This window comes from Acinonyx jubatus, chromosome X (assembly GCF_027475565.1).
Source record: "Acinonyx jubatus isolate Ajub_Pintada_27869175 chromosome X, VMU_Ajub_asm_v1.0, whole genome shotgun sequence".
Lineage (NCBI taxonomy): Eukaryota > Metazoa > Chordata > Mammalia > Carnivora > Felidae > Acinonyx > Acinonyx jubatus.
This window is the reverse complement of record NC_069389.1, coordinates 111,519,309-111,591,397: the sequence shown is the minus strand read 5'-3', so window position 1 is coordinate 111,591,397 and position 72,089 is coordinate 111,519,309.

The window sequence follows — 72,089 nt, the reverse complement described above, 5'->3', positions numbered from 1 at the left end:
ACACAGATAGTAAGTGGTGAACTGAGAGTTTAAACAGGGTCTGATTCCAAAGCTTGTTCTCATTCCATGATGTTATACTATTTCTTTACAAATGTTTATACTGGGTCCTGTAAACACTAGGGAGCCAGCCATCAAAGATTTCAAGGCAGGAAGTAGCATGAAATAAGTGAGTGCTTTAGAAACATTAATTTTGTTGGTAATATGGAAGATGGAATGGAAGGGACTGAAAGCCTGGGTGTACGAAGATCAGGTAGGAGGCTCTTAGGAAAGCCCAGGTATGAGAAGATGAAGGTCTGAACTAAGGCAGTGCGTGATGAATGTTTCATGTACACTTGAAGAGAATGCAGTTCTTTAGTGGAGTTCTAGAAATGTTGATTGGGTCAAGTTGGTTATTAGTGTTGTTGAAGTCTTTCATGTTCTTACTGATTTTCTCTCTAGTTGTGCCGTAATTATGGGGAGAAGTGTGTTGAAATCTGATTAAAATTGTGGATTTGTCTATCTCTCCTGCCAATTCTATCAGTGTTTCCTTCACATAGTTTGAAACTCTGTTTTTAGGTATATAAACACATCGTATTGTTATGTCCTTGGTGAATGGTCCCCTTTTTCATTATGAAATGATGTTGTCTTTGGTAATGTTCTTTTCTCAGATATCTACTCTGTCAGATAATAATATAGTCATTCCATATTTGAGTAAAGATTTTTTTAAATGTTTATTTATTTTTGAGAGACAGAGGCAGAGCACAAATGGGGGGAGGGGCAGAGAGAGGGAGACACAGAATCCGAAGCCGGCTCCAGGCTCCGAGCTGTTAGCACAGACCCCGATGTGGGGCTCGAACTCATAAACCGTGAGATCATGACCTGAGCCGAAGTTGGACGCTTAACTGACTGAGCCACCCAGGTGCCCCACCACATTTGACTTGATGAGTGGTAGCATGATACATTATTTTCCATTATTTTAACTTTAATTTATGTGTGTCTTTATATTTCAAATCACTTATTTTAGGCAGCATTGAATTGAGTCTTGCTTTATTACCCAATCTGACACTAAAACCGACAATAAAGTTCTGTTTATTGGGGGAGAGAAGTTTAGACCATTTACATTTAATGTGATTAAGGGTAAGGTGGGGTTTAAATCTATCTTGCTCTTTGATTTCTCTTTGTCTCATCTGTTTTTTGTTTCTTGTGTCCTTTTCGTCTGCATTTCTTTGAACTGAGTTGTTTTTTATGATTCTATTTCATCTCCTTTGTCAACTTATGAGCTACAGTTCTTTGTTATTTAAGTGGTTGAGTTCGTTTGTAGTCTACATCTTTAACTGGCCGCGGTCTATCTTCAAGTGGTAGTATATCATTTAGTACATAGTGTAAAAGCCTGACAACAGCATATGACACTTTCTCCCTTCCTGGCTTTTGTTGCCAGTGCATTGCCATAGTTTTTACTCTCGTGTATGTTGCAAAAAACCTGAAATACACATGACTATTTTTCTTTAAGTAGCCAATTACTTTTAAAAGAGATTTAGATAATTAGAAAAATAATTTTTCATTTCTCCATACTGCTCTTCATTTATGTGTGTAAGTGCAGAGTTTTCGTCAGGTTTCATTTCCTTTCTGTGTGAAGGGCTTTCTTTAATAATTCTTATGGTGTGGACCTGTGGGTGATGAATTCTTTAGTTTTTGTACATCTGACAAAATCTGTATATCACCTTCATTTGCAAAAGATAAACTTGCTGCAGAGAATTCTAGGTTAAGAGTTTTTACTTCCAGGGGGAGCCTGGCTGGCTCAGTCAGAGCAGCATGTGACTCTTGATCTCAGGGTCATGAGTTCGACCCCCATGATGGGTGTAGAGATTCCTATAAATAAATAAATACCTGAATGAATGAGTAAATAAATCATTTTTACTCTCAGAACCTTAAAGATGTTACTTCACTATCTTTTACCTTACATTGTCCTCAATGATAAATTTGCAGTAATCTTTATTTGTTTTCCTCTGTAAGTAATGTGTCTTTTTTTTTTTTTTAATCTCTGGGTACTTTAAGACTTTTTCTGCCTCTCAAGAATTTGGAATAGGCCTTGGTGTTACAGAGCATTTGCATTCAATAATTATTGATAGGTGTATACTTGTCATTTTGTTTCTTGTTCTATGGTTGTTTTTGTATTTCTCCTCTGTTCCTTTCTTCTCTTGCTCTCTCACAATTTCTTGGCTTTCTTTAGTGATACACTTGGATTCCTTTCTCTGTTTTGCATATTTATTGTTGCTTTTTAATTTGTGTTGAATCACTGTGTTGTACACATAAAACTAATATTACACTGTATGATCACTAGTTGGAATTTAACTAAAGACTTAAAAAAAAGTTTTCCATCATAGTGTTTAAGATCTGATGTATAAAGTAAGAGTAAACATCACTCGAGGGCTTTAACCTTCTTTCCTGGGAAAGGGATTGGTGTGTTTTCAGTTGTATGCAGATATCTCTATCATGTTAGGTAGAGTTATAACCTTGTTATTGTCTTCATTTGGAGATGAAGTATGGTTTAAGTAGAAGCATATATGGGTGCCAAGTTGAGAAGGGGTGGGTTTGTGATGGTTAATTTTATGCGTCAGACTTACTAGACCACGGATATTTGGTTAAACTTTCAAGTTGTGTCTGTGAGGGTGTTTCTGGATGAGATTAACATTTGAATTGGTAGACTGTCTCCCCAGTGTAGATGTGCCTTAGCCAATCCTTTGAAGGCCTGAATGGAACTGAAAGGCTCAGTAAGTAGGAATTCATTATCTCTGCCTGTCATCCAGCTGGAACATTGGTTTTCTCCTGACTTTGGACTGGTTTGGAATCTAAACCATTGGGTCTGGTGGTTTCAGGCCTTCGTACTCGTACTAGAACTATACCATTGGCTTTCCTTCGTCTCCGGCTTGCCATTACAGATCTTGGGACTTCGCAGCCTCCATAATCATGTGAGTCCATAACTTCTATAAATCTCTTTGTTTAACGTATATTAATTCACTTTCTCTGAAGGATGCTAATACAAGTAGTAACTTGCTGTAAAATCTAAGGCACCTTGGCATGCTTAGAATACATTGCTTCTTGGGGTGCTTGGATGGCTCAGTCAGTTGAGCATGTGACTTTTGGGTTTGACTCAGGTCATGATCTCGTCGTTTGGTTCCTGAGTTCCAGCCCTGCGTCGGGGCTTTTGTGCTGACAGTGCAGAGACTGCTTGTGATCCTCTGTCTCCTTCTCTCTGCTCCTCCCCTCCTCTCTCTCTCTCTCTCTCTCTCATTAAAAAAAAAGAATACATTGTTTCTTCACTTAAAGATCTTGTGCTTGAACAAAACGTTCTTCTTTTACAACATCGCCCTTTTGTGGCTCCAGACTGTGCTCAGATGTTTTAGTTGGATGCCTATAGCTGTAACTTGGATCAGCTCAGCTAGGAGGCATGTTGGGAATTCTGTGAATGATAGGAAGCTGGGACTGAGGGAACTTGGGGCAGACGCAGTGAGTAAGGTAGTAGCCAGAGGGGTGGTGTGCATGGTTCTAAGGTCTTTCATGAGGTCAGGCTTCTGTGAGCAGTAATGACCATGACATCTGTTATCTTAAGAAGTAGAATAGTTCGTGCGAGGCTGCAGTCAGGGTTACAATTCTAGATGGTCCGTCTGTTTGTAACGGAATGCCAGAGAGTAACAGGCTGGATATGGGGCACAAAGGAGAGCAGGTTGTCTAGAACTTTGGCAGATGTCAGTCAAGTGGGTTGACTCTCTGGACGAGGTTCTAGTCCCAGCAGAGGAACTGGCCGGTTAAGTGGCAACCACCAAAGGTACATTAGATACATGCTGTGGGAGGAAAGAGAATACTATAGCTCAGTAGAAATGGGGATGCCCAAGGGTCGTTCCAGTGATCCTAGGTATAATTCTGTACCCTACCCAGTGGTAGTGGTAGTATCTGCTCTATTGCAGCCCCTTTAATGCAAGCCAGTGAAAGAGTTACCACAATCTAACAATCAGATTAATCATTTCAGTGAGCCTCCTGTAACTTTTACAGATGTATAGCCTTTGGAAGGGAACTACAACATGATTAGGTCAGGAATTACATGAGTTTCAATGTGAACGAGAGACAATGGAGATGATTCATTAGGAAATAGGAAATTAGGAAATTAGATGAGGACATGATACCTTTTCCTGATAGCAACAAAAGAAACATTCTTATTGGGTGACTGGGCCAGGGCTAGGGAGAGGCAAGCAAGGTGCCTAGAATTTGTGCTCTGGGTGCCTTGCTTGCTCCCCCTATTAGGGGCCCTTTGGGTTGGCAATGTTGACTCAAAGTTATTTGGTACACAGCCTACGAGATATGTGGGAAACATCCTACAAGACGTAACAATTGGAAAAGGGAGCGGTGCCTGACTGGCTCAGTCGGTAGAGAATGCGACCCTTGATCTTGGTGTTGTAAGTTTGAGCCCTGTGTGGGGTGTAGAGATTACTTAGAAATAAAACCATTAACATTAATTGAACAAAAAAAGGGAAACTAGAGTAGTTGGAAGGCCCAGTGGCAAGAGCACAGACGGAAAGCACCAATGTGGGCAGGAAACAGTAGGCACATTCTCATAGGAGAGTGGAATCACTCAGTGCTATTGGGGAACCTGATTTGTAAAGACAAGGGAATAGTGTCCTTTTTAAATAGAAATTTCTGGACTTCGTTGTGACATTATACTTTATAGTCCTGTATTTGCCTTTTGTTATTATACCTGGACTTAAATCGGGAGCCCCCCCAGTGTAATCCTGGGCAAGTTGCTCAACATTTTTGTGTTTCAGTTTTCTCATCTGTAAGATTGGGCTCATGTGACACCTACTACATATGGTTACTCTGAAAACCCAATGAATTTTTTTTTTCTTGTAACATGTTTTAAAATTTATTTTGAGAGAGACAGATGATGGGAGTCGGGGAGGGGCAGAGAGAGAGGAAGAGAGAGAATCCCGAGCAAGCTCTGTGCTGCCACTGAAAAGCCTCACGAAACTGGGAGATCATGACCTGAGCCAAAACCAAGAGGCCGACGCTTAACTGACTGAGCCACCCAGGCGCCCCTGAAAACAAAATGAATTAATGCACATAAAGTGCTTTGAATAGCACCTGGCAGATCATGTGACACTCAGCAGATATCGCTGCCACCACTACTGCTAAACTGTGCCTGGGGTATAAAGGGTTCACACTTGCCTCTATGGAAAGCTTACCTGGCTTCAGTATGTCATTTTTAGGTACTGTTGGTTAGTTAAGATGTTACCATAAGCATATTCTAGATGTTTATTTTTTTTTTTAATGTTTGTTTTTTTATGTTAATGACAAAAGAGTCTGTCATCACACACACTCACACACACACACACACACACACATTCCAGGAATCACTTCTGCTGGCATATTTGCTACAAGATGCTACGTGCACCCAAACCTGCTCCTCGTAAAAACTAAGCTCCTGATCTCTTCTGAGGAGCCCCAGTCCCTTCCAATTAGAGAAACCACGTGGCTTGGATCTGAGGCAAAAAACCATGGCCTTTTCATGTATCACTTCATCATTTCGCTTTGATTTGAGGGGGATGTTTGGTCCCAGGTGGAAGAGAATACCATAATCGCGTGACTTGCTCTGCCACCATTCAGCGTCCAAGTTTACTTGAGACTCTCGAGGTTTACGTAAGGCCTAGTAGGTGGCTGGAAAGTACTTGGCCTCAAAGCTTGGAAAACCATGATGCATGTGTGTATAATATTTTTATTGTGTTATAAAATTTATACATATATATTTATAAAATTTATGCATCTATATATACTTCAACTTTGTGACTTGCTCTGTGAACTTGGGCATATCACTTAGCCTCTGTGGTATTATGTGGTATATGAATTCAGCTTCCTGATTCATAAAATGAAGATAATATCACCCTTTTTGTCTACCTCACAGGATTATTCTAAGGACCAAATAAGGTATTAGATGAAGATGTGCTTTTGGCCTGTAATATGCATTGGTAACAAGGCGTGGCTCTACCACTATCCATTCATTCATTTAACAAACGTTTATTGATTACTGAATAAACATTGGACACTTTTTTAGGTTCTGAGATACAGCAGTGAAAACAATACACTTTCCAGAAGAGAGCTTTTATTTCACTGGATAGGAGAAAAACAATAGATAAAGATTTGTGACACTATCTGGTAATGATAAGAAAAATAAAGCAGGTTAAGAACACAGAGAAAAATGGGGGCACCCGGGTGGCTCAGTCGGTTAAGCCTCCAACTTCAGCTCACGTCATGATCTCACGGTTCGTGGGTTCGAGCCCCATGCCAGGTTCTGTGCTGACAGCTCGGTGTCCAGAGCCTGCTTCGGATTCTGTGTCTCCCTCTCTCTCTGCCTCTCCCCCACTCACGCTCTCTCTCTCTCTCTCTTTTAAATAAACATTTAAAAAAAACAGAAAAGTGGAAGATATATAACAGGACTATTTTAGATTGGGTATGTGGGAACCAAGGGGCCCACTTAGAAGCTGCTGAAAAATTAGAAAGACAGCTAAAGCATATGGAATATCAAAGGCAAGGGAATGGCATAGTCTCTCGCAAATTGCCACCCACAGCACATTCATATTTTAGTGCCAGATGAGGAAAACTTTTTATGTGTGTGTGCAGTGCACTCACGGTTTTGGGGTTAACAGGAGCAAATTCAGGAGGAGGACGAAATTCAGCGTTTATAGAGCGTCACTCCTCCAAGGATTTTGAGATCTCAAAAAGAACTTTGCGTTTTCTCAATGGTAACAGGAGAAATCGCTCAATGGTAAACAAAGTTGCGGCGGCGTATTGCAACACACGGGCATGTGGCAGAGAGAAGATTCTGGCAATCGATGCTGTAGAATTGCCAGTTGGGAAAGCCTGTTTTTGCAACCAGTCGAAGAAGCGAGAAACCTCCGTGACAAGATATCACTTTGCCTTTTGCCAAAAAGTAGCTCGAGGAGGTGGATTCTCTCGAGTCAGGACGGTTGAGGCTGGTACCTTGTCTTGTCCTAAGCCACGTGGGCCCTGCCTCCAGAGTGAACTATTTGGCTTTGGAACAAAGGTAGCACGGAGGACGCGCCCAGGAAATATTTGAGTAAAGGAGATCCACGGTCTCCTCCAGCAGCTCATTCTTAATAATTCAGCTCCAGGAAAACTGGCTATGGCACCAAAGCTCAGACTGAATCAGAAACATCAATCTGTTAATGTACAGTGAAAATATAACTGTCAGATGATGACTCATGTTCATGTTAGTGCTTTACCTCCCCAGGAGGGAAAACCATATTAGGAGTGCCCTTCTCAGATGCACTGTGCTTGCCGGGGGCGGGGGGGGGGGGAGGGGGGGAGGGCAGTGCAGGGGGTTGGTTATTTCATTTGCATTTTTTATCTTAAAAAAATTTTAATGATACAGAATCATTGTGAGGAACCACCACGTACGATATACCTTTTACTCAGATCCATTAACTGTTTACATTTTGCCTCTGTTTATTCTCTTTCTCTGGATTATATCTGTCTGCACGCTAGACACACACACACACACACACACACACACACACACACGTTCGTGTGTATTTTTTTTAAATGAATCTTTTGACAGTAAGTTACAGACATGGTGCCCCACACGTACTTCAGTGTGTATTTCCTAAGAACAAGGGTAGATACAACACGGTTGTCAAAATCAGGAAATTTAACACTGATGACAATCCAAACCTGTTACCTGATTCACAGTCCGTTTTCAAATGTAGTCGATTATCTTAAGAATGTCCTATGTAGCTAATGTTGTGCCTGGTAGAGGATACAATTCAGGACGATGCATTGCACTTAGTTGTCATGTGAATTTAATCTCCTTTATTACTATTATTTAAAATTTTATTTTTAAGTAATCTCTACACCCAACGTGGGGCTTGAACTCACAACCCTGAGATCAAGAGTCACACGCTCTATTGACTGAGCCAGCCAGGTGTCCCTCCTTTATTATTTTTCAGTTGAGCTATAGCTGATATACAGCACATTAGTTTCAGGTGTACAACATAATGATTTCATATTTGTATGTGTTATGATGGTCCACTCAGGAAGTCTAGTTAACATTAGGTATCACACACAGTTTCGGATTTTGTTTTTTGTGTGATGAGAATCTTTTAAGATCTCTCAGTAATTTTCAGATCTGAAATCCGATATTATTAACTCTAGTCACCATGCTGTCTATCCCCCTGACTTATTTTGTGACTGGAAGTTTGTACATCCTTTTGATTCCCTTTACCCATTTAATCCACTCCTTGCCTCCGACAACCACCAGTGTGTTCTATGAGCTCAGTTGGAGTCCACATAAAAGTGACATCATATGGTATTTGTCTTTCTCTGTCTGACTTCACTTAGCATAATGCCCTCCAGGTCCATTCGTGTTGTCACAAATGGTAAGATTTTCATTCTTTTTTTTTTATGGCTCAATAATATTCCATTGTGTATATGCACACCACATTTTCTTTATCCATTCATCCATTGACGGACACGTAGACTATTTTCATGTCTTGCCTGTTCTAAATAATGCTGCAATGCACCTGGGTATGCATATATCCTTTTGAGCTAGTGTTTTAGTTTTCTTTGGCTAACTCCCTAGACGTGGAATTGGTGGATTGTATGGTAGTTTTATTTTTGAGGAGCCTCCATACTGTTTCCCACAGCGGCCACGCCAATTTACGTTCCTACTAACAGGGCCCTTTTCTTCACATCTTCACCAACTCTTGCCATCTCTTGCCTTTTTGATGATAGCCGTTCTAATGGGTGCGAAGCGATACCTCATTGTGGTCTTGATTTACAAATGCCCTGATGGAATTTGATCTCTTTTAATCTGGACTAGTTCCTCAGCCTTTTTTGCTTCTTGGATCTTGACATCATTGAAGAATATATGACAGTTATTTTGTAGATTGTCCCTCAGTACGATTTTGCCTCACGTTTCTTCATGATTAGATTCAACTTACATATTTTTGGCAAAAATATCACAAGAGTGACACCGTGTTTTTCTCTTCATCATATGTTTTGATGCTAATATAAATGGAATTATGACTTAATAAATTTCACTTTACAAGTGTTTCCTTTTAATATATAAAAATATAATTGACGGGCACCTGGGTGGCGCAGTCGGTTAAGCATCTGACTTCAGCTCAGGTCATGATCTCGCGGTCTGTGAAGTCAAGCCCCGCATAAGGCTCTGTGCTGACAGCTTAGAGCCTGGAGCCTGCTTCGGATTCTGTGTCTCTGTGTCTCCCTCTGCCCCTCCTCTGTTCGTGCTCTGTCTCTCTCTCTCTCTTTCTCTCAAAAATAAATAAAAACAAAGAACAACAAATACATATATGTATGTATTTAACGGATTTTGTGTATTGATATCATCTCCTGATGCTTTATTAGTTCTAGTAATTGTTTTAGAAATTCTTTATAATTGTCTATATAAGCAATAATGGCAATTGCAGATAGCAAAGATTAATTTCTTCCTTTCCAATCTTTATTATCTTTTTTTCCCTTGCTGTATTAGATCATCTACTACAATAAAAATGGCAAGAATGGATACCCTTGCCTTATTAGTGAAGACAGGGTATAATATTAGCTGTAGTTTCTTTGAAGATAAACTTGATAAGATCAAGGAAGTGCCCTTCTACCCCTACTTTTCTGGGTGCTTTTATTATGAAAGGGTGTTTAATTTTGCCAAGATAGTTTCTGCATTTATTGAGGTATATATTTTTTTATTTGTATAATCAATTTATTTGTATTATAATAGGATAGTCCAATATTTCAGAAAAAACATAATTTGAATTTTTATAAAATAAGTTACTGGTGTTGTTTGTAATGTTGCATATTATCATAGTTCCATTAGACAAAAAATTAGTTAAACTTTATAAGAACTAGGTGAGAAGCTTATCTCATGTTTGCTTGAATTATATTCAGTTTCACCCATATATTTATTTATTATTTCAACTGTTCATCCATTCGGCAAATACTTTTGAGTTAGATACTCTGCGTTGGATGTTGCAGGAAATACAAAAAGAATATCTAAAGTAAACAAAACAACAACCATTAACCTTTGTCACAATTACATCTTAGAGGAGGAGGGAGACAATAAACAACGTATGTAAGTAGATCTCATGATCTGTTAAAAATATATCAATAAAGAGGAAAATAAGCTATGGAAATGGAGATAGGCATGAAATTTTAGAATGACCTGGAAACCCTTCCTGAAAAGCTGAGCTTTGCGTAACGACCAAAAGGGAACGAGGAAGCAATTAAGAGGTATCTGAGGGCAGAATAATCTGCAAGCAAAGTGAAATACTAACGGATCTTGTATACTATACTTTGGTTCCAAACTTTGTGAGAAGCAATTAACTGTTTCTTTTCAAGTATTGAATACTATCATTCTCTTTTAAGGGAAAGTAACACTAAAGGATAAAAAAACCCCACAGCATCTCTATTAGCTATACTATAATAGCCAAATATTGATTTATTTTAAATTCTAAGGATATAGTTACATACCCACATTAATATTAATTCCTACGTTTGAATATAGAAAATGTCTAATCAATGCAAGAGAAAAATGTTTAATAAACATGAGAATGAATGCCTATAATCAGACCTAAGGGTCAACTACCATGAAAATTTAAACTAAGTATTTGCATAATTGAGATTTGAGCATATGAGCAACATTTTTATGAGTAGTTCCCAATCCTCTTTACATATATATAGACTTTAATAATGCTTCATTTTTTATGGATATTAATAAGATACTAATCAATATTACTTATATTCAATTGGAGAAAGTTATAGTTGACTCTTGAACAACATGGGTTTGAACTGCACAGGTCCATTTATAAAAGGACTTCTTTTTTTGATAAATATAGTACAATCCTGTAAATGTATCTTCTTTCCCTTATGATTTCTTATTCACATTTTCTTTTACTGAGGTATATATTTTTTTATTTTTATCCAGTTAATGTTGGTTAACACTGATTGTTTTTTATTTATTGTTAAATAATCTCTTCACCCACCATGGGGCTCGAACCCACAATCCCGAGATCAAGAGTCACATGCTCTACCAACTGAGCCAGCCAGGTGCCCTGACATTGATTTTTTTTTTTTTTTTTGAGAGAGAGAGTGTGTGCACACGCGAGTGTGCGCGGGCACAAGTGAGCAAGGGGCAGAGAGAGAGAAAGAGAGGGAGGGAGAGAGAAGAAGCAGGGTTCACTTGAAGTGGGGCTTGTGTTTCCCTGAACCAAGGCAGGAGCTCACTGGAAGCAGGGCTCCAGCTCACCCAATGTGAGACTCAAACTCATAAACCATGAGATCATGACCTGAGCTGAAATCAGGTGCTTAACAACTGAGCCACCGTCATTCATTGGTTGATTTTTAAATGGTAATCCAACTTTGCAATCATGGGATAAGCCCCAGATGGTCCTGATGTATTATCCTTTACTGTATAGATTACTGTATAATCTTTACTGAATTATCTTCGATAACATTTACTTACAAAATTTGTGTTTCTGTTTTTATGAAGGAAATTAAAACATAGCTTTCTTTCCTTGAAATGTTTTGGCTGGTTTTTGTATCAGAATAACACTGACCTCATCGAATTGAGAAGGGTATGCCTCTCAGATTTTTGAGAAGAGAGTGATGAGAAATGGTGTATTTTTCTTTCTTAATTGTTTGTTAGAATTCACTAGTGAAGCCATCAGGACCTAAAATTTTCTTTTTGGGAAAGCTCCACTCAATTTTTGATAGATACAGGGATGATATTCAAATAATATATTGCTTCTTGGGTAAGCTTTGATACTTTTGCATTTCAAGAACTTTATTAATTTTGAGTTGTTAAGTTTGGAAAATCTTTGTTTATCCTTTTAATGATTGTAGTATCTATATTGATGTCCCCTCTCTTATTCCTGATACTGATATTTTGTGGGTTGTTTTTCTTTTTCCTTACATTTTCAAAGAACCAGGTTTTTATTGATTTTTCTGTATTTTTTTTCTGTGTGATTGATTTCTGCTTTATGATATCCTTTGGCTTAAATTTGCTTTTTTTTTTTTTTTTTTTTTAGTTTTTTAAGGTAGGATTTTAGACCATTGATAGGAGCTTATTTTTCCCCAATATAAGCATTCAATACATGAAATTTCTTTCTGAGCACTGCTTTATTTTTATCATTTATTTATTTATTTAAAAATGTTTAGTTTTGAGAGAGAGAGTGAGAGAGCACAGGAGCGTGAGCACGTGTGAGTGGGGGAGGGGCAGAGAGAGAAGGGGACAAAGGATCCCAAGCAGACGCTATACTGACAGCAGAGAGCCTGACGCAGCGCTTGAACCCACATACAGTACCGTGAGATCATGACCTGAGCGGAAGTTGGAAGCTTAACTGCCTGAGCCACCCAAGCGCCCCTAAGCACTGCTTTAGTTGGATCACACAAATTTTGATGTTCTGTGTATTTGGTTATGTCAGTTCAAAATGTTTTTAAATATTTCCCCTCGATCCTTGATCCATGGAGTCATATGGATCCATATTTAGAAGTGTTTGTTTAATTGTCAGATAGTTGGAGATTTTCCAATATTTTTCTGGTACTGATTTCTAATTAAAATTTTATTGCGGTTAGAGAATATTCTTTTTTTTTTTAATTTTTTTTTAACATTTTATTTATTTTTGAGACAGGGAGAGACAGAGCATGAACAGGGGAGGGTCAGAGAGAGGGAGACACAGAATCTGAAACAGGCTCCAGGCTCTGAGCTGTCAGCACAGAAGCCGACGTGGGGCTTGAAATCACGGACCGTGAGATCATGACCTGAGCCGAAGTCAGCTGCTTAACCGACTGAGCCACCCAGGCGCCCCTAGAGAATATTCTTTGTATCAGTTCAATCATTCAAAATTTATTTAGACTTAGTTTTTGGCTCCTTATGTAGTATATGTTGGTTAATGTTCCAAGTGCTCTTGAAGAGAATATTCTGTTATTTTGGGGTGGAACATTCTATAAGTGTTGGTTAAGTCAAGTTAATTGACAGTATTGTTCAAGCATTTCATATTTTTACTGATTTTTGTCTAATTATTTTGTAACGATTGAGAATTTGGTGTTGAAATGTCCAAATAGAATTGTAGGCATTTACTTCTTTCACTTTTTTTTAAAGTTTATTTATTTATTTTTGAGAGAGAGAGAGAGAGAGAGAGAGAGAGAGAGAACGACCTGGGGAGGGGCAGAGAGAGAGAGAGACAGACAGACAGACAGACAGACAGACAGACTGAGAGATGTAGAATCTGAAGCAGGCTCCAAGCCCTGAGCTGTCAGCACAGAGCCTGATGCAGGGCTCGAACTCACAAACCATGAGATCATGACTTGAGCCAAAGTCAGAGGCTTAACTGAGCCACCCAGGTGCCCCTACTTCTTTCAGTTCTATTAGTTTTTCCTCACATAGTTTGAAACTCTGTTATTGGTGGCATACATATTTAGCATCGCTTTATATTTCCAATGAACTGGCCCCTTTATCTTATGTGATCTCCTTATTTTACCTTTGGTGATAATATTCCTTTTTCCCCAAACCTACTCTACTGATATGGATATTGATATTGATATGGATACTCCATCTTTCTTTTAATTAGCATTTGTGTGGTGTATCTTGTTCCATCATTTGACTTTTAACTAAACTGTCTTTATGTTCAAAGTAGGTTTCTTTTAGATAGCAGGTAGTGCAATCTTGCTTTTTTATATAATTTGTCTACCTCTGACTATTATTTGGTAGGTTTAAACCATTTGCATTTAATGTGTTAAGATGGCTGATTTAGTGTAATTATTTATCTATTTGGACTTAGGTCTATTATTCTGCTTTTTTGTTTTCTATTTGTCTCCTATCTTTTCCCCCATATATTTCTCCTTTCTTTATTTTGGGAGGTCAGTTGAATATTTTTAGGATTCCATTTTAATTTCCTTGTTGACTTTATAATTTTACCTCTGTTAGTTTTCCACTGATCGCTCTACAGATTACAAAATGAATCTTTTTTTTAAATCGATTTTATTTATTTATTTATTTATTTATTTATTTATTTATTTATTTTTATTGTCAAGTTAGCTAACATACAGTATAGTCTTGGCTTCAGGAGTAGATTCCCATGATTCATCACTTACATACAATACCCAGTGCCATCCCCAATGCCCATCACCCATTTCTCCTCCCCAAACCCCCCCATCAGCCCTCAGTTTGTTCTATACATGAGAGTCTCTTATACTTTGCCTCCCTCTCTGTATCTTATTTTTCCTTCCCTTTCCCTATGGTCTTCTGTCAAGTTTCTCAAATTCTACATATGAGTGAAATCATATGATATCTGTCTTTCTGTGACTTATTTCACTCAACATAATGCCCTCCAGCTCCATCCACATTGTTGCAAATGGCAAGATTTCATTCTTTTTCATCTCTGAGTAGTATGCCATTGTGTATGCATGTGTGTGTATATATATATATACCACATCTGGGTTTTTTTTAATGTTTATTTAGTTTTGAGAGAGTGTGAGACAGAGTGTGAGTGGAAGGCGGGGTGGGGGGGGAAGAGAGAGAGGGAGACAATCTGAAGCAGGCTCCAGGCTCCAAGCTGTCAGCACAGAGCCCAACGCGGGGCTCGAACTCACGAACCGTGAGATCATGACCTGAGCTGAAGTCAGACGCTTAACTGACTGAGCCACCCAGCCACCCCTATACCACATGTTCTTTATACATTCATCAGTTGATTGACGTTTGGGCTCTTTCCATAATTTGTCTATTGTCGATAGCACTGCTATAAACATTAGGGTACATGTGCCCCTATGAATCAGAACTCCTGTATCCTTTGGATAAATTCCTAATAGTGCTATTGCTAGGTTGTAGGGTAATTCTATTTTTAATTTTTCGAGGAGCCTCCACACTGTTTTCCGGAGAGGCTGCACCAGGTTGCATTCCCACCAACAGTGTAAGAGGGTTCCCATTTCTCTACATCCTCCCCAACACTTCTTGTTGCCTGAGTTGGTAATTTTAGCCACTTTGGCCAGTGTGAGGGGGCATCTCAATGTGGTTTTGATTTGTATTTCTTTGATGATAAATGATATTGGGCATCTTTTCATGTGTCTGTTTGCCATCCGTATGTCTTCTTTGGAAAAGTGTCTGTTCATGTCCTGTGCCCATTTCTTTACTGGATTATTTGTTTTTCAGGTGTTGAGTTTGTTAGGTTATTTATAGATCTTTGATACTAACCCTTTATCCGATATGTCATTTGCAAACATCTTCTCCCATTCTGTCAGTTGCCTTTTAGTTTTGTTGGTTGTTTTCTGTGCAGAAGTTTTTAATCTTGATGTCCCAATAGTTCATTTTTGCTTTTAATTCCCTTGCCTTTGTAGATGTGTCGAGTGAGAAATTGCTGCGCCTGAGGTCAAAGAGGTTGTTGCCTGTTTTCTCCTCTAGGATTTTGATGGTTTCCTGTCTCACATTTAGGTCTTTCATCCGTTTTGAATTTATTTTTGTGTATGGTGTAAGAAAGTGGTCCAGTTTCATTCTTCTCCATGTTGCTGTCCAGTTCTCCAGCATCATTTGCTAAAGAGACTGTCTTTTTTCCATTGGATACTCTTTCCTTCTTTGTCAAAGATTAGTTGGCCATACATTTGTGGGACCATTTCTCGGTTCTTTATTCCATTGCTCTGTGTGTCTGTTTTTGTGCCAATACCATACTGTCTTGATGATCACAGCTTTAGTAGAGGCTAACATCTGGATTTGTAATGCCTCCCGCTTTGGTTTTCTTTTTCAACATTACTTTGGCTATTTGGGATCTTTTGTGGTTCCATACAAAGTTTAGGATTATTTGTTCTAGTTCTGAGAAGAATGCCAGTGCCATTTTGATTGGGATTGCATTGAATGTGTAGATTGCTTTGGGTGGCATTGACATTTTAACAATATTTGTTCTTCCAATCCATGAGCAAGGAATGTTTTTCATTTCTTTGTGTCTTCAATTTCTTTCATAAGCTTTCTATAGTTTCCAACGTACAGATCTTTACCTTTTTGGTTAGGTTTATTCCTAGCTATTTTATGGTTCTTGGTGCAATTGTAAATGGGATCAATTCCTTGATATCTCTTTCTGTTGCTTCATTATTGGTGTATAGAAATGCAGCTGTTCTTTACGTTGCTTTTATATCGTACGATTTTACCGAATTCTTGTATCGGTTCTAGCAGTGTTTTGGTGGAGTCTTTTAGGGTTTTCCATGTACATGTCATGTCATCTGAGAAGAGTGGAAGTTTGACTACTTCTTTGCCAATTTGGATCCCTTTTATTTAATTTTGTTGTGTGATTGCTGAGGCTAGGACTTCTAACACTGTGTTAAATAATAGCGGTGAGAGTTGATATCCCTCTGGTGTTCCTGATCTCAGGGGGGAAAGTTCTCAGTTTTTCCCCATTGAGGATGATATTAGTTGTGGGCATTTCATAGATAGCTCTTGTGATGTTAAGGTGTGTTCCTTCTTTCCCAACTTTCTTGAGGGTTTTTATGAAGAAAGGATGCTATATTTTGTCAAATGCTTTTTGTGCATGTGTTGACAGGATCAGATGGTTCTTATCCTTTCTTCTATTAATGTGGTGTATCATGTTGATTGATTTGCAAATATTGAACCAGGCCTGCAGCTCAGGAATGAATCCCATTTGATCATGGTGAATGGTTCTTTTAATATACAGTTGAATTCAATTTGCTAGTATCTTGTTGAGAATTTTTGCATCCATGTTCCTCAAGGGTATTGGCTTGTAATTCTTCTTTTTAGTGGGGTCTTTACCTGGTTTGGGAATCAAGGTGATGCTGGCTTTGTAGAATGAGTCTGGAAGCTTTCCTTCCATTTCTATTATTTGGAACAGCTTGAAAAGAATAGGATTTAACTCTGCTTTAAATGTCTGGTAGAATTCCCTGAGAAGCCACCTGGCCTGGTACTCTTATTTGTTGGGAGATTTTTGATAACTGATTCAGTTTCTTCACTGGTTATGGGTGTGTTCAACTTTTCTGTTTCTTCCCATTTGAGTTTTGGCCATGTGTGGGTGTCTAGGAATTTGTCCATTGCTTCCAGATGGTCCAATTTGTTGGCATATAATTTTTCATAGTATTCTCTAATAGTTGTTTGTACTTCTGTGGTGTTGGTCGTGCTCTCTCCTTTTTCATTCATGATTTTGTCTATTTGGGTCCTCTCTCTTTTCTTTTTGGGAAGTCTGGCTTGGGGTTTATCAATTTTGTTTATTCTGTCAAAAAACCAGCTCTTAGATTCATTTTCTGTTCTGTTTTTTTGGATTCCATGTTGTTTGTTTCTGCTCTAATCTGTATTATTTCTCTTCTTCTGCCGGCTTTGGGCCTTCTTTGCTGCTGCCTTTCCAGTTCCATTATGTGTGAGGTTAGGTTATATATTTGGGACATTTCTTGCTTCTTGAGATAGGCCCGAATTGCAGTGTATTTTCCTCTTAGGACTGCCTTTGCTGCATCCCAAAGGGTTCGAACTGTCATGTTTTCATTTTCATTTGCTTCCACATATTTTTTAATTTCTCCTTTAGTTTCCTGGTTGACCCATTCATTCTTTAGTAGTAGATGTTCTTTAACCTCCATGTACTTGGGGCTTTCCAATTTTTTTCTTGTGATTGATTTCATGTTTCATAGTGTTGTGATCTGAAAATATGCATGATATGATCTCAATCATTTTATATTTGTTGAAGGCTGTTTTGTGACCCAGTATGTGATCTATTTTGGAGAATGTTCCATGTGCACTAGAGAAGAATGTATATTCTGCTTTTGGATGAAAAGTTCCAAATATATCTGTTAAGTCCATCTGGTCCAATATGTCATTCAGTGCTGTTGTTTCCTTATTGATTTTTGGCCTAGATAATCTGTCTGTTGCTATAAGTGGAGTGTTAAAGTCCCCTACAGTTATGGTATTATTATCTATACATTTATTTATGTTTGTGATTAATCGATTTATATATTGGGTGTTCCACGGTGGCATAAACACTTACAATTGTTAGCTCTTCCTTTTTTTAAAAATTTTTTAGATGTTTGTTTATTTTTGAGAGAGACAGAGACAGAATGCGAGTAGGGGAGGGGCAGAGAGAGAGGGAGACACAGAATCCGAAGCAGGCTCCAGGTTCTGAACTGTCCGCACAGAGCCCGACGTGGGGCTCGAACCCACCAGCTGTGAGATTATGACCTGAGCCGAAGTCGGACGCTCAGCTGACTGAGCCACCTGGCGCCCCCAATTGTTAGCTCTTCTTGATGGATAGGCCCCTTAATGATAATATAGTGTCTTTCTTCATCTCTTGTTACAGTCTTTGTTTGAAAATCTAGCTTGTCTGGCCACTCCAGCTTTCTTCTGGTGTCCAGTAGCATGGTAGATGGTTTTCTGTCCCCTCACTTTCAATCTGTAGGTGTCCTCAGGTCTAAAATGAGTCTCTTGTAGGCAGCATATAGATAGATCTTGTGTTTTGGGTTTTTTTAAAAAATTTTTATCCATTCTGACACCCTATGTCTTTTGTTTGGGGCATTTAATCCATTTACATTCAGAGTGATTATTGAAAGATAGGGATTTAGTGCTATTGTGTTATCTGTAGATTTCATGTTTGTGGTGACGTCTCTGGTCCTTTATAGTCTTTGCAGCATTCCACTTACCAAGTCCCCCTTGGGATCCCCTGCGGGCTGGTTTAGTGGTCATGAACTCCTTCAGTTTTTGTTTGTCTGGAAAAGCCTTTATCTCTCCTTCTATTCTGAATGACAGCCTTGCTGGATAAAGGATTCTTGGCTGCATATTTTTCACTTTTCAGCACATTGAATATTTCTTGCCACTCCCTTCTGGTCTGCCAAGTTTCAGTAGATAGGTCTGCTACTACCCTTATGTGTCTGCCCTTGTAGGTTAAGGCCTGTTTGTCCCTAGCTGCTTTCAGAATTCTCTCTTTATCTTTGTATTTTGCCGTTTTCACTATGATAGGTCATGGTGTCGACCTGTTTTTGTTGATTTTGAAGGGAATGCTCTGTGCCTCTGGGACTTGGAGGCCTATTTCCCTTCCCAGATCAGGGAAGTTCTCAGCGATGATTTGTTCAAATAAACCTTCTGCCCCTTTCTCTCTTCGTCTTCTGGAGCTCCTATGATATGGATATTACTACATTTCATTGAATCACTTAGGTCCCTAATTCTCCCCTTGTGGTCTAGTAATTTCCTTTGCCTCTTCTTTCAGCTTCATCATTGTCCGTAATTTTATCTTCTATTTCAACCATTGTCTCCTCTGCTTCCATCATTGCTGTCCCTCCATCTAGTTTATTTTGCTTCTCATTTATAGCATTTCTTAATTCATTGTGACTATTTCTTAGGCCTTTGATCTCAGCATCAATAGATTCTCTGCTGTCTTCTATGCTTTTTTCAAGCCTAGCTATTAGTCTTATTACAGTTGTTCTGAATTCTTGCTCAGATACATTGTTTTTATCTGTTTTGAGCAATTCTCTGGCTGGAATTTCTTTTTGAGGAGAATTCTTCTGTTTAGTCATTTTGGATAGGTTTCTGTCTTTTGTGTGTTTTAGTAGCTTGTTATATGTCCTGCACCTGCGAGTACTACTGTATTAAAATGGGATCACACACTGTCCAGGGCCTGGAACTTCAGGAAGTGTTTTGGAGTGTGTTGTGTGCACTCTGTTGTTGCATAATTGGCTTCTCTGTCCCACTGGTCAGTCCTCTACAAAGGTCCTCCTTGCTCATCGTGGTGGATTGTTTGGACCTTCCACTGGGTGTGCTTTGATTTGTTCATTGAAGTAACCCCGGAAGAAAGGAGCGGGGGCATCCTGATCCCATACAAAGAGAAAAATGCAAGGGGTGGAAAAAAAGACAAAGCAGAGAATCACAGAGACTCTAAGGCTTAATCCACAGCGGCGGGGGAGGGGGCAGAAATAAGAAGGAGATACAGAAAAGGTGTAAAAAGAATAGAGTAAAAATGAATGATTAAACAAACAAAACACAGAAAGAAAAAAAATACATAAAATAAGAATTGACCAAAAATCCAATCAGAAACTATGAGCCCAATTTCAAAGGAAAGAAAAAAAAGAGGATGGTGAAAAGAAAGAGAAAGGAAACGAGAAGGAAAGAAAAGTGAGAAAAAAAAAAAAAACCCACCATACTAACATATAAGACTGCAGGATAGTTGTCTGTTGGCCCTGGGACCGGTTGCTATGCTTATCTGGAGAGGCTGTCTGGTCCCCTCAGTGTCAGTCTCGCTCCAGTAGATGCGCAGTTACCAGGCAAGGAGGAGTGGGGTTTGGTGTAGGCAGGTCCCACTTCCGCTGGAGGCTGTCATCCTGTTCCAGGAAGCTCCACCGTGTTGGTGCTGGGGAGAAAAAGGACAACACCCCAGTCTCTCCTCCCCAGACCTAGTGTCTCAAACCACACTGTTCAGGTGGCCCTCACAGAGTAGCACTGGTGCCTTGTCCTGCTCCACAGTCTCCCATGCTTCCCAGGTGCTCGACTGGGATTCACAACCCGATGCCTTAAAGGACTCCGCACTGCTTGCACTCTATTCTGGGATAGCACGACTCCCCGGCTGACAAAGGGCCTCTCTGGCTGGTGCTTGCAGGGTCATTTCTTTTTAGTGGTGAATGGTATTCCATTGTCTGGATAGATCACAGTTGGTTTACCTGCTCACCTCCTGGTGGCATTTTGGTTGCTTCAAAATGTGGGCAATTATGAATGAAACTGCTATAAATGTCCATGTACAGGTGTTTGTGTGGACATGTTTTCAGCTCTTTTAGGCAAGTGCCATGGGGCATGATTGCTGGATTTTATGGTAAGAGTCTGTGTAGTTTTGTAAGAAACTGCCAGACTGTCTTCCAAAGTCACTGTACCATTTTGTATTCCCAGCAGCAATGAAAGAGAGTTCCTGTGGCTCCACATCCTCATCATCATTTGGTGGTGTCAGTGTTTTCGATTTTGGCCATTCTAATAGGTGTCAGTGGTATCTCATTGTCTTCATTTGGATTTCCCTGATGACATTTGCTGGGAAGCATCTTTTCATATGCCTGTTTACCATCTGTGTGTCATCTTTGGTGAAGTATCTGTCTTTGCTTTATTCTATAATCAGGTCGTTCGTGTTCGTGTTGAGTTTTAAGGTTTCTTTGTATGTTTGGGATGGTAGTCCTTTGTCAGATGTGCACTTTGCAAATTGTTTCCCCAGTCTGTGGCTTATTTTCTCATTTTGTTGATACTGTCTTTCACATAGCTCCTCAGTTTAACTTTGATACAAGGAACAACCCACGTCTTTACTAAACTTCTGCTTATTTGATTTAATTAACATTTTAATGAAATCTGGTGATGATGATAATACGTAACATTTGAATAAACAGTCTTGGGAATAAAATGAAACTTCTTCAGCCTAATAGTGGAAGTACTGCGGGTGGATGGATATACTAGAACATAGCATTTTATCCTTGAGGGTTCAGCATACCATGGCCATTGGACAATATACTTTACAGATGGAGTGAAGTATTTCATTAATTTTTCAAGCAATTTAAATGGAAATTGTTTAAGAGAGATTCTGTTTTACTTGGGAAACATTGAGAGAGCAGAAGGATGTGTGATTAAAACAAAGTCACAGCAGATGGATTTGGGTAATCCTACAGTGCATTTTCAACCAGCTGTTGTGACCAGATAAATTACCCTTTTACATTGTAGAGATATTTACACCTGCCAAGTCGTATGGATACTTAAGTCGCCAAGATGCAGGAGACATTCAATCCCACTGATTAGGTTGAGAATGTTAGGGACTGAAATTAAAAACATGAGAAAATCAAAACTGCCACAAATTAGGTTTTTGGAAGAAAAAAGATGGAAGAAAAAAGATAAGGCCAAGTTGTGTCACATGAAGCTTTTTGAGTTTGAGGAAACACCGCTGAGACTCACACAGATGGTAGAGAAGGAGTGGGAAGGGATTGGTATAAGGTGAGGCTTTAGACCTCCTCTAACTGCTTAACCAGACTAACTATAATTTTGATCCATTTGCCTTTTGGGCTTCTGTTTAAAAATGCATTGAAGAAGAATTATGACTTTGAAAAGGTTGAAAAAAAACTTACTGCAGAAGAATGGAAAGGGAATAAGTTACCCAGTTATTTACAAGGTAAATATATGAAGATGATTTCTCATGATTTCAGATATTAATTTCCACTGTATATAGAACGGGTCATGACCAAAATGACCTTAAAGATTTCATATATGGAGTTAATATTATCTCCTAGGTTTTGCTGAGGTATATGAGAATTCAGGATTAGAATACTATAAGAGTTGTATGCGTTTTACCTAAAAAACTCATCTGAGAAGGGTTAAGAGTTATAAGATGTTGTACCTCACTATCTAAATCCAAAGACCCAAGGAGAAACATGACAAAAAGCAAGTGGGTGGTGATGTTTGGGGGAGAATACTATGGAATTCTTGAACCAATAGATGACTGTTTTGGATGATACTTACATAGTATCAATAAAAAATAAAAGCACGATAGAACAGTGATGGCACATTTCAACTATACCTATGATGGCTAGAGTTCTCCTTCCATTGCATAGCATCCATAATGTTCTTTTTTTTAAATTTATTTATTTGGAGATAGAGTGTATGCATGGGGGAGGGGTGGAGAGAGAGAATCCCAAGCAGGCTCTGCTTAGTGCAGAGCCTGACATGGGGCTTGATCCCACAACAGATCAGCGTCCGAGCAGATATCAAGAGTCAGTTACTTAACCCACTGAGTCACCCATGCACCCCCAGAAGGTTCTTTACTCACCTTGCTGGCAGTTTTAACTCTAAAATCGAGGGCTTTATGTGCTTGAGGTTGAGAAAGGCGTCCCATAACTAACAGAACTTAACTTGTTACCCACCCCATAACTTGTTACCTCTGAAATAGGCAGGTATTGGTCAAAATAGCAACATGAATTAATTTCTAGAAGTTATCTCATGATTTCCAGTAACATCTTTTTTATTCAGGTGGTACAGCTCTCTCTTTGTGATGGTGTGTGTACTTTGGATTCTCTTTTTCCTCATGTTTTCAAATCAGTAATATGGACTTAGGTCATATTCTTTCTTAGAGAATGATGCCTTTGTTAGAATTCCTTCCCTGTGCCTCCTCAAATTCATCTCTACACATCACTCTCCTTAGGATGGTCTAGCAGGACCAGGATGGGCCTAGGGAGAAGTGCTCTGATTCTCAGGGTTGATTCTTCTGTGCCACCCATGGAAGATTAAGTCAGAAGGCCAGGATTTGATGGGTGGCAAAGAGATTTGGTGGCCAGATCGTGGGTGGCCAGGATTTGATGGTGGTTCAAGAGAAAGGCACTGAGGCATAGGCTGAATGGCCTTTTCCATATCTGAGCAAAAGGGATTCCTAAAGCCTAGCCCTGCTAATCAGGTAAGAGAGCCCATACACAGATTTGGGACAGTGTTCCAGCTAAGAGTAACAGTAGGCATTTGACTTTGACGTTCTGTGCTTTAGTACAGTAGTGACAGACAATGGGACCGATTCACACATTTCGAGTTCCTCAGCTTGGGTACAGTATACTAAAATCAAGGGAAGTAATGGTAACGGTGAAAGATGGGGACCACCGTAGTGTTTATAAAGGCGAGGAAAGGGGGAACTGTACCTAAAAGCCTATCATAGACTGTGATTACAGAAAGTTCAATAAAAAGTCAAGTATGAATCCATGGCCCAAGACTCTAGAAAGGGAGTTTAAATCAGGGGGATTAAAGCTCAGATTGAGCTGAGAGTGTCAAAAAAAAAAAAAAAAGCACGACTCAAGTGCTTTTTATCACTGCTGAACGGGAGCATGGAGGAGAGAGGTTTAATTCTTAAGGCAAATGGTGTATGATAAGAAACGGTGCCAAGAAGGCTGATTTACTTGATTTTTATTTTACTCCCCTCCTTTCTCTCAAGAGAAACGGCCTTCAACAAATTCAACCCTGATCGATAGTGGCTTCCTTGTTTCCTCAGGGCCGCGTAGGCATGAGGGCGACCGCACCATGGGTCGTGTGCTTGCTTTCTGCTTTCCTGCCTCCGTTCTTGACCTGCCCCTGCGCGTGCAGCCCGCTACCACTGGTAAAGAGCAGTAAGAGGCGGAGGCTTAAACGTCACCCTCCCTGCAACCATCCTTGTGCCGTTGGCTGCTAATCTAGCTGAGAATGGTGTCCAGTTGTTTCTGCTGTGTTGAACTTTGGTGGTTAAAGGCAGCCCTCTTCGGTCAGAAAGACTTAGATTCCCAGTCTTCACCACCTACTGCCATGGGAATTTGGATGGTTTCTAAAATCTGAGCCTCAGTTTTCCAACCGGAGAATTTCACCATATTCCCCACCTCCCAAGGCTTCTGTGACAATTAGAATGTTTTAAGGCCTGTAGAACAGCGTCAGACTCACTGCAGGTGCTCCGTAAATATAGATTTCCCTGTCCGAAGTATCCCTGGATACTTGGTCCTTAAGCGATGATACTGTGTTCAGGCAGCTGCCGTTTGCCCTACTTGCAGGCCCAATGCCTAGTCTCATGAGTCCTAGCCTGAATATCCAAAGCTTACAAGTGGCCTCTGAAGCAGTTTTTTGATCGTTCGTTTGACTGCCGCCAAAAACTCAAAAGCGTGCCAGCGTAGTCAAGCTATGCCGCAGAGACAGCCAAATGCCAGAAGCCTTTCTTTTGGAAGTGTATTTTTTTGAAGAATCAATTTAATTTAAAAATTATTGATGATCCTCTTTATGTCTGTCTACATTCTTTGGCCTCTCAGATGGTTTGGCTGGCTGTATGCCCCGCAGATGGACTCCACTTGAAGAAAACCTAATAAAAAATCCGAACGTATAGAACATAATCTGCGTACCTCGTGTCAGGGGCATTCTGCGTGTGTGTGTAGCAGTCGGGTGTAAGGTTATGCTGTAGGGCTTTGTGAAATGACACACGTTCCCGTGTTCCTCCTCTCCCCTTTTACTGTCTCTCTAAGTATTCTGGCAGTAGGCCTATAGCTCCTCAGGGAGTCCCATGAACAGGTGAAAAATCCAAAAACTTGCAGGTAACTCTGAAATAATCCTAATGTATTTGCTCTACCAATGTTCTGGTTTACCAAAGGACTTGTCAGTGACGCCACCGGGAAGGTACATATTGTACCTCCGCTCGTGGAGAAAAACACAGTTAAATTGGTAACGATTCATTTCACGCTCTGGAGACGTATCTACCGTCGCACGTGAGGAATGTGTGGAAGCGAGATTGTCACTGCAAGCTCTCCCAAGCATTTTCCCTTCCAGTCAGCATCGTTTTCTTCTGTCAGAGAAGAGTTGGATGCTGGAGAAGGAAGGCACGAGGGGTAGACTTGTCTACAAAAGGATTTGCGGCGCGTGTATTGGTTCTCCTCACCCTCCACACACGTTCCATCCGTAAAGCGTAGAAGGATGCTGTGCTTTCGCAGGGAGGTGACATGTAGGCCGAGACTCAAAGAGTAGACTGAGGCAAGAGGACAAGAGCTGGCAGAGAGTGGGACTCAGGTAACTCCATCTTGATCACGGTGTCAGCTGTTATCCAGAGAAACAGAACCAGTAGGAGACCTACATCTCTGTGTAGATATGCCCCTCCCTCTTTGGCTGTGTCGCTTCCTGCCCCTCTCCCTGTGTGTGCTGGTAACTCACGTTTGTGGTGGGGATACAGACAAGAGATGAATGGAGCTCTCCATAGAAAGAAGGAAGGGAAGGGAGTGAAGGAAAGGATAAAGGGCAGCTTTACCACACTTGCCACTCTAAGGTTGGAGCATTGCCTGTTCCTCAAAGAGCAGTATCAGTGACATAGCCTGTTTCAATCTAGGCAGGTGCCGTCTGGCAAATGCGAGTGTAGACAGTAATCGATACGCATAAGAGTTCACTACATGTCCAGCTAAGGGTGACCAAGCAACGGGGAAGGGGTTCGTTTTCATAAATGCTATTGAGATAACTTGACACTACCATAGGGAGAAATTAACGTAGACCTATATCTCATGCAGTGTATTATGATCCACAACATAAAAATTAAAGTGTCAGACGTTTAGGAAAATCTAATTACAAGGAAAAAGAGAAAACAGAGCAAATATTCCGCTTACGGCGGGAGATAAGGTTTGATTAAAGGAGAAAGATAAATGATAAAGGAAAAGGTAAGTAGTGTGATTAAACAGAAAATTAATGTAAGTAAAATATAACAAAACCAAGATAAAAAACTTAAGTGACAAGATAGAAAATTATATTCAGTACATATGGCATTTCAAAATCCATTGAGTTTTTATAAATTTAAATTAAGTTCACTGGAGACAGTGGTCAAAGTAGATGAAGAATCATTACATAAGCTGAAACACCATTAGTAAATTAACATAGGAAACAGTATGTAGTCTTGCCAGCAACTAAAGAAGGTGCAAATTAAAACAATGATGAAATGTCACTTTATGACTCTAACATTAGCAACAGTAAAAGGACATTATTAAAACTACTGAGGCGACTTTTGGGGAAATTGAAGCGTTTATACATTTTTAGTGACATAGTAAATTATCTCAGTCAATTTGATGAACAATCTGGCAGGTTTTAGTAAGCGTCATAAAAATGTTCATACCTTTTTACTGAATAATCTCACTCTAGGGTATTTGTTTTAAGGATATAATTCAGAAGAAGGAAAGCATTCTGTGTTATTTATTATCATGGAAAACTGGGATATCCCAAACAGCCATTAATAAAGAGACGGTTATAAAATTATTGCATTTTAACTTAATGGACTTGCTTGCAACCAATGAAAATGATAGATATGAACATTTTTGAGACACATGGAAAAGTATATGCAAACTATGCAATTACGGAATTAAAAATGAAATAACAAATTATAAGAGCCCATAAGAAGGTCTGAAGGGGCTGGAGCTGGGTATTCCCCATGATCTATTAAAATTGACCTGCTAGGACTCCCCTTCCATGATGGAGATGCATTGAGGAGAAAATCCCAGAAGTCGAAAAAAATTTGAACATGTGACGAATAAATAGAGACCAGGGAAAGTGAAGACGCAAATAAAAGTTGGGAAGGGAAACAGATCCAAGAAATCACAGACAGTAAGAGGCCATATTGTTTAACAAAGACAACAGAAGACAGGACCCTGTAAAGTTAGAAAATCTTTCTGAATTACACCTCTTTCTTAAAGTTGAATCAAACTAAATTGACATTTAAAAAGGAAAAGAAATATCTCATGCTAAAATCTCATGTATATTTCCTTTAAGAAAAGAGAATAAGGAGCAAGATAATACCCCTTCATAACATGAAAATGCATCAGGAAGGCATGATTTAAAAACAGATCAAAATTGCCACATGTTATTAAAAAAAACCTATACAAACTATGAAAGAATAATATAAATCAGAGTTAGACAAACTCATAAATAAGGGTACCAAACTTGAAAAATAACTAGAAATATAGAAAATAGTGGGGAGAGTTCAACCTAGAAATGAAGAAGAATCTAGAGGAAATGAGAGCGAATAAGCACAACAAATAATGCCTTAAGAGATAACAGAAGATTATGGGGAAAATTTTATTTTTACCTCTTAAAGTTTCCTGTCACCCTCTTTATTCATTATTATTTTTTGTGATAAGAACATTTAACATAAGATGTACTTTCTTAGCAAATTTTGTTTCATTTCATTTCATTTTGATTTAATTTAATTTACATCCAAGTTAGGTAGCATATAGTGCAATAATGTTTCCGGAGTAGAATCCGGTGATTTATCCCCTACATAGAACACCCAGTGCTCATCCCAACAAGTGTTTTCCTTAATGTCCCTTGCCCATTTAGCCCGTCCCTTCACCCACAACCCCTCCAACAACCTTCAGTTTATTCTCTATATTTAAGAGTCTTTTATGTTATGTTCCCCTCCCTGTTTTTATATTATTTTTGTTTCCTTCTCTTCTGTTCATTTGTTTTATATCCTACATTCTACACATAAGTGAAGTCGTATGATACTTGTCTTTCTCTGACTAATTTCACTTAGTGTAATACCCTCTAGTTTCATCCACATTGTTACAAATGGCAAGATTTCATTCTTTTTTGATTGCCGAGTAATACTCTATCCTATATACATACCACCTCTTTATCCATTCATCTGTTGGTGGACATTTGGGCTCTTTTCATACTTTGGCTATTGTCAGTAGCGTGGCCATACGCATTGGGGTTGTGTGTGCCCTTTTGAAACAGCGCACCTGTATTCTTTTGATAAATACCTAGTAGTGCAATTGCTAGGTCATAGGGTAGTTCTATTTTCAATTTTTTGAGGAACCTCCATATTGTTTTCCAGAGCGGCTACACCAGTTTGCATTCCCACCAGCAGTGCAAAAGGGTTCCTCTTTCTCCACATCCTCACCAACATCTGTTGTTGCCGAGTTGTTAATGTGGGCCATTCTGACAGGTGTGAGGTGGTATCTCATTGTGGTTTTGATTTGTATTTCCCGGATGATGAATGATGTTGAGCATTTTTTTTACGTGTCTGTTAGCCATCTGGATGTCTTCTTTGGAAAAGTGTCTATTCATACCTTTTTCCCATTTCTTCACTGGATCATTTGTTTTTTGGGTGTTGAGTTTGATAAGTTCTTTACAGCTTTTGGATATTAGCCCTTTAGTTGATATGTCACTTGCAAATATCTTCTTCCATTCCATTGTTTGCCTTTTAGTTTTGCTGATTGTTTCTTTCACTGTGCAGAAGCTTTTTATCTTGATGAGGTCCCAATAGTTTATTTTTGCTTTTGTTGCCCTCACCTCTGGAGATGTGTTGAGTAAGAAGTTGCTATGGCCAAGATCAAATAAGTTTTTGCCTGCTTTCTCCTCGAGGATTTTGATGGCTTCCTGTCTTACGTTTAGGTCTTTCATCCATTTTGAATTTATTTTTGTGTATGGTATAAGAAAGCGGTCCCTGTTCATTCCTCACGTCACTGTCCAGTTTTCCCAACACTATTTGCTGTAGAGACTGTCTTTATTCCATTCAGTATCCTGCTTTATCAAAGATTAGTTAGCCATACATTTGTGGGTCCATTTCTGGGTTCTCTATTGTATTCCATTGATCTGAGTGTCTGTTTTTGTGCCAGTACCATACTGTCTTGATGATTACAGTTTTGTAATACAGCTTGAAGTCCGGGATTGTGATGCCTCCTGCTTTGGTTTTCTTTTTCAGGATTGCTTTGACTATTTGGGGTCTTTTCTGGTTCCATACAAATGTTAGGATTGTTTGTTCTATGTCTGTGAAGAATGCTGGTATTTTGATAGGGATTGCATTGGACATGTCGATTGTTTTGGGTAGTATTGACATTTTAGCAATATCTGTTTTTTCCAATCCATGAGCATGGATTGTTTTTCCATTTCTTTGTGTCATCTTCAGTTACTTTCATCAGTGTTTTATAGTTTTCAGAGTACAGATCGTTCACCTCTTTTTTCAGGTTTCTTCTTAGGTATCTTATGGTTTTTGGTGCAGTTGTAAATGGGATCAACTCTTTGATTTCCCTTTCTGCTGCTTCATTATTAGTGTATAGGAATGCAACCGATCTGTGACTTTGCTGAATTCATAAATCAATTCTAGTAGTTTTTTGGTGGACCCTTTTGGGTTTTCCTTATAGAGTCCTGTCATCTGCGAGGAGTGAAAGTTTGACTTCCTCTTTGCCAATGTGTATGCCTTTTATTTCTTTGTGTTGTCTGATTGTTGAGGCTAGGACTTCCAACACTATGTTGAATAGCAGGGGTGAGAGTAGACATCCCTGTTGTGTTCCTGACCTTAGGGGGAATGTTCTCAGTTTTTCCCCCATTGAGGATGATATTAGCAATGGGTCTTTCATATATGGCTTTTATGATCTTGATGTATGATCCTTCTATCCTTATGTTCTTGAGGGTTTTTATCAAGAAAGGATGCTGTATCTTGTCAAATGCTTTCTCTACATCTATTGAGAGGATCATGTGGTTCTTGTCCTTTCTTTTATTAATGTGATGTATCACATTGATTCATTTACAGATATTGAACCAGCCCTGCATTCCAGGTATAAATCCCATTTGATTATGCTGAATAATTCTTTTAATGTATTGTTGGATCCAATTGGCTAGTATCTTGTTGAGGATTTTTGCACCCATGTTCATCAGGGAAATTGGTCTATAGTTCTTTTTAGTGGAGTCATTGTCTCGTTTTGGGATCAGGGTAATGCTGGCCTCATAGAATGAGTTTGGAAGTTTTCCTTCCATTTCTGTTTCTTGGAACAGCTTCAAAAGAATAGGAGTTAACTCTTCTTTAAATATTTGGTAGAGTTCCCCCTGGAAAGCCATCCTGCCGTGGACTCTTGTTTTGGGAAGTTTTTTAATTACTAATTCAATTTCTTTACTGGTTATGGGTCTGTTCAAATTTTCTATTTCTTCCTGTTTCAGTTTTGGTAGTTTATATGTTTTTAGGAATTTGTCCATTTCTTCCAGATTGCCCAATTTATTGGCATATAATTGCTCATGATATTTTCTTATTATTATTTGTATTTCTGCAATGTTGGTTGTGATCTCTCCTCTTTCATATTTTATTTTATTTATTTGAGTCCTTTTTGCTTTTGATCAGACTGGCTAGGGGTTTATCAATTTTGTTAATTCTTTCAAAGAACCAGCTCCTGGTTTCATTGATCTGTTCTACTGTTTGTTTGGTTGGTTGGTTGGTTGGTTGTTCGATAGCATTGATTTCCACTCTAGTCTTTCTTATTTCCCGTCTTCTGCTGGTTTTGGGTTTTATTTGCTCTTCTTTTTTCCAGCTCTTCAAGGTGTAAGGTTAGGTTGTGTATCAGAGACCTTTCTTCTTATGACTGCCTTTGCTACATCCCAGAGGTTTGGGGCTGTCATGTTATCATTTTCATTGGCTTCCATGTACTTTTTAATTTCCTCTTTAATATCTTGGTTAACCTATTCATTCTTTAGTAGGATGTTCTTTCATCTCCAAATATTTGTTGTCTTCCCAATTTTTTTTTTGTAGTTGATTTCAAGTTTCGTATCATTGTGGTCTGAAAATATGCATGGTATGTATGATCTCCATCTTTTTGAACCTGTTGAGGGCTGGTTTGTGACCCAGTATGCGATCTGTTCTGGAGAATGTTTCATGTGCACTCGAGAAGAATGCGTTTTCTGCTTAGCAGATTTTTTAAATGATTTTTTTAAATTCATTTTTGAGAGTGAGTACGAGAGAGAGAGAGAGAGAGAGGGGTAGAGAGAGAGGGAGACAGAGGATCTGAAGTGGGTTCTGTGCTCTTAGCACAGAGCCCGATGTGGTGCTCAAACTCATGACCTGAGCCAAAGTCAGATGCTTAACTGACTGAGCCACCCACATGCTCCTCCTCTTAGCAAATTTTTAAGGAAAATTTTTAAAATAAAAAGTAAATGATGATATGAAATAACTTGAGCAGAAATAACACACATGGGAGGCAAACAAAGTGGGTCTAACACATATGTTACAGGAATCCATGAAGAAGGAAACTAGGCAAGGAAGCAAAACAAACACCACACATATACCCACACAAATATATATAATTAAACATTAAAAAAAAAACAACAACACTGTGTACCTGAGCATATTGACCCAGAATGGCAAACACCAGGAATATATTCTAGTAAAATTACTGGGCTTTAAAGAAAAAGAAAAATTCTTAGGCATCTTGGATAAAGAGAGTGAGGCTTACAAAGAAAAATAAGATCAGATTATCATTAGACTTTAATGACAGTGTTTTACACCACAAGGGAATTGAATAATATTTTAATATATTCAAGGAAAGAATATGTGAGCCAAGAATTTTATGTTTGGGAAACCTGACTTTCCAATATAGAGGGCACAAACTGTTAACAACATGTAGCAACTGAAAGAATATTGGCTGTGCAATTATCTCTCTTATAATTTGTTTACATGTTTGTTTATTTTTGGGAGAGAAAGAGAGAGACAGCATGCAAGCAGGGGAGGGGCAGAGAGAGGGAGACACAGAATCCAAAGCAGGCTCCAAGCTCTGAGCTGTCAGCATGGAACCTGACATGGGGCTCGAACTCACAAACCCCGAGATCGTGATTTGTGCTGAAGTCAGACCCTTAATCGACTGAGCCACCCAGGCCGCCGTCTGTTACAATTTTTTAAGATTAATATAAAAGCCTCAACATAATTTATGAAAAAGAAGCATATATAACCATAACTAACCCCAAATGTTTATTGATAACCTATAGGTGATAATCAGTAGGGATGAGCTAATATGGTTAAATATTTTTTTAAGTTTATTCATTTTGAGAGAGAGACAAAGTGCAAGTGGGGAGGGGCAGAGAGAAAGGGAGAGAGAGAGAGAATCCCAAGCAGGCTCCGCTCTGTCAGTGTGGAGCCTGACACAGGGCTCGAACCCATGAATTGTGAGATCATGACCTGAGCTGAGGTTGGAGGCTTAACCAACTGAGCCACCCGGGCGCCCCTAATATGTTTGAATATTAACTTAATTTGACATGCTAAACATCATTGCCCTTGAATACTATCTGTAACTGAGGAAATACTTTAATTTTACTTGTTTAGACTGTAGTATAACTTTGCTTTTATGTGAATTACCAAATGTGGTATTTTTGAGGATATTAATTTATTAATCAAAACCAGTTGGGAAGGAAATAAAAGAATATTGATATAAGCCTTTCCTGAGGAAAATAATAGAGAATGAAGTCTTTTTTTTTTTTAGAGATTTTATTTTTAAGTAGTCTACACCCAACCTGGGGCTTGAACTTACAACGCTGCAATCAAGAGATCAAGAGTTGTACACTCTGCCAACTGAGCCATCCAGGCGCCCTGAGAATGAACTTTAGAACTAAAAAATCTCTCTATATTTCTGGAGATATGTCAATAAATATACAGTTGGTAATACAAGTAAATGTAAATGAGAGTTATTAAAAAGGGAGATAATAGGTTATGGCTATATGATGAGGCATTGTAGATACAGTGTAACCATAAAACAAATGGGAGAAGAAAGGGTTTAGCACATGCAAAATGTTTAGTCACTAATGATATTGGTGGAGGCAGTAATAATATTGTTATGCAGGTATTACTGTGTGTGTTGTATGGAAAAAGCATATGAGTGTGGAATATTCTGTCAAGTATTCTCAGTGGGGTTAACATCGCCCTGCTACTAAGGGCAAAAAATGATTCTTGGAGAGTGAAAAAAATTTGACACAGGCTTCACCTAGGGCAGAAAGCCTTTTCCCTGGGGTGGTGGTGGTGGTGGTGGTTGTTTGTTTTTTTTTTAAATATTTGGGGAGAATTGTTTAACTTCTGTTCTGCCTGAGGCACTCAAATGGGACCACAATAGCTGATCCAGAAGCTTAAAAGAAAACAGCTGGGCAATGAGATCTCTGTAGAGACTTTGAAAATCTCCAGCATTCCTGGGAATTCAAAAGACACACTTTGTTTGGGCTGGCACATGTTCGGCGAAGGCGCGAGAAGGCCCTAAACTCACTGCCGACTGGCATTTTGTTCTGTGCACAAGGAGGAAGTGAACACTATGGCCTGGTTGAAAGCTGCCTGGCTGACTGTTGAACATATGCCCCGGCACGCACTCAGAACCTCTGGGCGATGACTGGGAGACCCGCCGGTTCCAGGCATTTAAGGAAATCTGTGTACTCATTAACTGATCGCAAAGCTGGCCAAGCAAAGGCTTCAGTGACCACAGACAGCAAGGAATGCTGACTTTACGTAATTAGGGTAAGAAATTCTTCGAACAAATAGTAATAACCACAAACTGTGGTGATAATTGTGGAAGCTTTGCAAAGAGAACTAAAAGCCACTGAATTGTACACTTAATTTTAAAAAATTTATTTACTTTCATCTTTATTTTAACTGGGCTCCATGATGAACTTGGGGCTTGAACTCATGGCCCTGAGATCAAGAGTCTCCTGTTCCACCGACTGAACCAGCCAGGTGCCCCAGAATTATACACTTTAAAATGTACATTTTAAATTACCTTTATGTTATGTGCGTTAGAGCTGGGAAACAATCGTTCTGGTCAGGGTGAAAATTAAATGATAGAAAATGAACATTTTGAAATGGAGCAGCAGAGGCTCAATTTCTCCAGTGAAACCATGAGACGGATCCAGACCTGACCCCCCCAGGATACACAGAGGAACACGGCAAACTGCATCGTGAGCGGGCGGTCAGCAACATGCAGACTATGGAGACCTCTGGTCAACAGCTGGGGTCCTTTGACACAGAAATTGTACAGAAAAAGAAATGGATGGAAGGAGAGCTTACAGATGAATAGAGGCTTAACAGACCTATCAAGTTTTTAAGAAATTGGGCAAGATTATTCTGTAGCGCCTAGTGATTCACCCTTGGGTGATAAAACCGTAAAGAATATTATGACACGATTACTCCAAAATTCAGGGTATTGGTGATAGTTGGGGGTGAGAAGGGACTGTATTTGAGATTGGGCATTTGGAGGAGTTTCTGGAGTGGCCTTTTTTTTTTTTTTTTTTTTTTTTTTTTTTAGCTTGGATGGTGGTGACAAAGCTGTTCTGCGCGTAACAATTCGCTTTAAGCTCTACTTTTGTTGCCTGTGGTTTTCTGTGTCTGTTTTAAAACAAGAGGATAAAAAGCAAAGACAGACATAAAGCTACAGGTTGGAAGAGGTTGGAAGAACAAAAATCTGGGTTATGGGCATGTGCCTTCAAGTAAAATTAATATCCTGCTAAGACTAATTATTAGGAACTGACCTTCTATCCCGTCCCCGTTGTTGCCGTGGAGGAATTGCGAAGGAGAATCATCTCACATTGTATCTGGAATGACTTTTCTGATAAAAGGAACGGTGTCCTACTATATGGCGTAAGTGGGGCCAGCGTAAGTGGGCCACTCTCTACAAAGAACATCCATCTTATACCCATGGATGGTCCAGGGTGAATTTTTAATTTAGTCAGCCTCTCCAGTCATTTTTCAAAAACTACAAACAATGGGACCTTTATTTCAGAATGTCATGCCGATTCAGGATCCTTGCGGCCGAATTTGAGGCTTGTCGATACCCAAGGGAGTTCTTCCCACCAGTAATTTCAGATCTCCTCTCCTCCCCCTCAAGCCTCGGTCCACCCCCAGCCTTAGCAGGTGAGCTCTCCTGCTTTGTGGAGACCGGGTCCCTTGTACAACCTCTTATCCCAGCCTCCCCTCCTCTTGGCCTTTATATGTATTTAGCGTTTTTCTCTGCGTTCTCACAGAAGACCGGGCAGCTTCCTCCTCTTCCGCCTCTGCCTTAGTTTCCCAATGTCTGTTGAACAGTTCAGCCTTGGTACATTGCTGTGTACATCTTACTCTCATCAAGGACACCTCTAAAGTATCTGGCCCGGGAGACTGGAAGATTCTCTGTGCAGCTGATGCCAAAGACAGAGGTGTAAGGGAGACGGCAGGCTGGTTTTGGGAAATGAAGAATTGTGTTTGGGATATGATGTGTTTGGACGGATGGCAAATGAGCAGAAATTGTAGGTCCGTGGCCTTTAGCATATCTGCTGGTAACTTGTCACTCTTAGGCTGTATTTAAAAAATGTTTACTGGGGTGCCGGGGTAGCACAGTGGGTAAGCGCCCAACTCTTGATTTCCGCCCAGTTCCTGATCTCACGGTTCGTGGGATCGAGCCCCATGTGGGGCCCTGCACTGACAGTGTGGAGCCTGCTTGGGTTTCTCTCTCTCCCTCCCTCTTCGCCCCTCCCCAGCTCGCACACTCACCCTCTCTTAAAATAAAACTTAAAAAAAATATATTATTCACCTAGTATGTAAAAAGTAATGCACTGGGTGCCGTTGGGGAGGGTAAGCACCGAAACGAGTGGCACGGGCCTTTTCTTCAAGGAACTAACAATATGCAACTTATTTTAATATTAGTAATATTTAAGACCGTAGATAAAGGTGAGGACCAGGTAAGTGGCAGTAAACAGAATGCTAAGTGTGGGGGAAATATGGAAATACACACTTGCAAGTTTCCCAGCTGGAAAGTCCTAGGCACCATCGGTGCGTTCTGTACTCAAGAGTCCTTCAGAACAGCTGGCAGAAAAAACGTAGCTCTTTTGGGCCTTACTTCACCCCTCTCTCTGTAGTATTTCAAAATTTCTGGTTTTCCACAGACACCGTGGAAGGTGGATACAAAGACCTAAAATTGCCGCACGTGACCTCAAAGAGTTTACTTTTTTTTACTTTTTATTTTTTTAGGTTTGTTTATTTTTGAGAGAGCAAGCGGGAGAGGGGCAGAGAGGGGGGGACACGGGACCCAAAGCAGGATCCGCACTGACAGCAGCAAGCCCGGTATGGGGCTCGAACTTAACAAGATGGTGACGTAAGCTGAACTGGGACGCTCCCCCGCTGAACCACCCAGGTTCTGCAAAGAGTTTATATTCTAATTGAGATAAGGTACGTCTGTGGACCTAGGGACAAATCATGAATTAAAGGGTGCTACAGAGTGGTAAATGTTATTGGAATACCTTTTATGAGTTAAATGCCATTCCGGGAAGGAGAAGATACCAAGATGATGAAAACATATCCTTGCACCTACTGTGGTTAAGCCACGTTGATCTTATTTTAGTTCCTGGAATATGCGAGCACTTAGAATCTAATAAGCTTTAGAGAGCAATGATAAAAGCTATTAGTAAAAGCCGTGCTTTAGCAAGATTAACCTGAAAACATTCTGTGGTAAAGGCTGAAAAGAATAAATAAGGTCTAATAACACACTGGAGTTGGACAAGTAAGAGTTGAAGAATCTTATCTGTCACGGTACCTGAATATGTACTTTTTTTTTAACGTTTATTTATTTACTTTGAGAGAAAATGAGCAAGCGAGTGGGGGAGGGACAGAAAGAGAGAGAGAGAGAGAGAGAGAGAGAGAGAGAGAGAGAGAATCGCAAGCAGGCTCAGCACTGTCAGCGATGAGCCTGATGTGGACCCAACTCATACACCGTGCGATCATGACCTGGGCCAAAATCAGGAGTCGAACGTTCAACCGACTGAGCCACCCAGGCGTCTTGTGAATATGTCCTTTGATGTCAGACATATGTGGGCTAGGACATCAACTCTGCGGTCTCTGAACTGTGTGATCTTGGACAGGTCACTTGTCCTGTCTGAACCTCTCTCCCTGTACTAGTCAGGGTTCTGCAGAGAAACACAACATTTATATGGTGATTTATTACAGGAATTAGCTTATGTGATTTGGAGGCTGAGAAGTCCCACAGTCCACTGTCTGCAAGCTGGAACACCCTCATAGACACACCCGGAAATAATGCTTGCTATTTATATGGGCATCCCTCAGCCCTGTCCGTTGTCAGAATTAGCCATCACGGTACCTTCGGATGTTGGAGATGGGAGGGATAGGCTTGCAGGTAGAATACGGAAAGCTTAACAATTAGGGGTGGGGAATGAGGGGAAGGGAGGACTCAAAGATGCCAAGTCTTTGGGCACAGATGACTGGAAGGATGGGGATGTGATTCAGAGCCAAGGAGCACAACATGAGAAAATAGGTGATAATGACAAGCAGAAAGCTAGAAACTTAGAACTCTGGAAAGCGGTTGGGGCTAGGAATATGTTTTGGGGGTCCTACACAGAGTGGGTGTTTACTTTTTTTTTTTTTTAGAATAGCCGTGTTTTTTATTAAAAAATATTTACTTATATTTTGAGAGAGAGAGAGAATAAGCAGGCGAGCAGGCAGGTGCAGAGAGAGACAGAGACCGAATCGGAAGCAGGCTCCGGGCTCCGAGCCGTCAGCCCACAGCCCGACGCGGGGCTCGAACTCGTGATCTGTGAGATCATGACCCGAGCCGAAGTCGGAAGCCCAACTGACTGAGCCACCCAGACTCCCCTAGAATGTCTGTTCTTGTTTGTTTGTTTGTTTTGTTTATTTTTGAGAGAAAAAGAACGTGAGGGGGGGAGGGGCAGGGAGCGAGGGGCCCAGATGATTCCAAGCAAGCTCTGTGCTGACAGCAGCGAGCCCGATACGAGGGCTTGAACTCAGGAACCGTGAGATCCGGACCTGAGCCGATGTCAGATGCTCAAGTGACTGAGCCACCCAGGCGCCCCGAGTGGGTGTTTGCTCTTAAGACGGCCGGAGACTGTGTGTGTCTTACCGTTTCTCCTTAGCTGTCTGAGAACATTGAATAATAATAAGAAAATCTGTACTCAAGGGCATATGCACTACTTTCAGAATCGGCTCAAAGGACAGAACAGCATAGTGATTTATTTCCCTTGAACCCCGATTACCCTAATTGCAGTCACCACACGTAAGAGAAATAGTGAACTAGATGACACACAGAAGGAGGGCAGAGGTATAGAGTGTCAACTTTGTTAAGTTCCTAAGACTGGCTGTTAGTGGTTTTAAGCTGTGAGTGTCTCTTTGGTTCATCGCTCTGTTTCCATTCCCTTGCACCAGCTTGGTGCATAGCCAGGGCTCAATAAATATCTGTGGGATGCATGGCTGTTGAGGCCGTTAGTCCTGATGATTTCGTCTTGCAAATACCTGCTCGTAGCCTTTCCATAGCCATTGCCCAAGTTTCAGAAATAATGAGAATTATTTCTCATCTGAGCTCTGGGGAGTCAGACAGGCCTGGGGTTCTGGTCCTGATTCAATCACTTGCAGCTCCTTGACTGGATGGAACTGTTTTTGGTTTATCTCCTTCCTTCTGAAACAAATATGAAACATTTCTCCGCTAATGAAAATGTGGCCTCAGAGTCGCTGTGGATTTGGTAAAATCCATGATGGTTGCTGATACTCGACAGAATGCCACTTCTGTGTTAATGTTTCCATAATATGATTGATGGAGAAGAGAGAGCAGTTTTTGAAATTTCTCAGTGAAGGAGAGTATAAGTGGCTCCTAGACCTTGGCAAATTGTTCAGAGAATGTGGCAAATAAAGGGAAACCTGGAAGTCGCTCAGTCACCGAAACGAGGTCCTTTGGACTCTTGGCAGTAAGACAACACTGATATTTTTGGTCCTAGTGCAAATGGACCTCAGATGTGAGTTTAGAGCCCAGGCAAGTAATTTATAGGCAGTCAGGAAGCAGCCATCTTAGAAAGCTGCTAGGAAGACAGATCCGCCTTATTCATAGGTGTCTCCCCAGCACCTAGTCTGTGCCTGGTAGGGGCTGCATAAATGCAACAGGGCGGGGGTGCTCCTCCATATTTACTGATGAACTCAGAATAGGATGCTTGGCTTCTTGTCCCGCCTCTGTCACTTTGCCACTTCTGTGACCTGAGGAAAAATCCTTTCTGTTCTTGGGACATCCGTGAACCCATCAAGAAAATGATTATCGGTGTTCTTTGTGTCCTCAGGTTCTGCAGTTTATTTTAGTAAGTGTGGTTCTTGACAGTCGATCTACAGTCTGCCTGATCCACTCACATGACAGAACAAGGCAGAAGAGCAGACTCCCTCAGGTTGACAGCACATAGGTGAGCCTGGCTTCAGCTTTGTGCCAAAAAAAAAAAAAAAAAATCGTCTTCTCTGAGACCAGACTGTTGGATGCTTTGTGGTGCCATATTAAATGACTGTCCTCTGATCGGGATAAAGACATGCCCTTCTGCAAACCCTTATTACCACCCAGAATCTTCAACTGTAAGCCAGGCCGTCATTTATTCACGAGGGCATGACATCAAGACATGCCACCAATGAAGTGTCCTGTCGGTGACATAAAGCTTGTTCCAAGTGATAATTAGAATAGAGGCTCTTAACAGTAGAACCATTCAGTGTCGGCCTCAGGGGGCTACTAACTCATGTTGGAAATTCTCTCGGCTGCTTTTAATCAAGAACGAAGCTACAGGGACTTTTTTTTTTTTTTTTAAGTTGCTACTTCAGTAGGGAAAGAACAGTACAAATGTTGCCACTTTAATATGGCCTCCAGCTTCACAAAGCACCATGGGAACTTTTTTTTTTTTTTGATTAGAACCGGCTTGTGTATCTTGAAGCCTTATCTAATTGGTGTTCAAACCTGTTGCTGTCTCTTCTCCTTTTTCCTTATCTCTAAGGGCTCTCAGCAGAGAGGAGAGAGCATCCATTAATCACTCTTCTCCTCGTGCACGTGCATACATGAAGACACCCACTCCTTCCATCCCATTCCACCCCACTCCTTACCCATACTCAGAGCCTTGGAATAGAATTGTGTTAGATCTGGGAAGGACCAGCAACATCATCTGGGCCACCTCCTTCATTGTATAGATGGGGAAGCTGAGGCTCAAAGAGAGGTTGTACCCAGCAGAGCCCGCACTCAAAGCCAGCGTCACATTTCTGTATCTCCCCACCGTGAACTCAGGGTTTCAGAAGAAGTGCAGAAGCTTTTCAGTTCCGCTCCGTATATACATCGTTCACTCTCTTTGTGTGTGAAGCATTATGCTGGCTCCTAGACGTATTTAATACGGGAACAAACTGATCTAGTGGAGGCAAATGGAGATGTATGTAAATGTGTTGTGTACGAGCAGATTGCTAAGTGTTTACATAGAGTGCACCAAGTAATTTGGAGATTAAAGTCAGAAGAGGTTTGTTCAAATTGAATTATTGGTTTGGGGTGCCTGTTCTGGGTTTCACGGAGACGATTTTCATGATGCTTCGAGAAGCTAAAGATTATATTAAAGTATTAGCATTGGCATTGTTCTCACTCCCCTTAGGGAAACTTCAAAAGTACTTCTTCTAATTACAATAAATGCTGTCTTTTAGCTTCAGAAAACATCAAAAAATAAAAGGGATAAATATAGCTAGGTTTGGGGAGGGTGCAAGGAAATGGAAATAGGCATACATTACTGCTGGCAATTATGAAAAATTTAACAGTGTGTATTGGGAGCTTTAAAAATGCACATATCTTGTTACCCAGTATATTTGACTTTTAGAAATATACCTAAAGGAATGAATGTATGTTTGTGTGTGTTTAATCATATATGTATGTGTATATATGTATAATGTGTGTGAATGATGAATACAAGAAATGTTATAGTGCGAAGTTAAAAAATCAAGGGACAAGTCAGTTGTTCTGTTAAAATAACACTTTACGGGGGCACCTGGGTGGCTCAGTCGGTTGAGCGTCCGACTTCAGCTCCGGTCACGCTCTCGCGGTCCGTGGGTTCGAGCCCCGCGTCGGGCTCTGTGCTGACAGCTCAGAGCCTGGAGCCTGCTTTGGATTCTGTGTCTCCCTTTCTCTCTCCCCTCTCCCACTCGTGCTCTGTCTCTGTCTCTGTCTCTCTCAAAAATAAACATGAAAAAAAGACCACTTTACGTATTTTACATACCCCTGTATATCATCCATAGCCCCAATATAGGCCTGCCTTGTATTCTCCCAGGTGTCCACCTTGAGGTCAGTAACATATCACATTAAAATACACACACCCACGAGTCCAAGTCTAAAAATAGACAAGTGATGTGGGTTTTAAGGATTTCATGAGAGGATGGAGTGGAGTTATTTTATATACCAAACAGCAAAACCTTCAAATCACTCTCCCTTCAAGCCTCTCTCTCTTGTCCGTGTTTGATGTCCCTTGGGGGCTACTTTTCCTCTTTTCTCTCAAGCCCCTTTAGAGGGTCTCCCCCTTTCTGCTACCAACATAACCTCCTTTTCTTCCTCCTCTACTACCGTTCCCACCATGCGGCCTTCTTTGGTTCCCTAGCCAAGCATTATCCAACATAATTTTCTGCAGTGAATGAAATGTTTTCGAAACTTCTCTGTCCAGTATGTGGGTGTGCAGGCAAATGGAGAAGTCTGTAAATGTGTTGAGTACGAGGCATGACTATGGCAATTGAGGAAATGTTTTATGTGTTTATCTATTTAAAAAAAACGTTTATTCATCTTCAGAGAGCGTGCGCGTACGTCCAAGTGCGAGCAGGGGAGGGGCAGAGAGAGAGGGAGAGAGAATCCTAACCAGGCTGCACGCTGTCAGCCCAGAGCCTGATGCGGGGCTCAGTCCCGTGAACCAGGGCTTGATCTCACAAACCGTGGGGTCATGACCTGAGCCAAAATCAAGAGTCGGACGCTTGACCGACTGAGCCACCCAGGCACCCCTGCAATTGAGAAAATGTTCTTTTTAAAATTTTATTTAATTTTTATGTAAGTTAAATTAACCACATGTGGCTATTAGGCATTTCAAATGTGGCTAGTGCAACTGAGGAAAGTTGGTTTTAATTGTATTTAATCGTGGAGAATTCATTCACTCATCCATTCATTCATTTATGAGCACGAGCAGGGGAGGGGCAGAGGGAGAGGGAAAGAGAAAGAACCTTAAATAGGTTCCATGCTCAGTGTGGAGCCTCACATGGGGGCTCGATCCCCTGACCCTGGGATCATGACCTGAGCCAGAATCAAGAGTTGGACACTCAACCGACAGAGCCACCCAGGTGCCCCGTTAATTGTAGACAATTTAAATTCCCCTTATGTGGCTAGTTACAATCATGTTGGGCAACACAGCTCTAGTCCCTGGCAGAGCAAACTAGGTTTCCTCTGGATCTTCAACTTTGCTTTGTTGAGTTCAAGAGACTTGAGGGGTGACTCAGTGACTTTTCTTCAATATCTGCCTTGCTTAGAAAACACTGGAAAGGGTAGGGAGGATTGTAAATAATACTTTTGGTTACTTTTGTGGGTATGCACAGGGAGAAAACAGGTATCAGTGAAAATAATTGTTAGCGTTAATTTATAGTAGTTGGACAATGATGGCTTCTTTTTACTTTTTCTGTTTCTCAAGTAATGTGGAGTGGACATTTATTACTCTTATATTTAGAAAAGACATACAACAAATATTATTAAAACCCCTTAAAATAGGATTTTTTAGAATTGTATTGATTTACAGAGAGCATGTGTGAGTGGGTGGGGGGCAGACAGAGGGAGAAACAGAGAGAATCCCAAGCAGGCTCTGCACCGTCAGCACAGAACCCGATGTGGGGCTCGATCCCACGAACCGTGAGATCATGACCTGAGCCGAGATCAAGACTTGGATGCGTAACACACCGAGCCACCCAGGCACCCCCTCATGTGTGGTTAAGAAAAACAAAATTAAGGGAGGCAACTTTTTTCTTTTTTAACATTTATTTACTTTTGAGAGAGAGAGAGAGACAGAGTACAAGTGGAGGAGGGTCAGAGAGAGAGAGGGAGACACAGAATCCAAAGCAGGATCCGGGCTCTGAGTGTCAGCACAGAGCCCGACACGGGGCTCGAGCCCACAAACCGTGAGATCGTGACCTGAGCCGAAGTCGGGCCCCCAACCCAACTGAGCCACCCAGGCGCCCCGGGAGGCAGCTTTTCTCAGGGTCCTGTGATGGGTTCCCAGAGCAGTCTCTCACTTGGCGAGTGGGGAAGAGTCCAATGGCAGGCCCCTCTGGAGCAGAGCCCGGGAACGGCACGTGTGCACGTTCTCCCAGCTGCTTTCTCACATCAAGTAGCTAACAAGCCGGAGCTCCAAAGCCAACCGAGTTCCCGCTGTCATCGTTGAAGAAGCCTGTGCACAGATGGGGAAGTAAATAGAAGGGAGAGGTGGTGAGTTTTCTATATTTGACCCAGTTACTATTTTTGCCAAATAAGGAGAAAAAAAAAGCTTGGGATTTCAAGCATGAAGAAATAGAGCCCGATTTTGTGAGCAAAATCTTGCTGCTCTCTTTTAGCCCTTACTGGATGTGTGTTTCCTTCTTGGAGTCAGGGCAGAATTTGGCAGAATCCATATGGGCTCAGAGTTGTGACCTTACAACCCAGCCCAGAACAGGGGGCTGTTGGGAGTTAGGCACAGAGGAACCGCACCGATGGTCTGAAAAAAGCCAACGAACCTGGAGAGCCAGAGGCGACAAGGGGCTGAAACTTTCAGCTTATTATTTAGAACTGCCATTTCTCCACACTTGGATTCCAAAGCTGCTTAAGAAAAGGGGTCTCCTCTGGAAATGGCAGACACCCTAGTAAGAACAACGAAGACCTTTGTGCAGTCTTATTTCTGGCTTAGCCACACCGAGGCCAGCCAAGTGGCCATGTCTTTGGCATTACCCTTCCTCTCTGCTCAGTACCTCCTACCCAGAATGCAGTGCTGGAAAATTTCTGTGAGGCTCACTCACTCTCTCCCTGATCTGGCGTTGTCATTCGTTGTTTATTTCTCAGAGGGCTCTAGAAGGGTGAAATGCTTTGTGGGACTCAGAAGAATGATGCTGGAAAGAGGTAAAATGGTATGGTCCTTGGGGGTGTCTTAGGGGCGGGCGGCAGATGGGGTCCATCCGAGGCCTTGCCGCCTTCACACAAGCAGACATTTCCTATCGTACTTGCTTGCCGAGTGGCTTTCCAGGGACCGGCGCCTGTGTGTGCAAGGCAGGGGGGGCGGTGAGCTGCCGTACTCTGGGCCTAGCTGTGTAGCGGCAGAAGGTAAACCGCATTTCGGCTTTCGGTTTTGTGTTTATTTTCACTGGTTATTTTTAGTGGGTTCCAGTCTAGGAAGACTTAAAAATGACTCCTTCCTAAAATAGCTTAATTCCCTGAAATTGGAAAGCTAAGACGCTCTCGAGTTGCAAATCATTGCGTTGGTGATTGTAAGACATTCGTTCTATTAAACAGCCGGAGATGAAGTGAGCAGGAAATAGACCCTCTGGAGTCCTGAGGTGTTCAGTGCCTGTACTTGGCGTGATCATACCGCTCTTGAACGGTGCCCGTGGAGCGGTTTCTAAAACGCTGTCCTCTGTCAGGCTTCAAGTGGCTCTAGAGAGGTGAATGCGCCTGGTCCTTGTTGATTATACACGACATGGCTACCAATGAGTTCTTGACACCCTCCGTCTGACAACGGGCTGTCTCGTCTCTCATATAGAAGTGCCTTGAGGATATTACCTGTAGCAAACCCACACTGGGCCAGACAGCTCTCCGTTGGCTAGAGCGCAGCACTGATGAGGCCAAGGTCGTAGATTTCATCCCACACGGGCCGTTTCGCTGTAGACCGAATAGAGAATTAGATTTCTGTGCTTTCCAGATTACAGCTCTCCCACTGCCTTCCAAGTTGCGGTGCAGTGTGCTCATATGTCGGACTGTGGCTTGGTGTCCAGCCTGACTGAGGGTCTGTGAGAGGTTTTTCTGGTAGGAAAACAGGCACGAGTACTCAGAATTCTCGGCTACGGTAGAAGGACCCTATTAGGAAGACAGTGGAGCCAGGAGACCAGAGATGGGCTCCAGAGTAGTGCAGGTGTTTGGAGCGGCATATCCAGGGCACTGGGCAGATTGACTTTGGTAGCTAGAGAGCAGCAGGTCAAGGAATGGTGAGCTTATGCGAAGGAACCACCAAAGCTGCCCAAGGAAAGTCTGGGAAAACTTGCTGCGCCTTTGGAAGATTTCTTTATCTGCCCCCACCCCAGCTTTATTGAGATACGATTTACATATAAGATTGTATAATGTGACAACTTCATATAGATACTGCAAAATGATGAGCACAGTAGGGTCAATTAACACATCCGTTGCTCCCATAGTTACCATTTTTTCCCCCTAGGGTATTAGAACTTTTAGGATCTACTCTCTTAGTGTACTTTCAGGTATAAAATATGGTATTGTTAACTGTAGTCGCCATGCCGTACGTGGGATGCAGGAGTATTTTTTATGGCGCCTCAGAGCTCTGTTCGCGTCACCTCATTTCTGAGCCTTTCCAGACCACCACTCTCCTCCTCTGCAGGCACACTCTGGGATGGTTTGACTCCACTTCTATAGGATCCCATGATTATCTCTCTAACCGCATTGCGTTTTCACTTGCATTTGTATTTCAGTTTCTCCTACTGGACAGCAGACTTCTTTATCTTTGGATCCCTAGCACCCAGATATTATATAGGCTTGATGGGCATTTGTTGGCTGACTGAACGAATGGCTGAATGAATGGGAGCGCAGAGGAACACGGAAGAAAAAAAGTGATGCATGTGGATTCTTCCAGAATGAGTAAATGTTTGCCGGGAAGAACCTGCTGTGTTCTGGAAAGAGGCAAATGTTACACTTGTGGCCAACAGAGATCCCAAGACACCACTGTTGTGGAAATGGATCCCCGAGGGTCAGGGTAGCAGAAATTCCAGGTGACTTCGCAGAACGTGATGTACTACTGGAAGCTAAATCTTTTGATTCACAGTGAGTTGACGGACACCTTGAAAAATTTGGAAACGCTCACCGGTCCTTCATGAAGGAATGGCTGTTGTGGTTGTTTTTGCTGATCTCTGCTCTCCTTTCCCCACTTCATCTCTGGTGGTGTAATGTCATGCTTAAGAGCCCATGGTGAGAATCAGACAGAAGTAGTTTTTAACTCCTGGCCCTATCAGCATCACAGGTCCAGGCCATTTCATTTTTCATGCAATGCAAAATGCTAGAAAGTTCTCTTTCTATATTGAGCCCACATCTATCTGCCTGTGATGCCCTCCTGTTTGATCTACAAAGTTTTGCCTGATGGAGCCTACCAGAATAAGTTTAATAGATGCTACTGTATCTGATACCTTATGACAAGCCCGGATCAGTATATTTTTTAAATTTATTTTTATTATTATTTTTTAATTTTAAAAGTTTATTTATTTATTTTGAGGAGAGAGAGAGAAAAGAGAGAGAGAGAGAGAGAACATGCGCGCACGGGTCGGGGAGGGACAGAGAGAGAGGGAGAGAGAATCCCAAGCAGGCTGTGCACTGTCAGTACAGAGCCCAGTGTGGGGCTCGAACTCACAAACTGTGAGATCATGACCTGAGCTGAAGTCGGACACTCAACCGATGGAGCCGTCCAGGCGCCCCAAATGTTTGTTTATTTTTTATTTTTATTTTTTATTTTTGAGAGACCTCCGACCTGGATACATTTAAAAAGAATTCCCCTGTCATTCTCAAATTAGCTCTTTTCGTAAAATTCCCAGATGTTTCAGCTCTTCCTCAGAGGGTATCGCTTCCCCACACAGTCACATATTTGGTTCTGTGGACGTAGGTGTCGAATCAGACTTGAGGGTACAAGCCTTTCATTATGGATCAATGCTCGTGAAAGGACTGGGGAGGAATCAGATTGCAGGGAGGAGGGAGCCGAGTTGCAATTCAGGCTCATCGGGTCTCTGCTAATGAGGCAGGGAGCTCTGGAGAGAGTATTGCCTGTCAGAGTTGCCCACTGGCGGGCTCAGATGGCTAGGCATTATGCCCCCCTCCCTCAGTCTCCAGGCATGGGGCGTGTCACCTCGGGTGAGGCAGTTTTCCACAACTGAGCCTGTCTGCTGACCGCACTACTCACACCTGGGCAGCAAGGCCTTCCTTGGAAAGAGGTAGGGGGTAGCATATTCCCATGTCTCCCACAGACTACCTGTTGTGTTGCGTTGATTCACTTTTTACTTTTATTTTTATTTTTGATTGATTTATTTTTTAAATATAATTTTTTGTCAGGTTAACATACAGCATATACAATGTGCTCTTGGCTTCGGGAGTAGACTCCCACGATTCATCGCTTAGGTACAACCCCCCCGTGCTCATCCCAACAAGTGCCCTCCTCAATGCCCATCACCCACCTCCCCCTCACCATCAACCCCCAGTTTGTTCTCTGTATTTAAGAGTTTGTCTCTTAAATGGTTTGTCTCCCTCCCTCTCTGTTTGAAACCATTTTTCCCCTCCTCTTCGCTCATGGTCTTCTGTTAAGTTTCTCAAATTCCACATATGAGTGAAAGCATAATGATATCTGTCTTTCTCTGACTGACTTATTTCACTCAGCATAATACCCTCCAGTTCCATCCACGTTGTTGCAAATGGCAAGTTTTCATTCTTTCTCATTGCCAAGTTGTATTGCATTGTATATATAAACCACATCTTCTTTCTCCATTCATCAACTGATGGACATTTGGGCTCTTTCCATAATTTGGCCATTGTTGATAGCACTGCTATAAACATTAGAGTACATGTGCCGCTATGCATCAGCACCCCTGTATCCTTTGGATAAATTCCTAGTAGTGCTATTGCTGGGTCATAGAGTAGTTCTATTTTTAAATTTTTGAGGAACCTCCACGCTGTTTTCCAGAGCAGCTGCACCAGTTTGCATTCCCACCAACAGGGCAAGAGGGTTCCTGTTTCTCCACATCCTTACCAACATCTGTTGCTTCCTGAGTTGTTAATTCTAGCCACTCTCACCGCTGTGAGGTGATACCTCAGTGTGGTTTTGATTTGTATTTCTCTGATGATGAGCGATGTTGAGCATCTTTTCATGTATCTTTTGGCCATTTGGATGTCTTCTTTGGAAAAGTGTCTATTCATGTCTTCTGCTCATTTCTTCACTGGATTATTTGTTTTTCAGGTGTTAAGTCTGGTAGTCTTTATAGGTTTTGGATACTAACCCTTTATCTGATATGTGATTTGCAAATATCTCCTCATTCCGTCAGTTGCCTTTTAGTTTTGTTGTTTCCTTTGCAGTGCAGAAGCTTTTTATCTTGATGAGGTCCCAGTAGTTCATTTTTGCTTTTCTTTCCCCTGCCTTTCAGAGACATGTCAAGTAAGAAGTTGCTGTGGTTGAGGTCAAAGAGGTTTTTGCCTGCTTTCTCCTCTAGGATTTTATGGCTTCCTGTCTTACCTTTAAGTCTTTCATCCATTTTGAGTTTATTTTTGTGTGTGGTGAAAGAAAGTGGTCCAGTTTCATTCTTTTGCATGTCGCTGTCCAGCTCTCCCAGCACCATTTGCTAAAGAGACTGTCTTTTTTCCATTTCCTGCTTTGTCAAAGATGAGTTGGCCATGCATTTGGGGGTCCAATTCTGGGTTCTCTATTCCATTGGTCTATGTGTCTGTTTTTGTGCCGGTACCATACTGTCTTGATGATTGCAGCTTTGTAGTAGAGGCTAACATCTGGGATTGTGATGCCTCCCTCTTTGGTTTTCCTTTTCGACATTACTTTGGCTGTTTGGGGTCTTCTGTGGTTCCATACAAAGTTTAGGATTGTTTGCTCTAGTTCTGAGAAGAATGCCAGCGCCATTTTGATTGGGATTGCACTGAATGTGTAGATTGCTTTGGGTGGTACTGACATTTTGACAGTATTTGTTCTTCCAATCCATGAGCGTGGAATGTTTTCCATTTCTTTGTGTCTTCTTCAATTTGTTTCATGTGTTGATTTACTTCTCCACGCAAATTCACCAGCTGCCTTAGCAATTCTAGCATTTCAGCTTCGGTCGGTATGGGCCATCACTTTTTCCAGGCTTGTAGGAGCTATCCTGTTAGGGAGTTCATACCATTTCCTGGGATCCTCGCCAGGGTGTTAAATCCTGTATGCTCTGGGCAACACTCGCAAGTCAATAGACTCCTCCATATCTAATTTTATGATCCGTCCCCCCCCTTATCGAGCAGCCTCAGAATCAAGTTCCGTGTGTTATTACCCGAGCTCCTAGTGTATGCTGGCTAGTTCCTGCAGCCTCTATGGGAGGACAGTCCCTTTCCTCTGCCATAAGGTGCAACACCAACCCAGCTAGGTTATGCTGCAACTTAGCCCTAGTTAAAGGTCTAGTTGTCAGGAACAAGAGAGGGGGAACCCTAAGGGGCATACCTGTTGTCATTTGGGTAGAGACTTTTGAGTTATCCTCTGGCAGTGGTATGGAGAACTTACTCTTACTTGATGGACTGCTTCTGTAGGTTCACAAGGTTCAGAAGTATCTACTGTTTCCTCCATAACACCTTGATCCATCGTGCCTTCCTTTCCATGGAACAACCTTCCAGTTGTGGTGAAGGTTTTAACAACTAGACCACTGCGGTGGGCTAGGAGCTCTTTGTGCTTCACCTGTTAGTAGTGAGGGGATCCTTACTGCTGGCCTGGCAGTGTGTGATCCACCTTCAAAGGCCTCTCTTATTACCTGCTTCCTTGGACCCCTCCTTGCACCAGCTTCCTCTCACTGGGTTTCTGGAAGCGGACACTAAGAGGGCATTTAGGGTGCAGGATAATTTTTAGGGACTGACACCTGTGAAAGGAAGCACACTTGAGTAGAGGAACGAGTCTAAGTGCAGTGCAGGCCTGGAGCTCTGGAGCAAGCGTTACCCTTCACACTTGTCCCGTGGCGGGCTGAAATAGCCAGACTTTTTTTTTACCCCTGACCCCTCATCGATACCAGATGATGATGGCAGCCTTGGGAAAGGCATGTCAGGTCGCTTTGCTCTCTGCAGGCGTTATCTCAGGCAAGGCGCGTCTCTGCATCTGAGGCAGACCCTGAAAGGGCTGACAGCTGGAGGCCGTGTGTGGGCACGCTTCCCGCAGGCGGGCAGCCAGTCCATCCTTGACGCAAGAGCTGCGCGTGTTCGACACTACCTGTTGACTAATTGTACGGCATGACTGTTAACATAGCACACTTTACACGTTGAAAAAGGCACGTTCTTTCTACTGCTACAAGCTCTTCTTCCACTTTTCCTTAGCCTTCTACTGATGTCTGCTGGTAGCTTGGTGAATGGAACGCTGGTCGACTTGAGTGTGGCCCTTCCAAAGGGAAGGGCCCCAGTAGCACCAGCTACCGAGTTCAGGTCCATTAAATACCTTCCACTAACACTGATTTCAAGACACCCAGAGAGCCAGTGTGGAGCTCTTCGTTGTCCTTCCTTTCCTCTACCCTTCGAGTCCTGAATGCAGCAAAATGTTCTCTCTGGCCAGGTGAAACCAGGCCACAATTAGCCTGGCTCGGGGCTCTCGAATGTACAGGCAGCCGTGGATCTTCATCTTTAATCTTGAGACCAGGATCTCATGTGCTTTTGAAAGTGCATACAGCCTGTTATATAATACTCATTTCAGCGTTGGCTCACAGCTGAGATTAAACCTTGACTGATGAATGAACCTTTCGTATCTAAAGGCAATAGCGAAGTATTAAAATCCTTGAACTAGCAGCAGTATGATAGCGTACATGCTAGGAAAGTATAAGCAGCTTTAAAAACAAGCATTTTCTGCTAAGTGTAGCTTTCCTACCCTGTAAGAGGACTCACCAACTCTCAGGCTCCATATTTAAGAAATAATGCGAACTGCTAGGTTCTTACTCCTAGTAACGGAGGGTGGGGCAGGAGTAGGGGTATTCACCATCTATCTTCTTCCCAGTCTTCGTTTTCTCCCATGAGTGGTAACGTTTTCCAGGAAGCCACTGTCCGATCGGTAACCTCACTATCTACAAATTCTATGCGTTATGTCGTCATTATTATAGAACCTGATCGTACCCTTGCCTGAATCTTCCCTCCAAGCCTGTTTTTTGCAGGACCCCTTGTCTAAAGCACTTCAGAATTCTCCACTCTGACAGTTAGCTGCCATCTTCATGCACTTAAAATTCAGTGATCTTATGTTCTTTTGGTCTAGTGTATTCTCTGTTCTGACTCTCTCAAAAGGGAAAAAAGAGAGATATATAAAACATTCACCAGCAAATCCTTCCAAAAAGTATCCAGAATGTGATCGGATGCATTCAATATTTTATACATATAATCTCTAGCCTGGACCACAGCCAAAGCCTCCTAACTGGTCTCTCTGGTCACTCTTAGGGATCGCTCTTGTTCCAGTAGCGGCCTGAGTGATTCTTTGTTAATGTCAATGGCATCATGACACTCTCCTGTGCAGAAGCTTCTAACCACTTCTGATTGTGTTTGGAATAATACCCGTTCCTTCTTGCCATGTCCCGCGAGGCCCCTCTGACCTCTTAAGCCTCCTCTCTTCTTACCCTCCTTTCTCATTGCCTCAGCCACGCTGAATGAAATGAGATAAGGCAGATGTTACAGCACGCATAGGGGACTTTTCCCATAGTCGTGGAAATTTGGCTGAAGCTCAAAACCAGGGGCCGTAGGTATTAAGTAAGTTAATGCTCATGAAAGCTTACGCTTTTATCACTTAGTGTGTGCCAGGCATGTTTTAAGTGCTTTCCTATGGGCTGACTCATTTAAACACAACCTCATGAAGCAGGTACTTTTATCATTCTCTGTTTACAGATTAGGAACTCCAAGTACAGAGCTGATAGGACCCTTGTCTGAAGTCACACAGTGAGGACCAGGGTCAAGAGCGGAACCCAGGAGGTCTGGTTCCAGGTCCTCTGTGGCCCTTCGTAGCCACGTTTCAGCTGCTCTTTGCAGTGTTAAGGGATCAGCCACCAAACACACTTTTCCAATACTTGATAAGGGGTGGCTAAACTGCTGCCTTTGACCTTCTCCCTTTCCTCCATCGAACCAAGATATGCAGAAGGATGGGGCCTTTGGAAAGTAGGATGGTCTTGGAAAGGAGGGAATTTGTATTAGTGAGGTGCTATGAAGCCAAGTGGGGCATTTGCCTTCCTTCCTCGTAGGTGGCCAAAGAATCCTCAAGTTCATACCACGTGAGACTGAACTGCTGAGGCATCCTAGAGTACCAGGTGCAGTGAGCTCTTTAATGGCAGGGGTGTCTTTTTGGGTCTCTCTATTCACAGTTCCTAGCGTGGTGCCAGGTACAGGGTAGGAGTTGGGGACGCGGAGTGCGACACAGCTGCACCGGGGAATTTCTCTGTGAGCACTTCTTTCAGCTGGCTGGGGAACACCCAGGAAGTGAGGTGGGTGGGCTGGGCAGTGAGCAGTTTATAGTCTAGACAGAGAGATGGAAAGCGGAGAGCAGTTGCAAAAACAAAACAAAACAAACAAACAAAAAACAGGTACAAAAAGACACGGAGAAAAATCCAGTTGCCAAGTATGAAAACTAAAGGAAATCGAGGAGGGCTTAATAAATGTTGCAGTTATTACTATCTTCGTTTAGTAGATGTCAGAACGAGATGCAGAAAGGTGACGAAGGCCGTGGATTTATGCCCATAGTGCAGTCAGACATACCAGGAAGATTCAGTCGCTTTGATTTGCTGGGTCCCACCTCCCACTTCCTGTGATTGCTGGTGGAGTTGGGAGGGGAGCAGACATGGGACTGTTATTGCAGGAAAAAGCTTGATAATGAAACTCCCTGGGGAATAATGACTCATCTTACAGCCGCATCTGACTTCGCCACGTCAGTGCTCATCAACTTGGTCACTGGTGCCAGGGCCGCTTGAGTAATTGTAGCCAGAGTTAGGGAGGCTGTCAGTCACGGCCCCCGCGGCAGGCCCTGGAGCTGGGGAATGGAGTAAGGAGGTGAGGGACAGGGATATACTTTGAACAAGAACCACGGGCAAGGGGATTAGAGAGGTCTTTTTATAGACACGTGGCACGGTAGTATAGACTGATGAGTTGGGGGCACCGGAACCACCAGTATCTGGTTTCAGATTCTGGCTGTGCTTCGTAACTGTGATTACCTTATTAAGTCTGGCACTGACATGTGACATGTTAATTAACCCCTTTATGACTCTGTTTTCTCATCCATAAAATGGAACTATGAACAGTGCCTACCTCGTCGGATTGTTACAAATACTGGCTTTTATTACTAACTCTTAGCAGTATTTTTCACACTGTGGTTTCAAGCCATTAACAGGTGAGAAAAATCGTTTAAGTAGTCATGACTTAGATATTTTATTAATAGCACTGGGCGAAAAATATGAGGGCCTTAAGTGTTGTAAATATTGTTTCATGAAACTTGTTTCAGGTGTTTGTGTGTGTGCCTCTGTAACTCATGTACACATGTATCACACACACGGATGGATACACGGGCATAACTGAAAATACGTACATGGTCGTATATATAAATATACACATGTGCTTACACAAACACAAACCTAAAAACACATGTTCACATGCACGTACACGCTTGCACACATATTCACAGATCACAAACATACACATACAGACATGCACACATGCACATATCTACAGATGCATATCCATACGATTATCCATACGTATATGCAAACTACAGTGCATGGGTATATATATATGCATGCTTGCATAAACATACTCCTGTGACCTCACACAGCACATATGCATGCATTAATGTACATATACACATACATTCGTGTTTACATATAAAAACACAAATGAACATACACATGCCGTAGACACACATACACAAACGTAGCGTGAGACACATACAAGCTCACACACATGCTGATGCACACAAATATGTACATGTACACGTTCATACCATGTGTACAGATACAAGCACACACTCACATATACCTTCACAGTATACACACACACACACACACACACACACACACAGAACACTATTTTGTTGGCAGGAGAACCAGGGTCTAGATTGCAAATACGTTCAGACTAGATCAGTCTTCAGACCCTACCTAGCACGCTTGGTGCCAGTGGAGAAAAACGTCTGATCACAACAGAAGCATTTTAAAATCATTACTTGCAGATTTTATTACTGCTCTTAAGCCCATTATATTCATCTTACCTACCAAAGTGAAGATTTTAAAAGTAAGTTTGACTGGAATTCATTTACAGTTTTGCCTTTGAATCTTTAAAAGGAGAAACAAAAGGCATCGGTAGCCGCCTCTTCAGCCAAGGAAGGACGCTTTATGGAATTACTGGGTTTGGCCAATTACCACTCTGAAAAGACTAGTGACAGGGCGCCTGGTTGGCTCTGTTGGCAGAGCATGCGACTCTTGATCTCGGAGCCGTGAGTTCAAGCCGTACGTTGGGTTTAGAGATGACTTAAATAAATAAATAAACTTAAAAAAAAGAGACCGTTGCTATCAGTCATTCTGGTTTAGATCCTTTAGCTTCTGGGAGACGTTTGGACGTGGGTTCTATCACCAAAGCTCGACTCCGTGGGACAGGCTAGTGTTGCGGGGGATTGTTTCCACCCGCTGATTCTTCAATGGCTGATCCCGCACTGGAATTCAAGGAGAAAGGGAACTTGGATGGACAGTGTGTATTACAAAAAACAGACAGAGAAAACCCAAATTAGAAGACCTTCGATATTTATGCAACGTGAAGGAGTTTGAAAATAAGTGACTAGAGAAGATGAACTGTACTTTCAAACTCTCTAAAAAAAAAAAAAAAATGCGTGAAGGAGAAGCTCCCTGTCTTCATGAGATGGGAGGACGAGGAAGTACTTCAGGTATTTCGAAGCCAGGAATCCTGGATCTCTCTTCTGTGGTGACGGAAAAGGCTTGGGAAGTTCTAGGGTTCAGTCCACGTGTGAAGGGTGAAGGAGACATCCATTACAAAAGTTGAGGATGGAGAAGACCATGGAGAGAGACCTCGTAGAGACAGGTCACAAGAAAGAAGAATTTCAGATTCTCCTGGCACTCTGCCAACTTTACTTCTCCGTCCCCCACAAAGAAATCTTCCCTGTGCTGAGTCTGAAGATGCTAAGAGAATGAAAGACCGCCTCTGATCTAGAGCTCAGCGTCTTACCCTGTTCTTACTCTGCCGGTTCCAAGCTTGTTACCCTAGAGCCTAGATAGAGATGGCTAGCTGTCCAGCTAAATTCCTGTTCTCTTTGCACTGTCTGGAGTGGTTGCTGGAAAGTGGCTGCCCACCCAGGGACTACATTTCCTAGTCTTCCTTATTTTGATGGGGTCGTATGACTCGTTGTCCCCAATAGCATTAGGTCGAAGAGGCGTGTACCACTTCTAGGCCGCTCCCGTGCATTTTCTGCATCCCCTTTGCCCTTTTCACTGGCCTGATGGAGAGGAGCATGGTGATCTGGGAAGCCATGCATGGAAGAAAAGCAGCCACGAGGTAGACGGAGCCTGGGTTCCCGAGTTGCTGTTTAGAAGACAGCTCAAGAACACCCATTTGGGCTTTTAAATGAGAGAGAAGTGAAGTTCCATTGTGTTTGAGCCTATCACATATTTGAGTCTGGTTTTTTTCCTAGCAGTTACCCTACTCAAGTTAATGCAGATGCCTTATGTGAGATGCATCTTTCTAGATTTATAAATTATATCAGAAAATCCCCTGAGTTTCTCATTGTCTTAGTCTCTTTGGGCTGCTATAACAAAAATACCATAGACTGGGCAGTTTATAAAAAAACAAATTTATTTCTCATAGCTCTGGAGGCTGGGAAGTCCAAGATCAAAGTGCTGGCAAGATTCTATGCCTAGCGAGGGGCCACTTCCTGGTTCGTAGAAGGGTGCCTTCTCGCTCTGTCCTTACATGGTGGAAGGGGAGAGAGAGCTCTCTGGGGTCTCTTTTAGGAGGGCACTGATCTACTTATGATGGCTCCACCCTCATGACCTAAATATCTCCCGAAGGCACCACTTCCTAATACTATCACATTGGGTGGGCGTGGGTTTCAACATGAATTTTGAGGGGACTGTTCTGTCTAAGGCAGTCATAGATTCAAAGTAGTGTGAGGCTATCTGAAACCCTCTGTACTGATTTTGGCCATTAGTCCTTGTGCTGTGCAAGTAGGTTGAAGATTTATTTTTATTTTTATTTTTAACACTTATTCATTTTTTGAGAGACAGCACAAGCAGGAGAGGGGCAGAGAGAGGGGGAGACACAGAATCCGAAGCAGGCTCCAGGCTCTGAGCTGTCAGCCCAGAGCCCAATGCTGGGCTTGAACTCACGAAATGCGAGATCGTGACCGGAGCCGAAGTCGGACGCTTAACCGACTGAGCCACCCAGGCCCCCTGAAGATTTTTAATAAAGGAGACAAGCAGCTCAATTACTATTGACCTTCAGATACTTTACTGGGTGCCAAACACATAAAGATTATTGATTTAGTTTAATAACAATTAAAAAACACTAACTCTGCCAGCCGCCATTATAACAGCTTTATACATATTAACTCATTCAATTTTCTCAACAGTTCTATGAGCTAGGCTCTATTAATGCCTCCGCCTCACATAGGAAGAAACAGGTGCAGAGAGATTAAATAATTTGCCCAAGGTCACACAGCTAGTAAGAGGCAGAGTGGGGAGAAAAACCCAGGCAACCTGGCTCCAGAGCTCATGCTTTTATCCACCGTAGCAGATTGCCTCCATTAATAGATGGACTGTTTGTTTCCGGTCTACTCTTAGTGGAGAGCAGCTCTGATTTCTTCCCCCAAACCTAAAGGAGATAGTGGCTGTTCAAGGAGCATTCGGGATCATGGCTTGGCTTTGAGCAGAAGACGGTCTCCAGTCGCCAAAGTCTTCCTGAATTAGAAAGCAGATGACTGCCATCTACTGCCTCCGTGATACCATTTCGAGTGTTCCTTGGAGGTTGCATGTGTGTGCAGGGAGGGAGGCAGCCAGCCCCACATAGCTGCTTTCTTTGCTTGTGAGAATTAATAGGATCACAGCACACAGTGGTATGATTGCAAATAGAAAAACTGCTCGGTTCAAACAAATCTGTTTCTTGCCTCATGCCAAGAACCGCAGTGGGTAAACTTGCATTCAAATTGGCCTTGGAGCATGGAGCATTGTTTCTTCTGTAACAAGCCCTTGGCCTTGGCCAGATCCTTGCCAGTCCACGCTCCCTGTCAGTGAGTGTCGAGCAGGACAGAAACGGACCATGGCTTCCAGTCATCAAGGGTCTGCCATGTCTTCGGGTGAGAAGGGTGCAGAGAGGCCCGTACCCCGCCACCGGCACTCATCTCTTGTCGTCCCTGAGACCAGTTGAGGTTGGGGTGTGAATTCGCATACGCGCCCTTCCGTGCTACCTACTTAGAAGTTCTTGCGGAGATTTTGTAACCCTGTTCTCTATCACTTTTTATTCCTAAGGGCTCAACGCATCACTGCTTCCACTAACCCTGTTATTGACGTGTTCCCCGTTCCTCTCTTTGTCTCTCACTTTTTAAAAAATCTCGACAACATTATGTTTCTACATGCTTGTATCTGTAGATATAAAATAACGAGAGCTCAGAGAATCAGAGCTGGAAGGAGCCTTGGAGGTGATCTTCTACCCTAACCCGTTCATTTCAAAAATGAGGACATGAGGGGCCCCTGGGTGGCGCAGTCAGTTAAGCGTCCGACTCTTCCTCTCAGCTCAGGTCATGATCTTCCGGTTGGTGAGTTTGAGCCCCACGTCGGGCTCTGCACTGATGGTACAGAGCCTGCTTGGAATTCGCTCTCCCGCCCTCTCTGCCCCTACCCCACTCGTGTGCGTTCTCTCTCCTCCCACCTCTCAAAAACAAAACTTAAAAAAAAGTGAGGAGGTGAGGTCTGTGGGAGGGTATACGTCATTCTCCGTAGTTACAATGATAGTTCCAAACATCAGGTCCCCTACTCTAGGTCGGCTGTTGTGCTGTGCACTTACATTCTCAACTTCGGGGGGCGACTAAGGGTTCACTGTCACAGCTGTAGTATCTCATTTTATAATCTCACGGTAATCTTCCAGGGTTGGTTTTATTATTTTACAGAGGGGCAAAATGAGGCACAGATACATTAAAGAACGTGCCAAGGGTCACATAGCGGGTAGTTGCAGACCCAGGATTCACTCCCAGCTCTGCCTGGCTGTACAGTCTCCATGGTGAACACTGTACCAAGTGCGGACTCTGTCACCACAGTATGAGATACTCAGACGCTCCCAGAAGTATGTGTAGGTTTCCTCTTACACTCGTCTGAGAGCTCGTTAACCTGTTTGCTTTGGAAGGATCAGTGGTAGCATCCCAGAGCCATGTCCTGGCTGGTGACCAGGCCTTTAACTTGGGCCCCATTGTGGAGCAGGAAGAGTTTGGCTTTCACGGCCCACTGGCCCCTGGTAACTCATCATTTGCCCAGGTGACCAGCTGCCAGGTGGCCCGTTGAAGTTGCTCTGCAAATGATCTACACCGGAAACTCACACCAAAGTACTAGAAAGTTTGTAGGTGGGCTTTCTGAGGAATTGTTGCATTTTAGAAGAGAAGGGAGTTTATTTGCGATTTCACTGTATTCCAGAGAGAGAAACCTGTAGTGTGCTTGGGCTGCGGGTGGCGGTGGGAGAGGACAAGACGTGTGGAGGGAGTTCTCATCGGACCTCAGTTGTGATTCCCTTCAGTACATCTTGGTCTTACCCGCTTCTGCCTTCAACCATACAGTGAGGAAGAAAATGAGAAATCAGTTTGTGTCCTCTGCATATGTTCTTGAATGAAGCCATGTGTCCTGGTACTTGGAGCACTGGGCAGAATCCAGTGATACTAAGCTAATATTTATATAGCACTTAGTATATGTCAGATGCTATTGTTTTTTCAAAAAGTTTTTTAATGTTTATTTATTTTTGAGAGAGAAAGAAAGACAGAGCACAAGCAGGGAAGGGGCAGAGAGAGGGGGAGACACAGAATCCAAAGCAGGTTCCAGGCTCTGAGCCGTCAGCACAGAGCCCAACGCAGGGCTCGAACCCATGAACTGGGAGATCATGACCCGAGCCGAAGTCGGACGCTCAACTGACTGAGCCACCCAGGCGCCCCTGTGAGATGATTTTATATATTCATTAATTCACTTAATCCTCACAATGCCCTTAGGAGGTTGGTATGCTTTTATCATCATCAGCAGCATTGCTATGTTTAGAAACGGAGGCATAGAAAGGTAATGTAACTTGCTGAAGATCACACCCCTGGGAAGTGGTGAAGCCAGCCTCGTAAATCCAGGGGGTGTCTCTAGACTGTGTGCACGTGGTCGCCACACCATCGTATCTCAAGGAAAGAAAAAGTGACCAAGGTGGGATTTGCCTATCTTTGGAAGACAGGCTGCCCGTGTTCTGAATCTAATTCGGCCTCAGTACTTGCCAGGCCATTGATAGACTAGAGCGTGATAGGCTAACCTTCATGGCATATGTCTGTGTGTTTGCTTGTCTGCCATCCCTGCCCTGTAGGCCTCATGTCTGGGCTGCTGAGCGTAAGAAGAGTCAACCTCCAGGAATTAAAAGCTCTGGATTTACCCCCCTTTCTCCTGCAAAACTGCAAATTGAGCCCTTTTTCCTACTCACTTGATTCTACTTTTGTGAACTCTTTTATGGACCAAATCAGCCTTTTGTTGAAATGAGTGAAGGTGAAACCAACACTCACCTTGTTGGGTCTCCTCCCTGGAGAAAAGTGAGCAAGGATGTTTATCCGTAATGTAGTCCATTAGACTCTGGGTGTAGTTTGGACTCCGACGGGATAATTGGACTGGTAATTGTAGTGAATTGGACCAGTTCCAAGATAACTTTCAGCTACAAAAGTATGATTCTGGTGGTGAAGACTGGGAATGGCAAACATTTTTGTAATTTCTGCCAATCGCAGGAAAGAAAATGGAAGCCCAACCCCAAGAATTGCATAGTCCTAAACCTCACAGTTGTGCTGCAAAGGAGAAGCAAGTGGCAAGGAAAATGTGCTATGTGTTGCCCTCCATTCAAAAAAATACAAATGGTCTTAAATACCACAAGCATGTTTAGAAACCCCCGGCCTCTTACTCTAGGTTTAGAAGGCTGATCAAAAATCGATCGGTCAATAAATCAACCAATAACAAACCCATAAATAGCTAGCTGACACTGGTTTCTGTTTAAATTAGGTCTGTCTCAGTTTCCATGGCAGCCGATCCATCAGCACCAATATTCTTGCCAAGATCTGTGCTTAGCCTTTAGGATGGCAACACTTGCTTTAAGGTTTATAGGACATATCTTGGGTCAGTGGAATCCATCATACTCAAGGAAAGAGGATTTGTAGAGGCCAGCGTGCAATGCTCTAGTTGATTCCTGGCATCAGTGTTTGGTGCTAGCCTTCACGTGACTCGGGGCAACTGGGTGGGATTTGATAGAATTACAGATGATATATTTATGGTGGATGCTGGGCCTCTAGCTACCTTGTTCTGCGGCAACCGCTTCAGGTAACGTTCCTAGACTGACCCCAGTGAAAGGAGACCCCAGGGAAATCATTCCAGTGCAGAGAATGTGGAAACAACCGGGGTTTGAACAGCGTGTAAATCTTCATTTTGCACTTCAGTAAGCTTAACTGCAAGGCTCAAGAGAACCTTTTCCTGTATCAGTGGGTCCACCCCCAATTTATTTCCTCAAGCAAGTAGACAGACAAACAGGTAAACTATACAAAGTGTGCCTCTGTAGGCCTGCCTTTGAGTGGGAAGAAAATACAGTTAAACTCTTTTGTGCAGTTTCCAAAGAAAATAGCAGGAAGGCAAGGGTGGACTTAACTGTGAAAATACGCATGACTGAAATAATGTAGTAAGTGCAGTAGTTTTGTTTTTCTCTGGACATAGCACTTAAAAGTAGTACTCCATGTAGGAAACACAGTATACTCCTCAAAGTTGATTCATATTTTTTTATCAGGTGACATCTTCTCTTAAAGCTTATGTCTTCAGTTTCTTTTTTAAGTTTTTGATTTTTTAATCAGATGGCACTTGGAGCAAGACCATTGGAAAGATCAAGTTAGATAGGCCCTTACCCTCAGCTTCATTGTCTTGAAATGGAAAAGGCTACATTAGAATACAGGTTCTTAGTCTGGGCGCCATGGATTTGGGCTGTATGGGGGGTGTCTAAGTTCTAGGAAAGTGTATGCAAAACGTGTGTGTGTGTGTGTGTGTGTGTAAATACGCATGTGCAGTGTTCTAAGGAAAGAGTGTGTGGCTTTCATTAGAGTCTTAGACGTTCATATAACCTCCCCCCCCCCCCGCAAAATGAACATTTCTGAGTTAAATGCTTTCTAAGTTCCTGTGTAACTCTAAAGTTGAAAGAGATTTGCTAAGCAGATGAATTACAGCTCTTCCTTGGTTGATAGGAAATGCAACAGGTGGCCCAGTGAAGGCTGTATCATATGTACCGTAGTCACGCGTAACTGAAAATCTTTGTAATGAGATAATCTAATGGATGATTGAAAGTAGTAAGTCCCAATAATTTGCAGGCCCCAGTAGTTTTAAGTCAAGTTAGTAACATTAAGAGATTTCCTCAAACCCACTTTATTTCCCGTGTTCTTTATTATCATGCTAACTGCCTACTTCTTATTTATTATTATTATTTTTTTTTTGCACATCCGCGGATATCCCAGCTAACCAAATACAGAATAAACACGTGAGGGAGACAAGATGACAATGAAGCTATGATTGCAACTAGGTCAAATCTATTAATATGTGATATTTATGTCTCTGCATGGTTGAAGCTGCCAATCCTTTTGCATAAGATTTCCTCTTGCTTTGATCGAAAATTTCTCACTCAAAATACTTCAAAACCATCATTTTAATTTTTGTCACCCCTGAAAATTTCATTTTTAAATGGAGCACAATGTTATCATGCTGAAATAGGTGTCGTTGGATTACATTACTTCACATGGTGTGAAACTCCTCCTCTCTAGAGTGAATTTCACTGCTGCATATCAGAAATGTGCCTGTGAACTTGGGAGGGGGTTAGAGGACAGAGCTAATGAGGACAAGGTCACAGGTTCAGTCTCTGTAAAAGTATTAACTCAGCTATGTTCTCTGGCCACAGCCAACCCCAGCCAGAAGACACTTGGGGTCAAGGGAATGCAGGAAAGAGAGGAGATTACTCAGTGTAAACCCATTTCCCATGACTAGAGAGACAGCTCAAAGAGCACCCATTTCAGAATCTCCCAATGTCAGTGGTGGATAGATCCTCAGAGCTTTTCTTTTCCTTCCCCGTCCGATGTGCACTACTTTTGTCAAGGGGTTATCCAACCTCCTCTTGACTGCCTCCAGTAACAGAGGGCTCATTGCCTTTCAGTGCCACTCATTCAGTCTCGGAACCGCTCTGATAAATTCTTTCTTAAGTGCATTACAACTGTCATTCTGTAAACTGGTCTGAGGCTTTCCCGTGGGATCAACAGTACTCCAAGCCAACCCTTTACAAGTTGGGAAGTGGCAAAAGGGTTGAAGTAGGGGCTTCTGGCTTTACTCCACATTGCCATCCTTATTGGCATATGTCAGCAGAGAGACTCCTTGCTTAGAGAAGCAGGCATTTAAGCAGAGGTCTTGATTCCTTTACAGAAAGGACTTGGTGTATAGTGTGTGGGAAGGGAGTCTAAATTCCCTTCCAGGTCTTGAGGCCAGTTTCACATATAGCACACAGCTGGATAATACAAAATGGACCACTAGGGAGATATCCATCAACCCTCAGTCTGTAAAGAATATTGCAATGGAGCACTGCCTTCTGGCTGGGGATGTGGGACATTAACGGATGGTCCATGCCAATCTGTCCTTGCTTCTCTAGAGAGCCTAGTGGAGAGATCTTTGAATGTTAAGACTGGCTTTTAATCCCCCCAGACGACATGTACTCATTCACTCATCTATTCAAAAAAGTATTTATTGAGGGCCTTCTATGCCCTAGGGGTTACGGATACGATGTTGAGCAAAAGAGAGCTCATGAAAAGAGCTCATAAAAGAGATAGACATTAAATAATCACACACAGTAATGTGTAACTCCAAACCATGAGTAGTGAGAGAAAGGAAAATGATGATTATTTTCAGAGCCTATAACAGGTCTGACTTAGTTGAAAGCTTCAAGGAAAGCTTGCCTGATATTTGAGTTAACATATGAAGGATGAATAGGAATCAACGGTAGAAGGTGCCAGGGGCGGCAGTCTACACAAAGGCAATGGCCACCCCCCCAGACAGAAAAACCGAACCCTCACATATTGGTGGTGAGGATGTAAATGGTGAGGATGTAAAAATGGTACAATCACTTTGGAAGCTGTTCATTAATTTCTTAACATATGACTCAGCAATTCCACTCCTAGAAATCGACCAAAGATGAATGAAAATGTGCGCACAAACACATGCATTCACATGGCTACCCCACTTTACTCATAATGTCTCAAAGTTGAAAATAATCCAAACAACTATTAAGACGTATGTAATGCAAAAAATAAAATGTGGCATACTTATACAGTGGCATCTTATTTTCAATTAAAAGGGAAGAACTATTGATACATGAAACGACATAGCTGAACCTGAAAAACATTGTGATGGGTGGAAGAATCTAGGCACAAAAAAATCCCTACATTTTGTATGATTCTCTTTATTGCAGTGCCGTTAAAAGGCATATTTATAGACACCTGAAACAAATCAGTGGTTGCCTGGGGCTGGGGGGGTGGAAGCATGCATTAACTGTAAAAGGATATGAGCAAACTGTGGTGATGGAAAGGTTCTAAAACTGGATTGTGGTTGCAAAACTCTTTAGCCTTACAAAAGTCATTTTTTTTAATGTTTATGTTAGAGAGAGAGAGAGAGAGAGAGACAGAGTGTGAGTGGGGGAGGGGCAGAGAGAGAAGGAGACACAGAATCCGCAGCAGGCTCCAGGCTCCGAGCTGTCAACACAGAGCCCAACGCGAGGCTCGAACTCACAAGCCATGAGATCATGACCTGAGCCGAAGTCAGAGGCTCAACCTACGGAGGAGCTGGACAAAGGAACCCAGTCAACAGTAAGTGGCCGGATCTTGGAAACCTCTTTATGCTCATAGGTAAAAAATTCGTTACCCTTACCCGCCAGAGATACCAGAGCAGTTGGAGGCAGCAAAAGGGCATCCCAACACCCCCTTCCCTTGTCCCACTGAGAACACCTTTCAGCCTGACCTTATGGTAACCCTTCTGTGCACCCCCTATCACTCAGCACTAGCAGGAAACACAGGGAGCCCCCGTGGCACCAGACAAATGAGGTAGCCCAAAATAACACCCCGAAGTCTCTGAAAACAAACTGCCATTGGAAACAAGCCCCACAAAATGAGGCTAGGGCCTGCATGCTAGACTAAAACGGGGTGACTGCCTCCTGAAATAAAAGAATTAACTAGTTCTCAGAGTGTCCTAACATAGCGAAAAAATGTCCAAGAGAAACTTGAAAACCACCCCTCGTAACAACTGGAAAATGACAACTCGAACGAGGAAAAACACCCAACTCATGCCAGCACTGAGATGAATCAGATGTTGGAATTTGTCTGACAAAGATTTCAAAGCAGCTACCATAAAAATGCTTCTGCAATCAATTACAAATTCTCTTGAAACAAATGAAAAAAATAGAAAAATCTCAGCAAAAAAAAAAAAAAAGAAGTCACATAAAAGAACCAAATGGAAATTGTAGAACTGAAAATTACAACAACTGAAATAAATAGCATGCTGAATGGGCTTAATAGTACACTGGAGATGGCAGAGGACACAAACTTGAGGAGAGAATAACAGAAGCCACCCATTTTGAACAACAGAGAAAATAGACTGAAAGGAAACAGAGCCTAAGGGACCCGTGAGATAATAAGATATTCCAACACTTGTGTAATCAGTGCCTCAGAAGGATAGGAGACAGTGCGGCTGAAAGAATATTTGAAGAAATGATGGCTGAAAAGTTCTAATTGGGCAAAAGACACAAACCTACAGCCTCCAGAAGCTGAGCGAACCACAAATAGGAAACCGCAAGAAAAATGCTCAAGACATATGCTAATTAAACTTTGGCAAAATAAAGACAAAAATGTCTCGAGAGCAGCCTGAGTGGAATGACATGTTACTTAAAGAGGGATGCTGATTCGAAAGCGTATTTCTGATCTGAAAACATAACGGCCAGAAAGAAGTGACATGTTTTTCAAGTGCTGAAAGGAAAGAACTGTCAATAAATTCTGTATCAGTTGAAACTGTCCTTCAGGAATGAAGACAAAATAAAAACTTTTTTAGGCAAAGGAAAACTAAAAGAATTTCTCACTAGCAGGCTTACCATTAAATATTGACTAAAGGAAATTCTTCAAACAGGTAATGATAAAAGAATAAATGGTGAAGCATTAGGAAGGAAGAAGGAACAATGGGAAAAGCAGATATATGGGTACTTACAATAGACTATCCATTTTCTTGTGAGTTTTAGAAATTATATTTGATTAACACAAATATTATGACACTATATAATACCACAAACAATGATATTTAAAAGTGGGGAAGGTACCTGTTTTCTCCTCTAGGATTTTGATGGTTTCCTGTCTCACATTTAGGTCTTTCCACCATTTTGAATTTATTTGTGTGTCTCGTGTAAGAAAGTGGTCCAGTTTCATTCTTCTGCATGTCACTGTCCAGTTTTCCCAACACCATTATTTTTGACTTTGTTTATTTTTGAGAAAGCATGGGTGGGGTAGGGGCAGAGAGAGAGGGAGACCGAGAATCCAAAGCAGGGTCTGCGCTGTCAGCCCAAAGCCTGACATGGGGCTTGAACTCACGAACTGTGAGATCATGACCTGAGTCAAAGTTGGACGCTCAACCGACTGAGTGCCCCAGGCATCCCCTCCACACACACCATTTTTTGAAGAGGTGTCTTTTTGCCATTGGATATTCTTTCCTTCTTTGTTGAATGTTAGTTGGCCATATGGTGTGGGTTGTTTTCTATTCTGTTCCATCTATCTACGATCTATCTGTTTTTGTACCAGTACCATACTGTCTTGATCACTATCACTACAGCTTTGTAGTATAACTTGCAGTCCAGAACTGTGATGCCTCCAGCTTTGGTTTTCTTTTTCAACATTATTTTGGCTATTTGGGGTCTTTTGTGGTTCCATACAAATTTTAGAATTGTTTGTGCTAGCTCTGTGAAGAATACTGGTGTTATCTCGATAGGGATCGCATTGAGCGTGTAGATTGCTTTGAGCAGTATAGACATTTTAACAATATTTGTTCTTCCAAAGCGTGAGCATGGAATGTTCTTCCATTTCTTTGTGTCTTCTTTAATTTCTTTCATAAGCTTTCTATGGTTTTCAGCGTACAGATCTATTACCTCTTTGGTTAGGCTTATTCCTAGGTGTCTGTGTTTTTGATGCAATTGTAAATGGGAACAACTCCTTGATTTCTCTTTCTGCTGCGTCATTATTGGTGTATAGAAATGCCACCGATTTCTATATGTTGATTTTGTGTCCTGTGACTTTGCTGAATTTATGTATCAGTTCTAGCAATATTTTCGTGGAATCTTTCAGGTTTTCCACACAGAATACCATGTTGTATGCAAAGAGTGAAAGTTTGACTTCCTCCTTGCCAATCTGAATGCCTTTTATTTCTTTTTTGTCTGATAGCTGAGACTGGGACTTCCAGTACTGTGTTAACCAACAATGGTGGGAGTGGACATCCTTGTTATGCTCCCGACCTTAGGGGGAAAGCTCTCAGCTTTAACTCATTGAGGATGATACTAGCTGTGGGTCTTTCGTATATGGCCTTTAGGATGTTGAGGTATGTTCCTTCTTTCCCTACGTTCTTTGACTTTGGCTGCAGCAACTTCTTACTAGGCATTTCTCCAGAGGCAAAGGAAACAAAAGCAAAAATGAACTACTGGGGCCTTATCAAAATAATGAACTTCTTTTTTTTTTTAATTAAAAAAATTTTTTTAAATGTTTTTATTTATTTTTGAGACAGAGACAGAGCATGAGCAGGGGAGGGGCAGAGAGAGAGGGAGACCCAGAATCTGAAGCAGGCTCCAGGCTCTGAGCTGTCAGCACAGAGCCCAATGCAGGGCTCGAACTCACAGACTGTGAGATCATGACCTGAGCTGAAGTTGGCTGCCCAACCGACTGAGCCACCCAGGTGCCCCATCAAAATAATAAACTTCTGAATAGCGAAGGAAACAATAAAATTAAAAGGCAACTGATGGAATGGGAGAAGATATTTGCAAATGACATATTGGATAAAGGGTTAGTATCCAAAATCTGTAAAGAACTTACCAAACTCAACACCTGAAAAACAAATAATCCAGTGAAGAAATGGTCAGGGACAGGAATAGACACTTTTCCAAGGAAGGCATCCAGATGGCCAACAGACACATGAAAAGATGCCCAACATCACTCATCATCAGGGAAATACAAATCAAGATCACAATGAGATACAACCTCACACCTGTCAGAATGTCTAAAATTAACAACACAAGAAATAACAGTTGTTGGTGAGGATGCAGAGAAAGGGAATATTTTAAAAGTTAATAATAGAACTACCCTATGACCCAGCAGTTGCACTACTAGGTATTTATCCAAAGGATACAGAAATGCTGATTTGAAGGGGCACATGCACCCCAATGTTTATAGCAGCGCTATCAACAATAGCCAAATTATGGAAAGAGCCCAGATTTCCACTGACTGACGAATGGATAAAGAAGAGATAGTATGTGTGTGTGTGTGTGTGTATATATATATATATATATATATATATATATATACACACACACACATATATATAAATATATATACTTATATATATATATATTTATATATATATATATATATATACACAACAGAATATTACTCAGCAATCAAAAAAATGAAATCTTGCCATTTGCAACAACATGGACGGAATAGAGTGTATTATGCCAAGCGACATAAGCAAAATCAGAGAAAAAATATCAGTCATATGTGGAATTTAAGAAACAAAATGTATCAACATAGTGGAAGGAAAGGAAAAATGAGATAAAAACAGGGAGGCAAACCATAAGAGACTCTTAAATATAAGAACAAACTGAGGGTTGCTTGACGGGAGGTGGGTGGGGGGATGGGCTAAATGGGTGATGGGCATGAAGGGGGGCGCTTGTTGGGAGGAGCACTGGGTGTTATATGGAAGTGATGAATCACTAAATTCTACCCATGAGACCAATAGTACACTGTATGTTAACTTGAATCTTAAAAAAAAAAAAAAGTGGGGAAGGTAAGAGACCTAAATAGAATTGAGGTTGCCACACTTGAAAATGCTAAAAAGCTGATCGAGTAAACTGTTTGAAAGCATATTTGTATTATAATATTCCAAACAACCACTATGAAAACAACATGAAGAGACAGACTCAAAAACACTGTAACTGGGGCACCTGGCTGGCTCAGTTGGAAGAACCTGTGACTCTTGATCTTGGGGTTGTGAGTTTGAGCCCCACGTTGGGTGTAGAGATTTCTTAAAAATAAAATCTTAAAAAAAAACCCGTTGGGGCATCTGGGTGGCTCAATTGGTTAGGTGTCTGGCTCTTGATTTTGGCTCAGGTTGTGATCTCATGGTTGATGGGATCCGAGCCCCACACCGGGCTCTATGCTGACAGTGTGGAGCCTGCTTGGGATTCTCTCTCTTCCTCTCCATGCCCCTCCCTTCCTTCTCTCTCTCAAAATAAATAAACATTTACAAAAAACTGTAAATGAATCAAGATGGGACAGTAAAAAATGTCTAAGCAACCTGTAAGAAGGCAAGAAAAGAGAAGGAATGGGAACCAGAGAAATTAAAAACAAATAATAAAATAAACTTAAGTGTTAATATATCAATAATTACATGAAATATAAATGGTGTAAATACAACAATCCAAAGATTTGACAAGTAAATAAAAAAAAAAACACGACCCAACTATATGCTCCTTACAAAAACAGTGTTTGTTTTTTCTAGTTTCTTGAATTAGGTACTTAAGTTATTGATTTGAGACCTGTGTTCATTTCTAACATAGGCATTTAGGGCTTTAAATTTTCTTCTCAACAGTATTTTTCAATGATAAAAATAAATTCAATGGCATAACTAAATTGAAAGTAAGAGGACAGAAGCTATATATATTGTAAATATTAACTTGAACAAGCAGGTGTGACCATATTAATTAATCGTAGAACTATAAAAAGATCCATCATGCAGGAAGAGATTACAATTTTAAATGTGTGTATGCCCAAAATCAGAGTCTCAAAATTCCTGAAGCAAAAGCTGATGGAGTTAAAAGTACTAATAGGCAAATCTATAGTTATACCTGGGGACTTTAAAACCTCTCTTCTCAGCAACTGATAGTGCTACTACACAGAAAATCAGTGAAAATATAGAAGATTTGTGTACTACTATCAATGAACAGGATCGAATTGACCTATATAGAAGATTCTACCCGACAAAAAAATGCACATTTTTTTTCAAGCATCTATGGAACTTTCACTTAGGTGATATACCATACATATTGTGGTCCATAAAATAAACCCCAAGAAATTTAGAAGAAATTATTTCGTGCATTCTCTGACAGTAATGGAACCAAACTGAAAATCAATTAGCACAACATTTCTAAACACCTGGAAATTAAAGTACCATTCTAAACAATCCATGAGTCAAAGAAGTCTCAATGGAAATAAGAAAATACATCGACCTGAATGAAAATTTAAAAAAAAAAACCATATCAAGATAAGTAGGAAACAGCTAAATAGTGTTGAGAAAGAAATTTGTAGAACCAAATGCTTAAATTAGCAATAAAGACAGGTCTCAAACCAATAACCTAAGTCTCTACCTCAGGAAACTAGAAGTGAAGAGCAAAATATAACCAAAGGAAGAAGAGGAAGGAAATAAGATCAGAAATCCATGAAATGGGAGTGCCTGGGTGGCTCAGTTAAGCATCTGACTCTTGATCTCGACTTTGGCTCAGGTCATGATCTCACGGTTCGTGAGTTCGAGCCCCGCGTCGGGCTCTGTGCTGACAGCTCAGAGCCTGGAGCCTGCTTCAGATTCTGGGTCTCCCTCTCCCTTCCCTTCCCTCACTCCTTCTCTGTTTCTCAAAAATAAGTAAATGTTAAAAAGAATTAAAAATAAAAAATAAAATATAAAATAAAATCAGTAAAATTTATAAATCTGTAGCAAGACTGATGAAAATAAAGACAAGTTATTAATACCAGGAATAAACGAGGGGATACCATTACAGATCCTACCAGCACACAGAAGATAATAAGGGAATATTAGGAACAACTTTATGGCAATAAATTTGAAACCGTAGAAATGGACCAATTCCCTGAAAATCAAAAGTCCACAGACCTAAGGCAAAATAGATAATGGGCCAATAACCATTGCAGAAATTGAGTTCATAATTTAGAAACTCTTGAGGAAGGAATTTCCAAGATTCACCGAGGAATTCTAAACACTTAAATAATTAATACCAATTTTATATAATCCTCTGCAAAAGAAAAAAAAAGAAGAAAGAAAAGGCGGAAGTCCTTTCCAGTATGTTTTTTTAAACAAAAGACATTTATTTTTCATAGCAGATGGCTACCTTCTCATTGTATCTTTACATGGTGGAGAGCAAGTGACCTCTGACCTCTTCCTCTTCTTACAAGGGCACTAATATCATCATGATGGTCCCATCCCCATGACTTCATCTAAATCTAACTAGTGCCCAATGTCCCTACCTCCACATCCTGTCACATTAGAGGATAGGGCTTCAACATATGGATTTGGGGAGGAGGGATACAAACATTCAGTCCATAACCACCTTTAACAATTTTTCATGGTAGCAGAATACAAGGAATCCACCCAAAACTCACATTTATTTGAAAAACTATTCAGTAATTTCACTCCTCTCTGTATAATTGTTGGGCACCTGTTGAAGAGTGCCTTAATAATGATGGCAGAGCTTCTCAGCACATTTTATGAGGACAATATTATCCTAATTTCAAAACCAGATAAAGACAGTACAAAAAGAAGGAAAAAAAGAAGAAAGAAAAGGACAGACCAATATATCTCATGAATTTGGATGCCAAAAATCTCAACAAAATATTAGCAAACTGAATTCAGTGATGTATAAAAAGAGATTTACACTGTGGCCAAATGGAATTTGTTCCAAGTTGCAAGGCTTGATCGACATTGGAGGAACAATCAATGTAATCTGCTATACCAAGAAGCTAAAGAAGGATAATCATATGATCATATCAACTTATACATAGGAAGCATTTGTCAAAATCCAACACTCATCAGTGATAAAAAACTCTCAGCACGTTAGGAATAGAGAAGAATGATCTCAAGTTTATAAAGAGCATCACCAATAAACTTATAGCTAACATACTTAATGGTGAAAGAGAGAACCGTTTACTCTTAACATCAGGAACAAATCAAGGATATCTGCTCTCACCACTCTTATTCACCATAGTACCAACCCCTGCATCAAGGCAAGAATAATAAATAAAAGACAAACAAATTAGAAAAATCTCTTCTGATTTTGAGGTGACCTTGATTGCATATGTAAAAAATACAAGGAATCTATAAGAAACTTTTAGAAATAAGTGAGTTCAGTGAGGTTGCAGGCCATAAGAGCAAAACACAAAAACCAGTAACATTCCTATACTAACGGTGCACCGGAACCATCTATGGTCACTCCAAATAAAATGAAATCCATAGGAGTGCACGGAGCGAAGTAAGTACAGAAGCTACATGGCGGAAATTACAAAATACTGGTGAAAGAACCAAGTGGGGAAATGTATCACATGTATGGATCGGATGACTCAACATCCCAATGCTAAAGATATTCTCCCCAAATTGATCAATACATTTGATGCAGATTCCAGCAAGTTTTTTGTGGCGGGGGGCAGGGGGAGAGGGTACAGGTATAGACAGACTTATTCTAGTTTACATGGAAAGGCACAGGGCCTAGGACAGATACCACAATCTTTACAAAGAAGAATA